A 71,560-nucleotide genomic window follows, 5' to 3' on the forward strand; every position below is an offset into this window, starting at 1 on the left:
TGTACATTTAGATTAAGACATTTAAACATTCAACATACATTTGGCTTGTAATACATTATATAAACATAACCATAATAAAGTGCATTGGCAGATGTGCAGGCTTTAGAGTTTATTTGTGGAGTTCAGTAGGATGACAGCCCTGGGAAAGAAGCTGTTCCTAAATCTGGTCGTACAGGTGCGAATGCATCTGTAGCGTCTCCCAGATGGCAGGAGGGCAAACAGACTGTGGCTGGGGTGGGTAGGGTCTTTGATGATGGACCGTGACCTCCGTAGACAGCGTTTCTGGTATATGTGCTCTATGGTCGGTAGCCGGGTGCCGGTAATGCATTGGGCAGTTTTGACTACCCGTTGCAGGGCTTTCCAGTCATAGTAGCTACAGCTGCCATACCACACTGTGATACAGTTTGTCAGGATGCTCTCTATTGTGCAGCGGTAAAAGTTAGAGAGGATCAGGGGTGACAGGTTACATCGCTTCAGCCTCCTTAGGAAATATAGGCGCTGCTGGGCCTTCTTCACCAGAGAGGAGGTATTACATAGAAACATAGAAGATAGGAGCAGGAGTAGGCCATTCGGCCCTTCGAGCCTGCTCCGCCATTCAACGAGATCATGGCTGATCATCCAAACCCTAGCACCCGGTCCCTACACCGACAGCCATCCCACCCAAGCCCTATCCCCATAACCCCGTAACCCCACGTATTTAATCCCCCCTAACACTAAGGGCCAATTTTTATCATGGCCAATCAACCTAACCCGCACATCTTTGGACTGGGGGAGGAAACCGGAGCACCCGGAGGAAACCCAAGCAAACACGGGGAGAATGTGCAAACTCCACACAGACAGTAACCCGAGGCCGGAATTGAACCCGGGTCCCTGGCGCTGTGAGGCAACAGTGCTAACCACTATGCCACCATGCAGGAGAGGTCTTCCGTGATGTGGACTCCGAGGAACTTAAAGCTGTCCACCCTTTCCACCACAGCCCCATTGATGTGGATGGGGGTGTGACTTCCGCCTTTAGACTTCCTGAAGTCCACAATGATTTCTTTGGTTTTCTTGATGTTAAGGGCCAGGTTGTTATCGGCGCACCACTTCACGAGATGCTGGACCTCCTCCCTGTAGGCTGACTCATCGTTGTTGGTGATCTGGCCTACTACCGTGGTATCATCCGCAAACTTGATGATGGTGTTGGAACCATGAAGAGCCACACAGTCGTGGGTGAAGAGGGAGTAGAGGAGGGGGCTCAGCACACATCCTTGTGGGGCCCCCGTGTTCAGGGTCGGGGGGGGGAGGTGTGGTTACCTAATTTGACAGACTGGGGTCTGTTAGTTAGGAAGTCCAGGGTCCAGTTGCAGAGGGAAGTGTTCAGGCCAAGAGTGTGGAGTTTGGTGGCCAGCTTGTTGGGGACGATAGTGTTGAATGCTGAGCTGTAATCTATGAACAGCATTCTGATGTAGGTCTCCTTACCATCTAAGTGATTCAGTGCCGAGTGTAGAGCAGTTGTGATTGCATCCTCCGTTGATCTGTTTGCACGATAGGCAAACTGGTGTTGGTCAAGAGAGGTGGGAACACTGGCTTTGATGTGAGCCAGGACCAGTCTCTCGAAACACTTCATTATGATGGGTGTGAGTGCGACAGGTCGATAGTCGTTCAGGCACGTCACAGCCGTTTGTTTTGGCACAGGAATAATGGTAGCGGTCTTGAAGCATGTAGGGACTACTGCCTGGGCCAATGACAGATTGAAGATGGCGGTGAAGACATCAGCCAGCTGATCAGCACATTCCTTGAGTACCCGTCCAGGGATGCTATCCGGCCCAGCAGCCTTATGTGTGTTCACTCCGCGTAGAACACCCCTTACGTCAGAGGTCGACAGAGTGAGCACCTGGTCTTCCGGGGGTGGCAAGGCTTTGGTAGCCGGCTCCCTGTTGTCCCTGTCGAAGCGAGCGTAGAAGTTGTTAAGCTCCTCCGGAAGGGAGGCATCGCTAACCGGGGGGCTGGTGTTTTTGCCCTTGTAGTCAGTGATGGACTGGATGCCTTGCCACATGCGCCGGGGGTCCGAGTTGTTGTGGAAGTGATCCTCTATCCGCAGTGTCTGTTTCCTTTTGGCAGTCCTGATCCCCTTTTTTAGGTTGGTCCTAGCTGCACTGTAAGCCGCCGCGTCGCCAGATTTAAATGCTGCGTCGCGTGCTTTCAACAGTGAGCGGACCTCTCCGTTCATCCAGGGTTTCTGGTTGGGGTATGTCCTGATATTTTTATGGGTCGTGACGACCTCGACGCAGCTGTTAATGTAGAATAGCACTGTGGATGCGTATTCCTCGATGTCATTATGGGCAAACATGCCCCAATCAGTGCATTCGAAGCAATCCTGAAGCTTCGATACTGCCCCCTCTGGCCATACTTTCACTGCCCCGTTCCCCCACATCCTTACCCCAAATCCTGCACACAGCCCCTCAAACCCTCCTGTACGCAGCCCGAGCCCCCCCTCCTGGGCTGATTCCATTCCCTCCCGTACATGTCCCTCTCCCCGTGCTGATCCCTTCCCTGGTTTCTGACCCTGCTCCGTTGAGCGGCTGCCAGATGGGCCCTAACCCTGCTCTCAGTCTTCACAAGTCAAGAGCAGGTTTCCCCCATTTTAAGGTTGCTATATTGTAGTAACCCACCCATGTGCATTACTCAGCCCTTTCAGGGTCACTTCGTTCTGTCTGTGAATGTTCAAAAGAGTCAGCGATAAACAGTTCAAAACTCGTCAGCTTCTCCCCTGGACGCAGAGACTGAGGGACAGGGAATGTCTGGGACAAATCACCAATCAGCTCTCCTCTTTTAGTCACCAATAAATCCAATAGGGAATTCAGGAGAAACTTCTTTACCCAGAGAGTGGTGAGAATGTGGAACTCACTACCACAAGGAGTAGTTGAAACAAATAGTATCGATGCAATTAAGGGGAAGCTCGACAAACACATAAAGGAGAAACACATTTGGCTAAGCACAGTCATGAACTAATTTCTCTTATCTGGAAGGATGAGTGCATGCCAAGGGATCTCAGTGACCATTTCAAGAAAGGTGACAAGTCCAATTGCGGTAATTACAGAGGGGTCTCCCTGCTGTCTGCCACAGGGAAAGTCATCACAAGAATCCTCCTCAATTGCCTTCTCCCAGTGGCCGAAGAGCTCCTCCCAGAGTCGCAATGCGGATTCCGCCCACTAAGGGGCACAATGGACGTGATCTTCAACACGCGCCAATTGCAAGAGAAATGCAGGGAACAGCACCAACCGCTGTACATGGCCTTCTTTGACCTCACAAAGGCCATTGACACTGTCAACTATGAGGGATTACGGAATGTCCTCCTCAAATTTGGCTGCCCTCAAAAGTTTGTCACCATCCTCTGCCTGCTTCACGACAACATGCAAGCCGTGTTCCTGACCAACGGTTCCACCACAGACCCAATTCACGTATGGACCGGGGTCAAGCAAGGCTGTGTCATCGCACCAACGCTCTTCTCGATCTTCCTGGCTGCAATGCTCCATCTCACCCTCAGTAAGCTCCCCGCTGGAGTGGAGCTAACTTACAGGACAAACAGGAAACTGTTCAACCTCCGTCGTCTCCAGTCCAGATCCAAGGTCGTCCAATCCTCTGTCATCGAATTATAGTATGCAGACAACGCTTGTGTCTGCGTTCACTCGGAGGTCGAACTCCAAACCATCATCAACACCTTCACCGAAGCCTTACACTAAACATCCGTAAGACAAAGGTCCTCTACCAACCTGCCCCCGCCACACAGTACTGCCCCCCGATTATCAAAATCCAAAACAAGGCCTTGGACAACGTGGGCCACTTTCCATACCTCGGGAGCCTACTGTCAACAAGGGCAGATGTCAATGCATTGGACTCATCAGTCACCTGCGAACTCATTTTTAATGTGGAAGCAAGTCATCCTTGGTTCCGAGGGACTGCCTAAGAAGAGAAGAAGTAAGGGAGAACGAAATATAATTTTTTTAAAATTCGTTTATGGGATGTGGGTGCCACTGGCAAGGCTAGCATTTATTGCCCAACCCTAGTTGCCCTTGAGAAGGTGGTACTGAGCCACCTTCTTGAACTGCTGCAGTCCATGTGGTGAAGGTACTCCCACAGTGCTGTTTGGGAGGCAGTTCCAGGATTTTGACCCAGCGACGATGAAGGATCAGCGATATACTTCTAAGTGACTTGGAGGGGAACTTGGAGGTGGTGCTGTTCCCATGCGCCTGCTGCTCATGATAGGGTGAGATGAAGTGAAGTGGGAGGAGGCTAATGTGGAGCATAAATACCAGTTGGGCTGAATGGCCTGTTTCTGTACCGTACATTCTATGTGCCTAAGAGACATTAAGAACTCAACAGACAGTGTGTTTAAAACAGTACTGATTTATTTGACATAGATACAGAGTATTAAACTCCAGCACAGTTACAGAGGTTATTAACATCAGCAGAAACAACCCTCAGCTGTCAGTGTGAACATGGTTCAGTCCTGGATGTGATCAACAGCAGCAATAACAGCAGACTCCAACCATTGCAGTCACTTGTGAACTCGCTGGTGTCTCAGCAGATTGGATGACTCGGTGAATCCCTTACCACACTCAGACCAGGTGAACGGCCTCGCCTCAGTGCGAACTCGCTGGTGTCTCAGCAAGTTGGATGACTGGTGCGTCAGCAGGTTGGACAGCTGCATGAACCCTTTTCCACAACCAGTGCAAGTGAACAACCTCTGTCCAGTGTGAATGTGCTGGTGGGTCAGCAGGTTGGATGACCGATTGAATCCCTTCCCACACACGGAGCAGGTGAACAGTCCCTCTCCACTGTGAATGCGCTGGTGTGTCAGGAGATTGGATGACTGATTGAATCCCTTCCCACACACGGAGCAGGTGAATGGTCTCTCCCCGGTGTGAACTCGCTGGTGGGTCAGCAGGTGGGAAGAATCAGCGAATCCTTTTCTGCACACGGAGCAGGTGAATGGCCTCCCCCCAGTGTGCATGCGTTGGTGCGTCAGCAGGGAGGAGGACTGACTGAATCTCTTCCCACACACGGAGCAGGTGAACGGCCTCTCCCCAGTGTGAACTCGCTGGTGTGTGAGCAAGGAGGACGACTGAGTGAATCCCTTCCCACACACCATGCAGGTGAATGGCCTCTCCCCAGTGTGAACATGCTGGTGGGTCAGCAGGTTGGATGACTGAGTGAATTCCTTCCCACACACGGAGCAGGTGAACGGCCTCTCCCTGGTGTGAACGCGCTGGTGATTCAGCAGGTGGGATGAGTGAGTGAATCCCTTCCCACACTTCGAGCAGGAGAATGGCTTTTCTCCAGTGTGAACGCGCTGGTGTCTTATCAGGACATCGGATCGCTTAAAGTTTTTCCCACAGTCAGAACACTGAAATTGTTTCATTGGTGTTTTAAGCAGGAAGATAAATCAGTGAACCCCTTCCCAGACACAAAGCAGGTAAAGGTCTCTCTCCAGTGTGACTGCACAAGTTTCCAGCTGGGATGGGTAATTATTTCCCTTCCTACTTATTAATATAGCATTTTTACCAGGAAATATTTGCCCAGTGCTTCACAGAGACTTGAAGAAAATTTACACGGCTTCTCTCCAGGTTGGGCGATCGGTTGAGGCCTCGTCCACACACACAACACGTTTCTCCCCGCTTAGAATGGTGCAATGCTTTTTCAGGCTGTGTAACTGGTTAAAGCTCTTTCCACTGTCAGTGCACTGGAACACTCTCACTCGGGTGTGTGTGTGTCTCGGTGCTTTTCCAGTCACACTGATGTTTGAAATCTTTTGCCACAGACAGTACAGACAAACATTTCTCCTATATTCAAAGGCCGTTGATATTCAGGTCCCGATGAATCGAGTGAGCCTGTCAGATCTTAATGTGATCTTCGGTTTGAGTTTCCCATCTGCAAATCCACCCCTGTAAAAGGATTTTACAAAAGACATCACTGCAAGTACAGGATAGAAATTCAGAACAGACAATTCTAGTTCCTACGGGACATTCTTTCATTTGCCCCTGTTAAATTGTAAATCACAGAATCTACAGTGCAGATAGAGGTCATTTTGGCCCATCGAGCCTGCACCGACACATATCCCACCCTATCCCTGTAACCCCATGTATTTAATCCCCTAACACTAAGGGTCAATTTATCATAGCCAAATCAACCTAACCCGCACATCTTTGGACTGTGGGAGGAAACCGGAGCACCCGGAGGAAAACCCACGCAGACACAGGGAGAGTGTGCAAACTCCACACAGACAGTCACCCGAGGCCAGATTTGAACCCGGGTCCCTGGCGCTGTGAGGCAACAGTGCTAACCACTATGCCACCGTGCCCCCCTCCCATCCCACACTCTCCGCCCCCTACTTAATCCACTGACATGATGCAAGACTTTGGTTTGATGAGAAGAAAGAGAAATAACTTGCATTGATATGGCACGATGTCAAGTTTCTCAGAAACACCCCGTAATCTGCACAGAAAATGAATTATTTTCAGACGTGGCCATTGTTGTTGAGCAGTCAAAAGCCCCTTCCACCTGTACAGAAGAGAGCTACAGGAAGGCTGTTAACATAATCTGCCATGCATACAGTATCTTTAATATCTGTCACTCACAGCTAAAGAGGAACTGTCCCTTTAAATACCTACATAGAGAAGAGGCTGAACCTATGTCTTTCCCTTTAAGTATAACCCACTCAAAAGCAGGAGGCTCATTGAATCACACAGCACAGAAGATTCCATCCGGCCCATTGTGCCTGTGCCGACTCTTGGAAACAGCTATCTGATTAATCCATCTTCTCTGTTCTTTCCCCATAGCCCTGCAATTTTTTTCCCCTTTCAAGTATATATTGCATTCCCTTTTGAAAGTCACCACTGAATCTACTTCACCACCCTTTCAGGCAGTGCATTCCAGATCAAAACAACTCGCTACGTAAACAATAAAATCTCATCTCCCCCTCTGTGTCAGCCAATGGCTCAGTTGGTTGCACTCTTGCCTCTGAGTCAAAAGGTTGTGGGTTCAAAGTTCCACTCCGGAGCACGAAAATCTAAGCCTGACACTCTGTGCCATACTGAAGCAGCGCTGCACTGATGGAGATGCCGTCTTTCAAATGAGACGTTAAACCGAGGCCCTGTCTGCTCTCTCTCAGGTGGCCATAAAAGATCCCATGGCGCTACTTTGAAGAAAAGCAGGGGGAGAGTTATCCCCGGTGTCCTGGCCAATATTTATCCCTCAACCACCATAACAAAAAACAGATTTTCTGATCATTATCACATTGCTGTTTGTGGGAGCTTGCTGAGCGCAAATTGGCTGCCGTGTTTCTGACATTGCAACAGTGACTCCAATTCAAAAGTACTGTAAAGCACTTTGGGGCGTCCTGTGGTCGTGAAAGGCGCTATATAAATGCAAGTCTTTCTTTCTGGCTCTTTTGCCAATTATTTTAAAGGGGCTCGCTATCCCTTTAAGAGCTTGCCCCCCTTCACTCCAGTACCTAAATCTATATTCTCTATGTATATAAATGAGTCTGTCTGTCTGTGTGTATGCTTGCGGTAAACTCAAAAGTTATAGAGCGTACCTACACATATGTTATATCAAAAGAAAGCTTATGATTAGGGGAGTGTCATAGGTGTGTTTATTGTTTGGTCAGACAAAAATTGTTCGGACAGTTTACAAAAAACGGACAAAATCCGCTCATTTTAACAAAGCTTCTTCGGCGTGACTGACGAGTGGATGGACCAATCGCCGGCCGCATCAGCGTTGAGTGACGTGATGGTTGGCCAATCCTACGGGGGAACCGCGGTATGATGCGTCACGGGGGCCGTTTCATGGTGTGTGTGGGCGGGGCCTAAGCCTGCAGCCTGCCGTGAGTGCGGGACCGGGAAAAGAGATACAGAGACAAAGACAACCGCGCGGCCCGAGAGACAGCGAGCGGGGGAGCGACGGCGGCGGGCCGGAGCGGGAGCTGAGCTGAGGTGAGTCGGGCTGGGCCCGAGGCGCTAGGCTGCGCACGGGGGCTCCGGGCCACCGCGGCCGGGCTCTGAGTCCAACCCCTTCCCCGGGGTGTCTTCCTCTCTTCTCTATCTCCTTCCCTCACTCTCTCCTTCCCTCTCTCCTTCCCCCCCTCTCTCTCTCCCCTTCCCCCTTTCTCTCTTTTTCTCTCTCCTTCCCTCTCTCTCTCCTTCACTCTCTCTCCTTCCCTCTCTCTCTCCTTCCCTCTCTCTCTCCCCCTTCCCTCTCTCTCCTTCCCCCTCTCTCTCTCCCTATCTCTTTTTCTCTCTCCTTCCCTCTCTCTCTCTCCTTCACTCTCTCTCCTTCCCTCTCTCTCTCTCCTTCACTCTCTCTCTCTCCTTCCCTCTCTCTCTCCTTCCCTCTCTCTCTCTCCTTCCCTCTCCCTCTCCTTCCCTCTCTCTCCTTCCCTCTCTCTCCTTCCCCCTCTCTCTCTCCTTCCCCCTCCCTCTCTCTCCTTCCCTCTCTCTCTCCTTCCCCCTCTCTCCTTCCCCCTCTCTCCTTCCCCCTCTCTCTCTCCTTCCCCCTCCCCCTCTCTCTCTCCTTCCCTCTCTCTCTCCCCCTTCCCTCTCTCTCCTTCCCCTCTCTCTCTCTCCCTCTCTCTTTTTCTCTCTCCTTCCCTCTCTCTCCCTCCTTCACTCTCTCCTTCCCTCTCTCTCGCTCCTTCACTCTCTGTCTCTTCTTCCCTCTCTCTCTCCTTCCCTTTCTCTCTCTCCTTCCCTCTCTCTCTTCTTCCCTCTCTCTCCTTCCCTCTCTCTCCTTCCCTCTCTCTCTCCTTCCCCCTCTCTCCTTCCCCCTCTCTCTCTCCTTCCCCCTCCCCCTCTCTCTCTCCTTCCCTCTCTCTCTCCTTCCCCCTCTCTCTCTCCTTCCCCCCTCTCTCTCTCTCCTTCCCCCTCTCTCCTTCCCCCTCTCTCCTTCCCTCTCTCTCTCTTTCACTCTCTCTCTCTCCTTCCTTCTCTCTCCCCCTCCCCTTCCCTCTCTCCTTCTCTCTCTCTCTTCTTCCCTCTCTCTCTCTCCTTCCCTCTCTCACTGTAATGATCAATAACATGTAATTCTATAGTGGATACTAGGTGGAGCCATAGAGCTATGTAGAGCTGTATATAGCTGTATGTATATAAGACTACACTACCCAGCTGTATGTATATTAAGACTACATTACCCATGAGGCACTAGGCTACCCACAAGGCAGCAGTCAAGATGGATGCCTCTACAGATACTGTACCTAGTCCACATGTGCTCAGTAAAGTGTCTAGCAAAAGCTAGCTGTGTTCATAATAAGAATGTCTATTTATTAATGAACATAAGATGGTACCAGGATGGTGAAGATCTGCTGAAAATTGTGAAAAGCGACATGGAGAATTTGAAGGCACCAGAGCATTTGAAACTCACAGGAAATATTGACTACAATTGGCAGACTCTTAAACAACAATTCGAACTCTACATTGCAGCCATCGGATTCGGTACGAAGCCAGACGCAAGGAAGATAGCATTGCTGCTTACGGTTGCAGGCCCACAGGCGATAGAGGTATTTAATACATTTGTATTTAATCCAGAGGAGAACAGAGAAAAATTAGAAGATCTGCTAAAAAAATTTGATGCACATTGCTCTCCCAAAAAGAATGAGACCTATGAAAGATACATCTTCCGTTCTTGGACACAGCAGCAAAATGAGACTTTTGATAGCTTTATAACTGATCTGAAACTGAAAGCACAGACATGTAATTTCTCTGAGCTCAAAGCATCCATGATTCGTGACCAGATTGTGTTTGGTATTCATGATAAAAAAGTCAGGGAACGTCTGTTGAGAGAAACCGAACTAAATTTGGAAAATGCGGTGAAAATATGCCAAGCCAGCGAGCTAGCTCGAAAGCACGCGAAGACTTTCAGTGAAATCAATAATGATGTGATTGTAATGAGTGATAATGCTGCTGTCAGTGCTGTGTCTTACAAGGGGAAGAAACGTTGGCAGAACAGAAATGAAAAGCAATCGGAGGATGAAATTTTTAATTGTAAACGCTGTGGTTACAAACACCAGTTAAGACAATGCCCAGCATTTGGAAAAATGTGCACAAAGTGTAATGGAAAGAATCACTTTGCCAAACAATGCTTTTCAAAAGTACAAACTAAGAAAGGGCAACGAGTTAATGTAATTGAGGACACTGATTTAAGTGAGACATTTTTTGTCGGAATGGTGTCATGTGACAATATCAAAAAGGATACAGAAAATGTGCAGCCCTCAGAAATGGACAATGCTGAACATAAAGTTAATGCAGTAAAAGAGGACAAATGGATGATCCCACTGCAGGTAAATGGAGCATTAGTTACCTTGAAACTAGACACTGGGGCAAAAGCAAACTTAATCAGTATGAGTGACATTAACAATATGAAAGAAAAGCCCAAAATACAGAAAAAGTCAGTACTACTGAAGGACTATAATGGACAGAAAATAGATAGCTTAGGTGTATGCAGACTTAAAGTGACAGTCAAAGACAAAGTGCATCATCTCATGTTTTCTGTTGTGGCTGAAAGACTTGATTCACTACTGGGTGACAAAGCTTGTGAGGACTTAGAACTGGTCAAGAGAGTCTACCGTATAAACTGTGCCATAAGCAGACCAGATGACTCGGTGGATTCTGTAGTGAATAATTTCCAGGATGTGTTCAAAGGGTTTGGAGTTCTACCATTCACTTACAAGATCCAGTTAAAGCAGGATGCTCAGCCAGTGGTACATGCTCCACGAAGAGTTCCAGCACCCCTGCATGACCGGCTCAAGAATGAACTGGACAGAATGACCACACTAGGAGTCATCAGGAAAGTCGAAGAGCCAACAGACTGGGTTAACGCCATGGTATGTGTAAAGAAAAAGAACAATGATCTAAGAATATGCATGGATCCAAAGGACTTAAATGCAAACATAAAACGTGAACACTACCAGATTCCCAAGCGAGAAGAAATCACCAGTGAAATGTCAGGTGCCAGATACTTTACAAAGCTCGATGCCTCACAAGGATTTTGGCAACTAAAACTGGATGAAGAGAGCACCAAATACTGTACCTTCAACACACCATTTGGCAGGTATTGTTTCCTCAGAATGCCTTTCGGGATAATATCTGCATCTGAAATCTTTCATAGAGCGATGGAACACATAATTGAAGGTCTGGAAGGAGTTTGGGTCTATGTTGATGACATCATCATCTGGGGCTCCACACTGAAAGAGCACAATGAGAGACTGACTAAAGTGCTACAGAGCATACGCCGGAATGGACTGAAGCTCAACAAAGCCAAGTGTCAGTTTGGCATCCAGGAAGTCACTTTCACAGAAATCACAGAATCACAGAAACCTCACAGTACAGATAGAGGCCATTTCGGCCCATCGAGCCTGCACCAACACATATCCCTCCCAATCTCCTTTCCTAGGAGATAATCTATCTGGTAAAGGAATAGAGCCAGATATGGAAAAAGTAAATGCCATACTCAAAATGCCCCGACCCACTGACAAAAAAGGAGTACTACGCATCATGGGGATGATAAACTTCATTGGAAAGTTCATTCCTAACTTGTCAGCCAAGACAGCCTGTCTGCGAGACCTGCTACATAAAACAAATGAGTTCACATGGACAGAAAGACATGAACAAGAGTGGATAAACCTCAAAACAGCGCTGACAACCACACCTGTACTCACCTTCTTTGACCCAACAAAAAGAATCAAAGTGTCAACGGATGCATCAAAAGATGGCCTAGGTGCGGTCTTGCTACAAGCAGAGGGTGAAGATTGGAAGCCTGTTGCCTATGCCTCCAGGTCTATGACTGATACTGAGTGTCGATACGCCCAGATTGAAAAGGAATGTCTAGGCTTGGTAGTTGGTCTAGAAAAGTTCCATGGCTACATATATGGACTTCCCACCTTCACAGTTGAGACAGACCACAGCCCTCTGGTTGCCATCATAAAAAAAAACCTGAATGAGATGTCTCCAAGGATTCAACGACTCATGATGAAGCTGCAAAGATATGAATTTGAACTGATCTACACACCAGGCAAATACATAGTGTTAGCAGATGCACTATCCCGAGCACCCACAATGAGTCATGTGAGCTCTGCTGAAGAAGACGTGAATGTTCATGTGAGTATGGTCACTGCTGCGCTGCCCGTGTCAGACACAAAATCAAAGCAAATAGCAGAAGAAACAGTAAAAGATACAGTATTACAAACAGTAATAGAGAACATTCATCATGGTTGGCCAAAAGGTTCCTGTCCAAAATATTTTCACATAAGGTCAGAATTGAGTGTCGCAAGTGGACTATTACTAAAACAGAACAGAATAGTCATTCCACAGGCTCTACGTCAAGACATGCTCAAAAGGATTCATGAGGGACACCTCGGAATTGAAAAATGCAAAAGGAGGGCAAGAGACACTGTTTATTGGCCTGGCATAAATAAGGACATTGAGAACATGATAGGCAAATGTGAGACATGTCAGAAACACCAAAACAAACAAGCAAAGGAACCAATGATAGTAGCTGACATACCAACAGCACCATGGCAAAAGGTTGGTATGGACCTTTTTCATTTAAATGGTAAAGACTATCTAATAGTGATTGACTACTATTCTAACTATCCTGAGATGGCGCTGCTCTCAAGCACCACAGCAAGCAGTGTCATAATGCATGTGAAATCCATCTTCGCCAGACATGGAATTCCCAGGATTGCCATTAGCGACAATGGTCCGTGCTTCAACTGTAAGGAGTGGCAACAGTTTGCAGCACAGTGTGACTTTCAGCACATCACATCCAGTCCTTTGTATGCTCAGTCAAATGGTAAGGCAGAGAAAGGTGTTCCAAGTTCTCAAGCAGCTACTGAAGAAAGCGACAGAAAGCAAGTCTGATCCTTATCTCGCCCTGCTGAGCTACCGAGCCTCACCTTTAGACTGTGGTTCTTCACCTGCTGAACTACTAATGGGTCGCAAGTTGCGCACCATGCTACCCTGCTGTGCAAAAGAACAGCAAAGTGAGGAACTGAGACAGAGACTTCAACTGTTAAAGCTGAAACAGAAATCATACTATGACAAGTCATCCAAAACTCTAAAACCATTGACAAGGGATGATGTTGTCAGGATTGAGGATCCAGATGCATGGAACAGGAAAGCTACAGTTCTTGAGGAAGTAGGACCAAGGTCATACACTGTTAGAACTGAGGAAGGGCAGATTCTCAGGAGGAACCGCAGTTCCCTCCTAAAAACACAAGAGACTATTCAAGACCAGATTGATGACAATGCCGCAACTGCATCTTGTCATTCACTGCCAGAACAATCTCATGAAGACACATCAGACTTACCCGTGTTGAGAAGATCCACACGTGAAGTAAAAAAGCCTGATAGACTTAATCTGAGTACAATGTAAAGCTTTGAAAATGTGTTGACTGTTTTGAAAATGTTTGTTTATAGAGCACTAACAAAAGTGTTACTGATATTATCTTTATTGTTTTCTTGAAAGTTGATTGATATTGATTTTGTTAAACCTCAAAGAAAGGGGGATGTAATGATCAATAACATGTCATTCTATAGTGGACACTAGGTGGAGCCATAGAGCTGTGTAGAGCTGTATATAGCTGTATGTATATAAGACTACACTACCCAGCTGTATGTATATTAAGACTACATTACCCATGAGGCACTAGGCTACCCACAAGGCAGCAGTCAAGATGGATGCCTCTACAGATACTGTACCTAGTCCACATGTGCTCAATAAAGTGTCTAGCAAAAGCTAGCTGTGTTCATAAGAATGTCTATTTATTAATGAACATAAGACTCTCCTCTCCCTCTCTCCTTCTCTCTCCTTCCCTCTCACTCTCCTGCCCCCTCTCTCCTTCCCCCTCTCTCTCCTTCCCCCTCTCTCCTTCCCCCCTCTCTCCTTCCCCCTCTCTCTCCTTCCCCCCTCTCTCTCCTTCCCTCTCTCCTTCCCCCCTCTCTCTCCGTCCCCCCCTCTCTCTCTCCTTCCCCCCCTCTCTCTCTCTCCTTCCCCCTCTCTCTCTCTCATTAATGTCAATGATAACATTACAAAATTATAATTCTGCTTGCTACCTCCAAATTCACATCGAAGGAAAACTGTAAAACCTGGAGTATATGGCTACTGGCGATCCCCATTAACAAAAAACGAAATTAAACAACCACCTCCTGGGTGCTTAGCAAGAGTTCTTCAATCCCAACAGTTGTATAAACATGGCAGAGGGTTCTTCAGTTCCCTCGGCAACGCCGGGTACTCCAGCTAGTCTATTAATAAAAACCCCAGCAAAATCAAATATTTTACTAGCAAAAGTTAGAACCACAAGTCCCGGCTCCCTCCAGAAACCTTAGCGTTTATAAATTAAACAGAAAATGTTTTTTTTATTACGAGGATCAAAAGCAACCAGAGAAAAAGGGGGTGCACAAGGCTCCGCACCCCAATGATTACCCCCCACCCCACCCCCTTTCATCCCCTTTGAAGCTCAGCTACCTGTTCCCTGTTCCGGCTGCTCAACATGTGCTTCGCACAAAGAGACCGGAGCCGCGTCACAATCGGCTCCGGTTGCGTCCTGATTGGTTGGAGGGCCATTTCCAGTTGGGCCACCGGGCACCTTTCTGCCTCCTTATTGGTGCAATACCCACGTCAATCACGGGCCGGGGGATGGATGCGCTTCGGACAGAGACACTGACCCCCGGGAGCCGCGTCACAATCGGCACGGGTACCGTCCCGCCCCCTTCCCACGTCCCGATTGGTTGGATGACCATTTCTTCGTTGGGCCTGCAGGCACCTTTCTGCCTCTCTATTGGTGCAATGCTCACGTCAATCACGGGCCGGGCGATAGATGCGCTTGGGACAAAGAGACACTGATCCCCCCCGGTAGATGCGTCACAATCGGCTCTGGTCGCGTCCCGCCTCCTTCCCGCGTCTCGATTGGCTGGAGGACCATTTTCCAGTTGGTACTCCAGGCACCGTCCTGCCTCCCTATTGGAGCAATGCACACGTCAATCACGGGCCGGGCGAATTTTTATTTGTGAATGACGGGCCTGAGCTCCAGTGGGGAAACGGAGTTGCAAATCGTGATGCATTCAAAGGGATCAGTCGCAGCATTTCAAACGAAATGAGTGGCTGGTGCATTAAATATTGTTTCAATAATTGCAAGTTCTTTGTCTCTGAATGGTTTGCGAAGTGGTTGCGGACTGCGCCTACGCCATGTCCTGCTTTACTGTAATGCTTGCCGTTACCTAGCGTCTCAGAGGGCAGTGTACGCCAACTCATTAAATATATTTAAGAGGGAATTAGATATATTTCTACGGGCAAAAGGGGTTAAGGGTTACGGAGAGAAGGCGGGGACGGGATACTGAATTAAAGGATCAGCCATGATCTCATTAAATGGCGGAGCAGGCACGAAGGGCCGAATGGCCTACTCCTGCTCCTATCTCCTATCTTCATCTATGTCTCAAGTACCTGTTTGTTTTTACTTATTGAAAGAAAGACTTGCATTTTATACAGCGCCTTTCACGACCACCGGACGTCCCAAAGTGCTTCACAGCCAATTAGTACTTTTTGAAGTGTAGTCACAGTTCGCAACCTTGGTGTCATATTTGACCCTGAGATGAGCTTCCGACCACATACCAGTGGCATAACCAAGACCACCTATTTCCACCTCTGTAACATCGCCCGTCTCCGCCCTTGCCTCAGCTCATCCGCTGCTGAAACCCTCATCCAGGCCTTTGTTACCTCTAGACTTGACTAGACTCTAGATTTGACTTGGCCACTCCTGGCTGGCCTCCCACGTTCTACCCTATGTATACTTGAGGTCATCCAAAACTCGCACCAAGTCCCGTTTGCCTATCTCCCCTGTGCTCGCTGACCTACATTGGCTCCCGGTTAAGCAACGCATCGATTTCAAAATTCTCATCCTTGTTTTCAAATCCTTCCATGGCCTCGCCCCCTCCCTATCTCTGTAACCTCCACCAGCCCTACAACCCCCCCCCCCCGCCACCGAGATACCTGCGCTCCTCTAATTCTGCCCTCTTGAGCATCGCTGATTATAATCACTCAACCATTGGTGGCCGTGCCTTCTGTTGCCTGGACCCTAAGCTCTGGAATTCCCTGCCTAAACCTCTCTGCCTCTCTAGCTCTTTCCTTGTTTAAGACGCTCCTTAAAACCTACTTCTTTGACCAAGCTTTTGGTCATCTGCCTTAATATGTGGTTGGTGTCAAATTTTTTGTCTTATAATACTCCTGTGAAGCGCCTTGGGATGTTTTACTATGCTAAAGGCGTTATATTGTTGTTATTGTTGTTGTAATGTAGGAAACACGGCAGCCAATTTGCGCACAGCAAGCTGCCACAAACAGCAATGTGAAAATGACCAGATCATCTGTTTTTAGTGAAGTTGATTGAGGGATAAATATTGGCTCCAGAACACCGGGGAGAACACCCCTTCTCTTCTTCAAAATTGTGGCCACCTGAGAGAGCAGACGGGGCCTCAGTTTAACGTCTCATCTGGAAGATGGCACCTCAGACAGAGCAGCACTCCCTCAGCACTGGCGCTGGGGAATTTTGTGCTCAGGGTGGGGTGGGAGTCGGACTAGCTGAAGTGCTCCTGCAAAGAGCCGCCACGTGCTGTGACCATTCTATGATTCTATGAATGGCCTCCTCCTGTTCCTATGTAACAGACTGAAGGGGCTGAATGGCCTCCTCCTGTTCCTGTGTAACAGACTGAAGGGGCTGAATTGCCTCCTCCTGTTGCTATGTAAGACTGAAGGGGCTGAATGGCCTTCTCCTGTGCTGTAACCATTCAATCATTCTATGAATGGCTTCCTCCTGTTCCTGTGTTAACAGACTGCCATGTGGGAAATCCAGGACGCTTCCCGTGTCCTAGATAACCACGTGAGCAGGAGGTGTCGTCAGCTGGAGGAGCTCGAGCTCCGGGTTTTGGAGCTTGAGCAGCAGCTGGCGTCACTGCGGTGCACCCGTGAGACTGAGAACTACATGAATAGCATGTTTCAGGAGGTGGTCACCCCACAGCTAAGGAGTGCACAGGCAGAGAGGGAATGGGTGACTGCCAGATGGAAGTGGAGGACCAGGCAGGTAGTGCAGGAGTCCCCTGAGTGCATCTCATTCTCTGACCAGTATTCGGTTCTGAATACTGGTGAGGGCAATGGTTCCCCTGGGGAGTACAGCCAGAGCCAAGTTCGTGGCATCACGGGTGTTAGATCCGTGATTCTGAGAGTATGATGTTTTCAAATAACTACACGGATGCTGTAACTTAACAATCAACAGGTGTTTACTGGAGTAGGGTAGTCTCAAGACTGGGGGTACAGAGGCATGCTCAAGGCTTATATACAGGTGTGGTCACTGCCGGTACTACAGTATACAGGAGCTGTAAAAGTAGTTCTCTCTTAAAGGTACATACACTACAATTCCTCCCCTTTTAGATTAGCAGTACCCATAATATTCAAATAACAATTAACACTTTAACATGCACATTAAACAAAAATAGTCCATTTATAGATTCAGTCTTTGGGGCGGCTTCCTGATCCTTTCTGGATAGCGCCTTTCCTGAGGTTCTTGTTCTTGGTGCGGAGGCGATTCTGGCCCCTTTTCGTCGGTTAGTTCATCAGTTTCCACTGCTACTGGTTCTGAGGTAGATGCTACCGGTATGTCGGGTTCATCCCCAGGCACTCGAGACATGGGGTTGACGCGTTCCTGTGACGCTAAGATCTGATCGACGTGGCGTCTCACAATGTTCTCCCCGACATCCACTGTGTACATTAATGGCCCCTGCCTTGTGCATATCGTTCCGGGTTGCCATTTCTCTGTTCGGTAGTCACGGGCCAAGACTGGTTGTCCTACATTGAAGCTCCTTGTCGGCTTCTCATTGATGTGCTGGAATTGTTTATCCTCAACATTTCTTCGCACATTTGGTCTGAGCAAATCCAGACGAGATCTCAACCTTCGGTTAAAGAACATCATGGCTGGGGTCTGGTTGGTAACTGCATGTGTCGCATTTCTGTAGGCTAATAGGAAATTGTCCACCTTATGCTGTAGTGGAATTTCATCGTCGCACATGGCCTTTATCGCCTTTTTAAAGGTTTGTACGAACCTCTCAGCCAATCCATTTGTGGCTGGATGATACGGGGCGGATGTGTAATGCCTTACCCCATTCCTTCTCATAAATTTCCGAAACTCTTCGGACACAAACTGTGGTCCATTATCAGAGCAAATCTGCTCTGGCAAGCCGTTCCTGGCAAATATGGTCCGTAGGACGGCAATCGTTTTCTCTGTAGTGGTTGAGGACATTTTCTATCACCTCAGGCCATTTCGAGTGAGCATCCACTGCTATTAAGAACATTGAGTCCATGAATGGACCAGCAAAATCAATATGCACCCGTTGCCATGGAGAGGAGGGCCACTCCCATGGGTGTAGAGGGGCATGTGGTGGTGCATTTTGGACCTTCTGGCATCCTGAGCAGCTCTTGGTTAGGTCCTCGATTTGTTAATCGATCCCCGGCCACCACACATAAGCCCTAGCAAGGCTTTTCATTTTCACCCCTCCCAGATGACCTTCATGAAGCTCATTTAGCACTCTCTCCCTTAACTTGGGTGGAATCACCACTCGGGATCCACACATCACTATCCCCTGGCATACTGACAGCTGTTCTCTTCTGGATGAGAATGCTGGCAACAGTGAGTCGCCATGTGTTGGCCATCTCCTCACCGTCAAATCATATACCCGAGACAGTGTCGGATCATTGCGGGTCTCCTTCTCTATATCCGTGTTAGTTACTGGCAATCGTTCAATTATTGACGAATAAAATATCTCGATAGGGTCCACTGCTGGTGCTTCCTCCACAGTAGGCAGTGGCAAGCATGATAGCCCATCAGCGTTTCCATGCTGTTTCGTGCCTTTATATTCTATTTCATATTGGTTCGCCCCTAGAAAAAGGGACCATCTTTGTAACCGTTGTGCAGTCATCACCGGAATGCCCTTCTTTGGATTAAAGATGGAGACAAGTGGTTGGTGGTCAGTCAGCAAGGTGAACTTCTGCCCATGCAGATAGTGGTTGAATTTTTTTACTCCCCATACTAGGCTGAGGGCCTCCCTGTCAATCTGGGCGTAGTTGCGCTCGGCTGAGGTTAGTGACCGAGACGCAAAGGCTACTGGCCTCTCCAACCCATCTGGGAATTTGTGCGACAGCACCGCTCCAATACCGTAGGGTGATGCATCACATGCCAAACGAATTGGTAGTGCTGGGTTGAAATGGGCCAACACCTCTTTTGATGTGATCAATTCTTTGCACTTCTGGAAAGCTCGTTTACGTTCATCATTCCACTTCCATGGTACCCCTGTTTGCAGTAGGGTGTTCAGTCGGTGTAATACCGTAGACAAATTTGGCAAGAACTTATGGTAGTAGTTTACCAGCCCGAGGAACGACCTCAGTTGTGACACATTTTCCGGTGCTGGAGCCTTGACTACTGCCTCAATCTTTTCAGGGGACTTATGTAACCCCTCTTCATCGATAACGTGGCCACAATACGAGATCTGCTTCTGGAAAAACTCACACTTGTGGCGATTAGCTCGTAGCCCATATTCCTTTAATCTAGTGAGCACCTTCTCCAGGTTGGCGAGGTGATCACTGTCATTTTCGCCCATGACCAGGATGTCGTCCAAATAACACTGGGTCCCTGGAATCCCTTGCAGGACTTGACCCATCGCCCTTTGCCAAATAGCCGGAGCCGATGCTACCCCGAACACCAGCCGGTTGTATTGGTAGAGACCTTTATGAGTGTTGATCGTGAGGTATTGTTTCGAGGCTTCTTCTACCTCCATTTGCAAGTACGCCTGGGCTAGATCAATTTTGGTGAAGCGTTTACCTCCAGATAGCGAGGCGAAAATATCCTCAAGTCGTGGAAGCAGATATTGTACCGTGTGAAGGACTGGGTTCACTGTCACCTTAAAATCCCCACAGATGTGGACCTTCTTTGGTTCCCCAGGCGTATTACTCAACGACCTCTTCATTACAGGAATGATGGGTGTAGCCCACTCGCTCCAGTCTATTTTGGACAGTACTCCTGAATGTTCCAACCCTTCCAGCTCTGCTTCGACGGCTGGTCTGATCGCATAAGGCACTGGTCTGGCCTTAAGAAACTTTGGGCTTGCATTTTCCTCTATTTTAATCATTGCTGTTATGCCTTTTAGTGTTCCGAGTCCCTCCTGGAACACTTCTTTTGCGTCAGTTAGCATTTTTGACAGTCGTCCAGGTGTGACGTTGTCATCCTTTTTGGCCTCAACCTTCAGTGCCTGTATGGAATGCCAATCTAATTGTATCTTCCGGATCCATTCACGTCCTAGTAGTGGTGGTCCTCCATCTGGCAATACATATAGGTCCATTTTAGGTATTTCCTGGCCTTTGTATATCACTTTCACCCTTATTTTTCCTTTGGGGTAGACTTTTTGCCCCGTGTACGTCTTCAAGACAATCTCTGTAGCTTTCAAGGGTATGTGTGAAAATAGCCGCTTGTAGTCCCTTTGGTTTATGGCTGTTAGGGCTGATCCTGTGTCCATTTCCATTTTCACTTGGACTCCGTCTATCTTGAGTGTGACCCAGATAGTCTGGTGATCCTCCATTTTGGTTACCTTATGTAGTTTCAGACAACCCAGCTCCTTGCTTCCGGAGTCTGTATCACTTTTCTGTTCGTCTGAACTACTGTCCATCACCTTATGTACCTTTTTGTACTTCTCCTGTGGAGATTTCTTGCTGTTGGTTTTCTTCCCTGACCTGCAGACTCTTGCTATGTGTCCTGCTTTTCCACACTGTCTGCACACTTGGTCCTTGAACCAACAATCCTTCTGGTCGTGTGTTGTTCTGCCGCAGCGATAACACTTCCCTGTTCCATATGACATTTCATTGGTGCCATATTCTTGTGGTCTCCGTTGTATCTCTGCAGCGCCCCTTGCGGCTGCTTCGTGTGATACTGCCATGCTGAAAGCCTTGTCCAGCATAAGATCCTTTTCTGATAGGAGCCGTTTCTGGGTTCCTTCTCTTTGAAGCCCACACAAAAACTTGTCCCTTAACGTATCTGCTAGTCCCACTCCAAACTGGCAGTGTTTCGATAGCTTGCGCAGTTCCATTAAGTACTCAGCATTACTTTCGTCTTTATGCTGGTTCCTTTTGTGGAACTTAAATCTTTCTGCTATCAGCAGCGGTGTGGGGTTTAAGTGGTCCTGTAGGATATCTACTATGCTTTTGATATTCTTATTCACGGGCTTCTCTGGGGTTATTAGGTTTCGCAGTAAGCCATAAGTTTTTGCACCCATGGAATTTAACAAAACCAGTGCTTTCCTAGCATCTGGCACTTCATTCGCCCTGCAGTACACCTCAATACGTTCCACATATGTCGCCCAATCTTTGACTTCATTGTCGAATGTAGAGATACTGCCACTCTTCGGCATCCCTGGGTGTGATTTAACTGTCAACAATGGCATCTCCCGTGCTCTCCCTTCTTCTCCACTGGCACAAAATGGCGTCTCCCGCGCTTCCCTTTCTTCCTGCGCTCGCCCTTCTTCTCCGCTGCGGCTTCTAAAAATGGCGTCTCCCACGCTCGTCCTTCTTCTCCACGGCTCAATGGCGTCTCCTGCACTCTCCCTTCTTCTCCCCGCAGACACTGTTCAGCCCTTGAGCCCTGGCTGTGCTCTGCGGGTTTTTTTTTTCTGTGCGCCTTCCCCATTTCCGCCGCTCGGTCCTGAACCCGGCTACTGCTTTACCCTCTTTATCTCCATTTTGTTTTTCCTCGATGCTGCTCAATTTTCAACCCCTGGCTGTGCCCTGTGCGCTTCACCCTCTCTCTTACCCCGTCGACGCTGCTCGGCTTTTTCTCTGCCGTCGGTCGGCTCCAGCCGCCGCTGTCCGGGAAGGGTCTGCGCTGTACCTGTTGTCAGTCTGTTGCTGGATCGTCGTGGCTGGGGAACCAAGCCCGGCTCTCAACAGCCTCCCCTTCAATGTTCACTCTCTGCCGGACGACTGGGCGGTTGCTCGTGGTCGACGCCCGTGCTTCTGGCCTCGACTTTCTTCCACCGCCCTCCCGGAGCGAATCCTTGAAGGGAAATGCAGAGTTGCAGGTAGATTCAAATCGACACTCGTCGCCACTGTTAGATCCGTGATTCTGAGAGTATGATGTTTTCAAACAACTACACGGATGCTGTAAGTTAACAATCAACAGATGTTTACTGGAGTAGGGTAGTCTCAAGACTGGTGATACAGAGGCATGCTCAAGGCTTATATACAGGTGTGGTCACTGCCGGTACTACAGTATACAAGAGCTGTAAAAGTAGTTCTCTCTTAAAGGTACATACACTACAACGGGTGGCTCAGCTGTACAAGGGGGGGAGGAAGTAGAGTGGGAGAGCAATAGTTAGGGGCTTTGATAGTTAGGGGAACAGACTGGCGTTTCTGCAGCCGCAGATGTGACTCCAGGATGGTATGTTGCCTCCCTGGTGCTAGGGTTAAGGGTGTCGCTGAGTGGCTGTAGGACACCCTGACGGGGGAGGGTGAACAGCCAGAGGTCGTGGTCCATATTGCTACCAACAACATAGGTAGAAAGAGGGATGAAGTCCTGCAGGCAGATTTTAGGGAGCTAGGAAAAGCAGGACCTCAAAGGTAGTGATCTCTGGATTACTCCCAGTGCCATGCGTGAGTGAGTATAGAAATAGGAGGATAGAGCAGATGAACGTGTGGCTGGAGAGATGATGCAGGAGGGAGGGCTTCAGATTCCTGAGGCATTGGGACCGGTTCTGGGGGGAGGTGGGACCTGTACAGGCCGGACAGGTTGCACCTCAACAGGGCCGGAACATATATCCTCGTGGGGAGGTTTGCTAGTGCTGTTGGGGAGGGTTTAAACTAATTTGGCAGGGGGATGGGCACCTGGATGAAACATTAGAAAGGGGAAATAAAGTGCTCAAAGGATTGGGAGAGGTAGAGAGCGCTAAAGTAAGAAATAGTAAGGTATTAGGTGGGGTCAAACTAAGAGAGAATACAGGATGGTCTAAGATGGGTTTACAGTGTATGTATGTGAACGCACGAAGTGTAGTAAACAAGGTCAGTGAGCTGCAGGCACAAATAGCCACATGGGAATATGATGTTGTGGCAATAACTGAGACCTGGCTCAAAAAAGGGCAGGATTGGGTATGAAATATTCCTGGTTATAAGGTGTTCAGGAAAGATAGGGAAGGGAAGATAGGAGGTGGTGTGGCAGTATTGGTTAAGGAGAATGTTACAGTGCTGGAGAGGGAGGATGTCCTGGAGGGGTCAAGGATAGAATCTATATGGCTCGAGTTAAGAAATAATAGAGGTGCCATTACACTACTAGGTGTATTCTATAGACCACCAAATAGTGGGAAAGATATGGAGGAGCAAATTTGCAGAGAAATTACAGAGAGGTGCAAGAACTATAGAATAGTAATAATGGGGGACTTCAACTATCCTAATATAGACTGGGATAGTAATAGTGCTAAGGGCAGAGAAGGGGAAGAATTTCTGAAGTGTGTTATGGGGAACTTTCTTGATCAGTATGTTTCCGGCCCAACGTGGGAGGAGGCATTGCTGGATCTGGTTCTGGGGAATGAGGTAACATAGAAGATAGGAGCAGGAGTAGGCCATTCGGCCCTGCGAGCCTGCTCCACCATTCAATGAGATCATGGCTGATCATCCAAATTCAGTACCCTGTCCCTGCCTTCTCCCCATATCCCTTGATCCCTTTAGCCTTAAGAAATATATCCAACTCTTTTTTGAATATATTTAATGAACTGGCCTCCACCGCCCTCTGTGGCAGAGAATTCCACAGGTTCACCACTCTCTGGGTGAAGAAATTCCTCCTCATTTCAGTCCTAAATGGCTTACCCCTTATCCTTAGACTATGACCCCTGGTTCTGGACTCCCCGGCCATCAGAAACATCCTTCCTGCATCTAGTCTGTCCAGGCCTGACAGAATTTTATAAGTTTCGATGAGATCCCCTCTCAATCTTCTAAACTCCAGTGAGTATAAGCCCAATCGACACAATCTCTCCTCATACATCATTCCTGCCATCCCAGGTATCAGCCTGGTGAATCTTCGCTGCACTCCTTCCATGGCAAGAACGTCCTTCCTCAGGTAAGGCGACCAAAACTGCACACAATACTCAAGGTGCGGTCTCACCAAGGCCCTGTGCAACTGTAGTAAGACATCCTTGTTCCTGTACTCGAATCCTCTCACTACGAAGGCCAACATACCATTTGCCTTCTTAACTGCCTGCTGCACCTGCATGCTTACCTTCAGCGACTGGTGCACAAGAACACCCAGGTCGCTTTGCAATTCCCCTTCTCCCAATCTATTGCCATTCAAATAATAATCTGCCTTCCTGTTTTTGCCACCAAAGTGGATAACCTCACATTTATCCACATTATAGTGCATTTGCCATGTTTCTGCCCAATCACCCAATCTGTCCAAATCGTACTGGAGTTTCACGACATCCTCCTCACAGCTTACCCTCCCACCCAGGTCGAGTGGAGCAAGTGTCAGTAGCTGAACATTTAGGGAACGGTGATCATAGTATCATAAGGTTTAGATTAGCTATGGAAAAGGACAGGGAGCAATCTAGAGTAAAAATGTTTAACTGGGGGAAAGCCAATTTCAGTGGGATGAGAACGGATTTGGCCCGGGTAAACTGGAATCAAAGATTAGCAGCAAAAGTGTAATGGAACAATGGGCTGCCTTTAAAGAGGAAATAGTTCAGGTACATTCCCACTAGGGGAAAAGGCAGGGCAACTAAAGTCAGGGCTCCCTGGATGACGAAAGAGATAGAGAATATGATGAAGCAGAAAAAGAGCGTGTATGACAGATGTCAGGTTGCAAATACATCTGAGAATCAGGCTAAATATAGAAAGGTCAGAGGAGAAGTGAAAAAGAAACTAAGAGGGGCAAAGAGAGGGTATGAGAATAGAATGGCAGCCAACATAAAAGGAAATCCAAAAGTCCTCTATCGGCATATAAATAGTAAACGGGAGGATGGAGCGGCTGAGGGACATCGTGCTCCCACTGCCACTGGATGCCATTGAATTGTCTTTCTGAACACAGCGCTGTAAGAATAGCTGACGTGTCCCTATGGGGAGTAAGCATTCCATTGTACTTGTACTAGTACTAGTTACATATGGCAAATAAAATTGAATTGAATTGAGGAGGGGTGGGGCCGATTAGGGACCATAAAGGAGACCTATGCATGGAGGCAGAGGGTATGGCTGAGGAACTAAACGAGTACTTTGCATCTGTCTTTACCAAGGAAGAAGATGCTGCCATAGACTTAGTAAAGGAGGAGGTAGTGGAGACACTTGATAGGATAAAAATTGATAAAGAAGAGATATTAGAAAGGCTAGCTGTACTTAAAGTAGATAAATCACCAGGAGTGGATGGGATGCATCCTAGGATGCTGAGGGAATTGAGGGCAGAAATCGCGGAGGTACTGGCCATAATATTCCAATCCTTCATAGGTACTGGGGTGGTGCCAGAGGACTGGAGAATTGCAAATGTTGCACCATTTTTCAAAAAAGGGCGTAAAGATAAACCTAGCAACTACAGGCCAGTCAGTTTAACCTTGGCAATGGAGAAGCTATTAGAAACGATAATCCAGGACAAAATTAACAGTTACTTGGATAGGTGTGGAATAATTAAGGAAAGTCAGCACGGATTTTTTAAAGGCAAATCGTGTTTAACCAACTTGATTGAGTTTTTTGATGAGGTAACAGAGAGGGTTGATGAGGGCAATGCGATTGATGTGGTGAACATGGACTTCCAAAAGGCGTTTGATAAAGTGCCACATAATAGGCTAGCCAGCAAAATTGAAGCCCATGGAATAAAAGGGACAGTGGCAGCATGGATACAAAATTGGCTAAGTGACAGGAAACCGAGAGTAGTGGTGAATGGTTGTTTTTCGGACTGGAGGAAGGTATAAAGTGATGTTCTCCAGGGGTCGGTTCTTGGACCACTGCTTTTCTTGATATATATTAATGACTTGGACTTGGGTGTACAGGGCGCAATTTCAAAATTTGCAGATGACACAAAACTTGGAAGTATAGTGAACAGTGAGGAGGATAGTGACAGACTTCAGGAAGACATAGACAGGCTGGTGAAATGGGCGGACACGTGGCAGATGAAATTTAACGCAGAAAAGTGTGAAGTGATACATTTTGGTAGAAAGAATGAGGAGAGGACATTTAAACTAAATAGTAAAATCCTAAAGGGAGTGCATGAACAGAGAGACCTGGGGGTGTATTTGCACAAATTGTTGAAGGTGGCAGGGCAAGTTGAGAAAGCAGTTAAAAAGGCTTACGGGAACCTGGGCTTCATAAATAGGGGTATAGAGTACAAACGTTTGGAAATTATGATGAACCTGTAAAACACTGGTTCGGTCCCAACTGGAGTATTGTTTCCAATTCTGGACACTGCACTTTAGGTAGGATGTGAAGGCCTTAGAGAAGGTGCAGAAAAGATTTACGAGAATGATTCCAGGAATGAGGAACTTCAGTTATGTTGATAGACTGGAGAAGCTGGGGTTGTTCACCTTGGAGTCGGGAAGATTTAGATAAGATTTGATAGAGGTGTTCAAAATCATGAGGTGTCTGTACAGAGTAGATAGAGAGAAAGTGTTCCCATTGGTGGAAGGGTCGAGAACCAGAGGACACAGATTGAAGGTGATTGGCAAAAGAACCAAAGGCGACTTAAGAAATAACTTTTTTACGCAGCGAGTGGTTCAGATCTGGAATGCACTGCCTGAAAGAGTGCTGGAGGCGAACTCAATCTTATCTTTCAAAAGGGAATTGGATAAGAATCTGAAGGAAAAAAAATTGCAGGGCTATGGGGAAAGGGCAGGGGAGTGGGACTAGTTGAGAGTCGGCACGGGTTCGACAGGTCGAATGGCCTTCCATGCTGTAACCATTCTATGATTCTATGAAGGGGCTGAATGGCCTCCTCCTGTTCCTATGTAACAGGCTGAAGGCCTTCCTTCTGTTCCTATGTAACAGACTGAAGGGGCTGAATGCCTTCCTCCTGGTCCTATTTAACAGACTGAAGGGGCTGAATGTTTTCCTCCTGATCCTATGTAACAGGCTGAGTGGCCGCCTCCTGTTCTTATGTAACAGATTGAAGAGGCTGAATAGTCTTCTCCTGTTTCAATGTAGCAGACTGAAGGGGCTGAATGTCTTCCTCCTGGTCCTATTTAACAAACTGAAGGGGCTGAATGTTTTCCTCCTGATCCTATGTAACAGGCTGAGTAGCCTCCTCCTGTTCTTATGTAACAGGCTGAAGGGATGAATGCCTTCCTCCTGTTCCTATGTAACAGACATAGAAACATAGAAGCTAGGAGTAGGAGTAGGCCATTCGGCCCCTCAAGCCTGCTCCACCATTTAATGAGATCATGGCTGATCATCCAAATTCAGTACCCTGTCCTTGCTTTCTCCCCATATCCCTTGATCCCTTTAGCCTTAAGAAATATATCTAACTCCTTCTTGAATATATTTAATGAATTGGCCTCAACTGCCTTTTGTGGTAGAGAATTCCACAGGTTCACCACTCTCTGGGTGAAGAAATTTCTCCTTATATCTGTCCTAAATGGCTTACCCCTTATCTTTCGACTGTGACCCCTGGTTCTTGACTCCCCCGCCATCGGGAACATCCTTCCTGCATCTTGTCTGTTTAGTCCTGTTAGAATTTTATAAGTTTCAATGAGATCCCTTCTCATTCTTCTAAACTCCAGCGAATATAAGCCCAATCGACCCAATCTCTCTTCATACGTCATTCCTGCCATCCCAGGTATCAGTCTGGTGAATCTTCACTGCACTCCCTTCACGGCAAGAACATCCTTCCTCAGATAAGGAGACAGAAGGGGCTGAATACCTTCCTCCTGTTCTTATGTAACAGGCTGAAGGGGTGAATGCCTTCCTCCTGTTCCCATGTAACAGACTGAAGGGGCTGAATGCCTACCTCCTGTGCTGCAACCGTTCTGTGATTCTGGGCTGGGCTCCCATGGCGGCAGCCCCAGCCCAAAATCCCCCGCGGCTGGGAATACGCCCTATCTCTCCTATCAGCGGCGCCCAGTGCGCATGCGAAGGACTGGCTGTTGCCGGGGCGACGCCCGGGGCTTCGAGAAACCGAGGGCTGGGGTTTGAATAAAGTGGGGGAGCGGGCGGTGGCGGGGGGGGGTGGTGGGAAGCGGGGTTTGTAAGCACCAAGTTTAGACCGGGATTGAACTTTATTTCTTGTACTTTCCCCCCCCCCAACTCCCTGACTTGCGTGAGCTGCCGGCCAATGGGAAGCGCTGGAGGACCGGAAGGAGCCGGCGGTCCTCCAGCCAATCAGGGCGCGGGGTTTGGCCCAGGGCTGGGCGCGGGGAACCGCCTCATTGTCCAGGGCGGCTGCTGGGAGAGGGAGGGAGGTTCCTGGTGATCGTTGTCCAGCAAAACCCTGTGCAGTCTCAGAAACTCTTAATGCAGATTTAGCACAGCCAAGAAAAGCCCCTCCTTCTCTGTCCTGAGGCTCAGACATCAGCGAGTAAAGCACTTTCTCCCCTCCTCCACCCACCCACTTCTTTTCTTGCCTCTGGCTTTAAATTCTTAATTGCAGGGACAGGAAGTGAATGCAGAGAGGGTGGAGGCTTCTGAAAGGAAGGACCGGGGCCTCTCCTCTCTCTCTCTCGATTTTGCAGTTAAAGTGTTGCTGCCTCAGCTTGACAGATTTATTTGTGAGGCTGAAAAAGGGATAGTGTCCTTCCTATCAACATAACAAAACAAAAAAACCCAGATGATCCGGTCAGTTATCACATTGCTGTTTGTGGGAGCTTGCTGTGCGTGAATTGGGCTGTCGCCTTTCCTACATTACAACAGTGACTACGCTCCAAAAGTACTTCATTGGCTGTAAAGCGCTTTGAGACATCCGGTGGCCGTGCAAGGCGTTATATAAATGCAAGTCTTTTTTCTTTTCTATTCACAATTAAAGGGGTGGTTTCTATACTATACTGCAGTAATATAGTGCATTGATATTTCTGGTATCGTTATATATAGTATGTTATTTGTGGTATAGTAATAGAGTACATATATTTTATATTATTTCTAGTATAGTAATAGATACATTATATATTTCTAGTATTATAGTATTGTAGATACATTATATATTTCTAGTGTTATAGTATTGTAGATACATTATATATTATTTCGAGTGTTATAGTATTGTAGATACATTATTTCTAGTCTAATAGTATTGTAGCTACATTATATATTCTAGTATTGTAGATACATTATATATTCTAGTATTGCAGTACATTATATATTCTAGTCTAGTAATATAACACAGTATACTATACATAGTTTCAGTCTAGTAATACAGAATCATAGAATGGTTACAGCACAGAAGGAGGCCATTCTGCTCGTTGAGCCTGTGCTGACGCTCTGCAAGAGCACGTCAGCGAGTACGTGTATATTATTTTTAGTCTAGTACTATAGGATTTATATATTGGACCTAGCAGCCTGTATGAAGCATTGCAGTTGTCTGCGTCCAAGTTCGGACCCGTAGAGCAGCAAGAATGGGCACCTTCAGGAGAGAATCGGGAGTTCAAACGTAAGGTGCAGCAGAGTGAGAGTGGAGGGAGAGTGTGTGGGATGGGGATTTACAGCTTGAGAGGGGTTAAGAGGAACGAGAGAGGAAAGAATGTTCCATAGAAACTAGAACTGTCTGTTCTGAATTTCTATCCTGTACTTAGTGATGACTTTTGTAAACTCCTTTTACAGGGTATTAGAAGGGGAGGATTTGCAGTCGGGAAACTCAAACCAAGCATCACGTCAAGATCTGACAGAGTCACTCGATTCATCAGGACCTGAATATCATCGTCTTTTGAATATGGAAGGGGAATTGTTTGCCTGTTCTGGCTGTGGGAAAAGATTCCAAACATCAGAGTGACTGGAAAAGCACCAAGACACACAAACCTGAATGAGAGTGTTCCAGTGCACTGCCTGTGGAAAGAGCTTTAACCAGTCACACAGCTTGAAAACACATTGCACTATTCACAGCGGGGAGAAACCGTACACGTGTTCTGTGTGTGGACGAGGCTTCAGCTGATCATCCAACCTGGAGAGACACAAGGACACCCGCACCATGGAGAAACCGTGTAAATGTGGGGACTGTGGGAAGCGATTCAGTTACCCGTCCCTGCTGGAAATTCATCGGCGCAGTCACACCGGGGAGAGGCCGTTCACCTGCTCCGAGTGTGGGAAGGGATTCACTCAGTCATCCACCCTGTTGACACACCAGCGAGTTCACACCGGGGAGAGGCCGTTCAGCTGCTCTGTGTGTGGGAAAGGATTCGCACGGCTGTCCAATATGCTGACACACCAGTGGATTCACACAGGGGAGAGGCCGTTCACTTGCCCCTTGTGTGGGAAGGGATTCACTCAGTCATCCACCCTGCTGACACACCAGCGTGTTCACACTGGGGAGAGGCCGTTCACCTGCTCTGAGTGTGGGAAGGGATTCACAAGTTCAGCCAACTTGCTGACTCACCAGCGTCTTCACAGTGGTGAGAGACCATTCAGCTGTTCTGTGTGTGGCAAGAGATTTACTCAATTATCCCACCATCTGACACACCAGCGAGTTCACACCGGTGAGAGGCCCTTTACTTGCTCCGTGTGTGGGAAGGGATTTATAAGTTCCTCCAACCTTCTGACACACCAGCGAGTTCACACCGGGGAGAGGCCGTTCACCTGCTCCGAGTGTGGGAAGGGATTCACTCAGTTAACCCACCTTCTGACACACCAGCGAGTTCACACTGGGGAGCGGCCGTTTACCTGCTCCACGTGTGGGAAGGGATTCACTGTTTCAACCAGTCTACTGACACACCAGCAAGTTCACACTGACAAGAAACCTTTTAAATCTTCAGACTGTGGAAATAGCTTTAAAAGCACAAAGGAACTGCTGACACACCAATGCACTCACACCAGGGAGAGACTGTTCACCTGCTCCGTGTGCGGAAAGGGATTCACTCACTCAGCTCACCTTCTTAGACACCAGCGAGTTCACACCGGTGAGAGGCCGTTCACTTGCTCCGTCTGTGGGAAGGGATTCACTCAGTTATCCAACCTCACTGCGCACCAACTTGTTCACTCTGATAAGAGACCTTTTAAATGTTCTGACTGCGAGAAGAGCATTAAAAGAAGTCATGATCTGATAAGACACCAACGCGCTCACGCTGGGGAGAGGTCGTTCACCTGCTCTGAGTGTGGGAAGGGATTCACTTTGTCATCCATCGTGCTGACACACCAGCGAGGTCACAAGTGACTGCAGGGGTTGGATAATAGAAAGAAGAGTAGGCAATTCAGCCCTTCGAGCCTGTTCCATGATTCAATCAGATCATGGCTGATCTTTACATCAACTCCGTTAACCCGCTTTTGATCAGTAGTCCTTGATAACATTACGCAACAAAAATCTATTGAGCTCAGTTTTGAGAATTTCACTTGACCCCTAGCATCCACAGCCTTTTCCACTACCTTTTCCTGGTTTATATCAGACAGGTGGAGATTGGTTTCAGTGACTGTGGGGTTGGTTTATATCAGACAGGTGCAGATTGGAGGAGGGCAATTAAAAAAATCTTAATATGATTAGGTAGAGTCAACATGGTTTTATGAAAGGGAAATCGTGTTTGACAAATTTATTAGTTTTTTGAGGATGTAACTAGCAGGGTAGATGAAGGGGAATCAGTGGATGTACTATATTTGGATTTCCAAAAGGCATGCGATAAGGTGCCACATAAAAGGTTGTTACGCAAGATAAGAGCACATGGTTGGGGGGAATGTATTAGCATGGATAGAGGATTGGTTAACAGAATACAGAGAATGGGGATAAATGGGTCATTTTCAGATTGGCAGGCTGTAACAAGTGGGGTGCCACAAGGATCAGTGTTGGGGCCTCAGCTACTTACAATTTATATTAATGACTTAGATGAAGGGACCGAGTGTAACATATCCACGTTTGCTGACGATACAAAGCTAGGTGGGACAGTAAGCTGTAAGGAGGACACAAAGAGCCTGCAAAAGGATATAGACAGGATAAGTGAGTGGGCAGTAAGGTGGCAGATTGTGCCCAATCTGCCGAAATGTGAGGTTATTCACTTTGGTAGAAAGAATAGAAAAGCAGAATGTTTTTTAAATGGTGAGAAACTATTAGATGTTGGTGTTGAGAGAGATTTAGGTCTCCTAATACAAGAAACACAGAAAGCTAGCGTGCAGGTACAGCAAGCAATTAGGAAGGCAAATGGCATGTTGGCCTTTATTGCAAGGGGGTTGGAGTATAAGAGTAAGGAAGTCTTGCTACAATTGCACAGGGCCTTGGTGAGACCACACCTGGAGTACTGGGCACAGTTTTGGTCTCCTTATCTAAGGAAGGATATACTTGCCTTGGAGGCGGAGCAATGAAGGTTCACTAGATTGATTCCTGTGATGAGAGAGCTGTCCTATGATGAGAGATTGTGTAGAATGGGCCGATACTCTCTGGAGTTTAGAAGAATGAGAGGTGATCTCATTGAAACATAAGATTCTGAAGGGGATTGACAGGGTAGATGCTGAGAGGTTGTTTCCCCCGGCTGGAGTGTCTAGAACTAGGGGGCATAGTCTCAGGATAAGGGGTGGGCCATTTAAGACTGAGATGAGGAGGAATTTCTTCACTCAGAGGGTTGTGAATCTTTGGAATTCTCTGCCCCAGAGGGCTGTGGATGCTGAGTCTTTGAGTATATTCAAGGCTGAGATCGATAGATTTTTGGACTCTGGGGGAATCAAGGAATATGGAGATCGGTCGGGAAAGTGGAGTTCAGGTCAATGATCAGCCATGATCTTATTGAATGGCGGAGCAGGCTTGAGGGGCCGTATGGCCAACTCCTGCTCCTAATTCTTAAGTTTCTTACTGGTGTCAGTGACTGTGGGGTTGGTTTATATCAGACAGGAGGAGATTGGTGTCAGTGACTGTGGGGTTGGTTTATATCAGACAGGAGGAGATTGGAGTTGCAATGAGGTGACTTCCCACGCCAGGCTCTGTGGTGTGGAAATTCTGCTGGATAATTGGGAATGTGGCTAATGGAAGTCCTCTATGTGAATAACTAGAATCACTGTCTCCTTATCCTGTGCAGAGAGGTTTCACTGAGCCTTTTTACAGATTCCATTGAAGGGCTGTACCTGAAGACGTCAACATTTTTCCGTTCTTTACAGATGTTGCCGGATTTGCTGAGTATTTCCAGCATTGTCTGTTTTCATTTAAGATTTCCTGTGTCTACAGTATTTGATTTTTGTTACACCCAGAAGTGTTTGATGGGACAGTGTAGAGGGAGCTTTACTCTGTATCTAACCCATGTTGTACCTGCCCTGGGAGTGTTTGATGGGACATTGTAGAGAGAGCTTTACTCTGTATCTAACCCGTGCTGTACCTGCCCTGGGAGTGTTTGATGGGACAGTGTAGAGGGAGCTTTACTCTGTATTCCGCCCGTGCTGTACCTGACCTGGGAGTGTTTGATGGGACATTGTAGAGGGAGCTTTACTCTGTATCTAACCCATGTTGTACCTGCCCTGGGAGTGTTTGATGGGACAGTGTAGAGGGAGGTTTACTCTGTATTCCGCCCGTGCTGTACCTGACCTGGGAGTGTTTGATGGGACAGTGTAGAGGGAGCTTTACTCTGTATCTAACCCATGTTGTACCTGCCCTGGGAGTGTTTGATGGGACATTGTAGAGGGAGCTTTACTCTGTATCTAACCCGTGTTGTACCTGCCCTGGGAGTGTTTGGGACATTGTAGAGGGAGCTTTACTCTGCATCTAACCCGTGCTGTACCTGCCCTGGGAGTGTTTGATGGGACATTGTAGAGGGAGCTTTACTCTGTATCTAACCCATGTTGTACCTGCCCTGGGAGTGTTTGATGGGACATTGTAGAGAGAGCTTTACTCTGTATCTAACCCATGTTGTACCTGCCCTGGGAGTGTTTGATGGGACATTGCAGAGAGAGCTTTACTCTGTATCTAACCCGTGCTGTACCTGCCCTGGGAGTGTTTGATGGGACATTGTAGAGAGAGCTTTACTCTGTATTCCGCCCGTGCTGTACCTGCCCTGGGAGTGTTTGATGGGACATTAGGTGCTCACTGGTAAAATGCCCCATTCTCCGTTTCTGACATCCATCACCTCGATGATCGCAACTTTTAACCCAAGTTGATGAGGTAAACCCATCAGCTTCTCCACAGAATCAAAGGGACAGGGAATGTCCAAGATCTTTGTTCAGTATGCTCCTTATGTCAGCCCTGGGTCTGAGTCACTGACATTCCAGCTCCATTTTATAAAGACAGTGAAGAGCAGGTGGGAGGTTGTGGAGAGATCGTAGCCCTGTGTGCTTCCTCTCCCACCTCCGCTCCCTGCCCACAGCTCAGTGTTTCATTTAGTTTGCGACGTCCCACAGACTGAGTTACTTGGAACTCAGTAAAGACCTGCTTTACATCGGAGCCCGAGCAGCCCCTCTGCTCTTTCACAGCAGCTATAAGGCACTAGTTCGGCCTCAATTGGAGTACCGTGTCCAATTCTGGGCACCACACTTTAGGAAGGATGTGAAGGCCTTAAGAGAAGGTGCTGAAGGGTTGTTGACTCCTTAGAGCAGAGAAGGTTGAGAGGAGATTTGATGGAGGTGTTCAAAACCATGAGGTGTCTGGACACAGTAGATAGAGAGAAACTGTTCCTATTGGCAGAAGGGTCGAGAACCAGAGGACACAGATTTAAGGTGATTGGCAAAAAAACCAAAGGCGACGCAAGGAAAAGCTTTTTTGTGGGCAAACATTTGGCAGATGGAGTATAACGTGGGGAAGTGCGAGGTTATCCACTTTGGCAGGAAAAATAAAAAAGCAAACTATTATTTAAATGGAGAGAGATTACAAAACACTACAGTTCAGAGGGACCTGGGGGTCCTTGTGCATGAAACACAAAAAGTTAGCATGCAAGTACAGCAAGTAATCAAAAAGGCAAATGGAATGTTGGCCTTTATTTCAAGGGGGTTGGAGTATAAAAGCAGGGAAGTCCTGCTACAACTGTACAGGGTATTGGTGAGACCACACCTTGAGTACTGCGTTCAGTTTTGGTCTCCTTATTTAAGGAAGGATATACTTGCATTGGAGGCAGTTCAGAGACGATTCACTAGGTTAATTCCAGAGATGAGGGGGTCGACTTATGAGGAAAGGTTGAGCAGGCTGGGCCTATACTCATTGGAATTTAGAAGAATGAGAGGTGATCTTATCGAAACATATAAGATACTGAGGTGGCTTGACAAGGTAGATGCAGAGAGGATGTTTCCCCTCATGGGGAAATCTAGAACTCGGGGGCATAGTTTCAGAATAAAGGGTCGCCCTTTTAGAACTGAGATGAGGAGGAATTTCTTCTCTGAGGGTCGTAAATCTGTGGAATTCTCTGCCCCAGAGAGCCATGGAGGCTGGGTCATTAAATACATTTAAGGTGGAAATAGACAGATTTTTGCAAGATAAGGGAGTGAAGGGTTATGGGGAGCGGGCAGGGAAGTGGCTTTGAGCCCAAGGTCAGCCATGATCTTATTGAATGGCGGAGCAGGCTCGAGGGGCCAAGTGGCCTATTCCTGCTCCTATTTCATATGTTCTTAAGTTTGACGCAGTGGGTGGTTAGGATCTGGAATGCATTGCCTGAGACGGTGGTGGAGGCAGACTCAATCTTATCTTTCAAAAGGGAGTTGGATAATTTTCTGCAGGAAAAGAATTGCAGGGCTACAGGGAAAGGGCGGGGGAGTGGGACTAGCTGAAGTGCTCTTGCAGCGAGTTGGCACGGGCTCGACGGGCCGAATGGCCTCCTTCTGTGCTATAACCATTCTGATTGCTGATTCGGACAGGAGGATAACTGAACACTGGACATTTTTTTTACCCTACCCATCCACCCTCCCATGTCTGACGCACAGCCTCAGTACTGTCCTAATTCAAGGCCTTTTAAAAAAAATCTCCCCCCCGTTAATGAGATGATTATCTTCTCCCCTGTCTGACGCACTGTTCCCTTATCCATGTGTTAGAAATGCATATTTTTTAATACTTGTAGTGTCTTTATGTCTAAGGAATTAGTTCTTGGACACAGAGTAAAAGACTTGCAGTTTATTAACAGTTAAGTCATTAATAACAAGAAGACATTAATAAACTTTGAGAATGGGTATGTAATTGGCGAATGAATTTCAACACCGATAAATGTGAGGTCTTACATTTTGGTAAGAAAAATAGGGAGGTCACATATTACTTGGAAAATAAGAATCTAAATGGGGTAGAGGAGCAAAGGGATCTGGGAATCAATGAAAGTAGCGACACAGGTTAATAAGGCCATAAATAAAAACAAGCACTGGGGTTTATTTCTAGAGGGATAGAATTGAAAAGTAGTGAAGTTATGCTAAACTTGTATTGAACCTTGGTTAGACCACACTTGGAGCACTGCGTACAATTCTGGTCACCATTTTATAAAAAGGATATAGAGGCACTGGAGAGGGTGCAGAGAAGATTTACAAGGGCGATACCAGAAATCCAAGGGTATACCTGTCAGGAAAGGATGAGCAGGCTGGATCTGTTTTCTCTTGGAAAAGAGAAGACTGAGGGGTGACCTAATAGAGGTCTTTAAAATTCTGTAAGGTTTTGATAGAGTGGATACAGAGAGAATATTTCCACTTGTGGGGAAGAGCAGAACTCTTGGGAATGCACATCTTGTGCCATGTGGGAACTCCAGGACGCTTCCCGTGTCCTGGACAACCACGTGTGCAGGAGGTGTCGTCAGCTGGAGGAGCTCGAGCTCCGGGTTTCGGAGCTTGAGCAGCAGCTAGTGTCTCTGCGGTGCATCCGCGAGGCTGAGAGCTACGTGGATAGCACGTTTCAGGAGGCAGTTAGAGTGTGCAGGCAGAGAGGGAATGGGTGACCTACAGACAGACAAGGAGGACCAGGCAGGTAGTGCAGGAGTCCCCCTGAGTGCATCTCGCTCTTCAACCAGTATTCTGTGCTGAGTACTGGTGAGGGCGATGGTTCCTCTGGGGAGTACAGCCAGAGCCAAGTCCATGGCACCACGGGTGGCTCAGCTGTACGGTTGGGGGGGGGGAAGGAGGAAGATTGGGAAGACAATAGTGATAGGGGATTCAATAGTTAGGGGAGCAGACGGGCGTTTCTGCAGCTGCAGACCTGACTCCAGGATAGCATGTTGCCTCCCTGGTGCCAGGGTCAAGGATGTCACTGAGCGGCTGCAGAACATTCTGAGGGGGGAGTGTGAGCAGCTAGAGGTCGTGGTCCATATCAGTATCAACGACATAGGTAGAAAGAGGGATGAGGTCCTGCAGGCAGATTTTAGGGAGCTAGGAAAGAGATTAAAAAACAGGACCTCTGGATTACTCCTGGTGCCACACGCAGGTGAATATAGAAATAGGAGGATAGAGCAGATGAATGCGTGGTTGGAGAGATGGTGCAGGAGGGAGGGCTTCAGATTCCTGGGGAATTGGGGCCGGTTCTGGGGGAGGTAGGACCTGTACAGGCCGGACGGGTTGCACCTCAACCGAGCTGGGACCAATGTCTTTGCAGGGGGGTTTGCTAGTGCTGTTGGGGTGGGTTTAAACTAACTTGGCAGGGAGATGGGCACTAGGATGTAGCATTGGAAAGGAGAAACCAGGATTGGGAGAGACAGATAGCACTAGAGTAAGAAACAATAAGTTATTAGGTGGGGTCAGACTAAGAGAGAATACAAGGTGGTCTAAGATAGGTTTACAGTGCATGTGTGTGAATGCACAAAGTGTGGTAAATAAGGTTGGTGAGCTGCAGCTGCAAATAGACAGATGGGAATATGATGTTGTGGAGATAATGGAGACCTGGCTCTCAAAAAGGCAGGATTGAGTACTAAATATTCCTGGATATTTGGTGGTCAAGAAAGATAGGGAAGGAAAGAAAGGAGATGGGGTGGCAGTATTGATTAAAGAGAATATTAGTGCTGGATAGAGAGCATGTCCTGGAGGGGTCAAGGGCAGAATCTGTTTGGTTAGAGTTGAGAAACAATAGAGGTGCCATTACACTAGGTGTATTCTATAGGGCGGCAACTAGAGGGAAAGATATCGAGGAGCAAATTAGCAGAGAAATTACAGCGAGGTGCAAGAACTATAGAGCAGTGATAATGGGGGACTTCAACTATCCCAATATGGACTGGGATCGTAATAGTGTTAAGGGCAGAGAAGGGGAAGAATTTCTGAAGTGTGTTCAGGAGAACTTTCTTGATCAGTACGTTCCTGGCCCAACAAGGGAGGAGGCATTGCTGGATCTGGTTCTGGGGAATGAGGTGGGTCAAGTGGAGCAAGTGTCAGTAGGTGAACATTTAGGGAACAGTGATCATAGTATCATAAGGTTTAGATTATGGAAAAGGACAGGGAGCAATCTAGAGTAAAAATACTTAATTGGAGGAAGGCCAATTTCAGTGGGTTGAGAATGGACCTGGCCCGGGTAAATTGGAATTGAAGATTGGCAGGCAAAACTGTAATCGAAAATGGTTCGGGTACAGTCAAGGTATATTCCTATGAGGGGGAAAGGTAGGGCAACCAAAGCCAGAGCTCCCTGGATGATGAAAGAGAGAGGGAGTAAGATGAAGCAGAAAAAGGGAGCATATGACAGATTGAGAATACAAGTGAGAACCAGGCTGAATATAGAAAGTTCAGAGGGGAAGTGAAAAAGGAAATGAGGGGCAAAGAGAAAGTATGCGAATATAATGGCAGCTAACATAAAAGAGAATCCAAAAGTCTTCTATAGGCAATAGTAAACCGGTAGTAAGAGGAGAGGTGGGGCCAAAAAGGAGACCAACGCGTGGAGGCAGAGGGCATGGCTGACGTACTAAATGAGCACTTTTCATCTGTCTTTACCAAGGAAGAGGATGTTGCCAAAGTCACAGTGAAAGAGGAGGTAGTTGAGATATTGGATGGGATATAAAAATTGATAGAGGAGGTACTAGAAAAGCTGGCTGTACTTAAAGTAGATAATTCACCAGGACCGGATGGGATGCATCCCAGGATGCTGATGGAAGTAAAGGTGGAAATTGCAGAGGTACTGGCCATAATCTTCCAATCCTCCTTAGATACGGCGGTGGTGCCAGAGGACTGGAGAATTGCAAATGTGACACCCTTGTTCAATAAAGGGTGCAAGGCTAAACCCTGCAACTATAGGCCAGTCAGTTTAACATCGATGGTGGGGAATCTTTTAGAAATGATAATCTGGGACAAAATTAACAGTCACTTGGACAAGTGTGGATTAATTAAGGAAAGCCAGCACGGATTTGTTAAAGGCAAATTGTGTTTTAACTAACTTCAAGTGTTTTGATGAGGTAACACAGGTTGATGAGGGCAATGTGGTTGATGTGTACATAATAGGCTTACCTGCAAAGTTGAAGCCCATGGAATAAAAGGGACAATGGCTGCATGGATACGAAATTGGCTAAGTGACAGGAAAGAGAGAGTAGTGGTGAACGGTTGTTTTTCGGACTGGAGAAAGGTACACGGTGGTGTTCCCCAAGGGTCGGTACCAGGACCAGTGCTTTTCTTGATATAAATGACTTGGGTGTACAGGGCACAATTTCAAAATTTGCAGATGAGACAAAACTTGTAAGTATAGTGAACAGTGCGGAGGAGAGTAATGAACTTTAAGAGAACAGAGACAGGCTGGTGGAATGGGCGGACACGTGGCAGATGAAATTTAATGCAGAAAAGTGATACATGTTGGTAGGAAGAACGAGGAGAGGCAATATAAACTAAAGGGTAGAATCCTAAAGGGGGTGCATGAAGAGAGAGACCTGGGGGTTAATGTGCACAAATCATTGACGGTGGCAGGGCAGGTTGAGAAAGCGGTTAAAAAAGCTTATGGGATCCTGGACTTTATAAATAGAGGCATAGAGTACAAAAGCAAGGAAGTTATGATGAACATAGAAACACTGGTTCGGCCTCAACTGGAGTATTGTGTCCAATTCTGGGCACCGCACTTTAGGAAGGATGTGAAGGCCTTAGAGAGGGTGCGGAAAAGATTTATGGAATGGTTCCAGGGATGAGGGACTTCAGTTACGTGGATAGACAGGAGAGGCTGGGGGTTTTCTCCTTAGAGCAGAGGAGATTTGATAGAGGTGCTCAAAATCATGAGCTGTCTGGACAGAGTAGATAGAGAGAAACTGTTCCCATTGGTGGAAGGGTCGAGAACCAGAGGTCACAGATTTAAGGTGATTGGCAGGAGAACCAAAGGTGACACGGGGAAAAACTTTTTTACGCAGCGAGTGGTTAGGATCTGGAATGCACTGCCTGAAAGGGTGGTGGAGGCAGATTCAACTGTAGCTTTCAAAAGGGAATTGGATAAGTACCTGAAGGGAAATTTTTTACAGGGCTACGGGGAAAGGGCGGGGGAGTGGGACTAGCTGAAGTGCTCTTGCAGCGAGCCGGCATGGGCCGAATGGCCTCGTTCTGTGCTGTAACCATTCTATGATTCTAACTGGAATGCCATCAATATAAGATAGTCACCAAGAAATCCAATAGGGAATTCAGAAGAAACTTCTTTACCCAGAGAGTGGTGAGAATGTGGAACTCGCTACCACAGGGAGTGGTTGAGGTGAATCGTATAGATACATTTAAGGGGAGGCTAGACAAGCATATGACGGAGAACGGAATAGAGGGTTATGCTGATAGATGAGGAAAGACAGGAGGAAGCTCGAGTGGAGCAGAAACGCCGGCATGGACTGGTTGGGCCGAATGGCCAGTTTCTGTGCTGTATATCCTGTGTAATTCTATGTAAATGTTAGACTCGTGGCTAATGCCGAGATTCCAAAGGGTGCTTTGCCGCACAAGATACACTCCTTACAGTCAGTGAGCTCAACCCTCCAGGTGTCTCCTGTCGTCAACTCCCAACCTCGCCGTACAACCTATTTCACACGATCTTGTTGAACTTTGCACCAGTTTTCACCTCCCGTTATCAAGAAGTTCGAAACATTTATTTCTCATCTGATGTTTGTGGTCCCGAGACCATCAGGCTGGCGATCAGGTTTCGCAAGGCATAGAATGCATTATTCTGGTTGATTAACAGATAACTTAAACTCTACATGTAAACAACGAGTAGCCTGGCTGCTCCTGACCTCTACAGAAAGTGTACTGCTCGCCATCTGCAGAGTTCCAGGTTTAGAGTTTCAACTATGGAGGATAATTAAAAAAAAAAGGAACTTAATACAAATAGTTTCTTTTATTATTTCTCGATTCTGATCTCTACAACTACCAACAACAGAGGATGTTACCAGGGATGAGAGACTTCAACAACAGCTTGTATTTATATAGCGCCTTTAACATAGTAAAACGTCCGAAGGCGCTGCACAGGAGTATTTGAAGACAAGAAATTTGACACCGAGCCAAATAAGGAGAAATTAGGGCAGGTGACCAAAGAGGTAGGTCTTAAGGAGTGTCTTAAAGGAGGAAAGAGAGGCAGAGAGGTTTAGAGAGGGAATTCCAGAGCTTAGGGCCCAGCCAGGCAACAGAAGGCACAGACACCAATGGTTGAGTGATTATAATCAGGGATGCTCGAGAGCAGAATTAGAGGAGCGCAGATAACTTGGGGGGGGGGGGGGGGGGGGGGGGGGGGAGGGAGAAGGGTCGTGGAGCTGAAGGAGGTTACAGAGATAGGAAGGGGTGAGGCCACAGAGGGATTTGAAAACAAGAATGAGAATTTTGAAATGGAGGCACTGCTTAACCGGGTGCCAGTGTAGGTCAGCGAGCATGGGCTGATGGATGAACGGGACTTGGTGCGAGTTAGGACACGGGCAGCCGAGTTTTGGATGACCTCAAGTTTACGTAGGGTGGAATGTGGGAGGCCGGCCAGGAGTGTGTTGGAATAGTCGAGGTTAGAGGTAACAAAGACATGGATGAGGGTTTCAGCAGCGGATGAGCTGAGGCAGGGGCGGAGACGGGCGATGTTACGGAGGTGGAAGTAGGCGGTCTTTGTTATGGTGTGGATATGTGGTCGGAAGCTCATTTCAGGGTCAAATATGACAGCAAGGTTGCAAACAGTGTGGTTCAGCCTCAGACAGATGTTCGGGAGAGGGATGGAGTCAGTGGCTAGGGAACGGAGTTTGTGGTGGGGACCGAAAATAATGGCTTCGGTCTTCCCCGATATTGGAGAAAATTTCTGCTCATCCAGGACTGGATGTCGGACAAGCAGTCTGACAATTTAGAGACCGTGGAGAGGTCGAGAGAGGTGGTGGTGAGGTAGAGCTGGGTGTCATCAGCGTACATGTGGAAACTGACTGTTTTTGGATGATGTCACCAAGGGGCAGCATGTAGATGAGAAATAGGGGCCAAGGATAGATACTTGGGGGACACCAGAGGTAACGATGCAGGAGTGGGAAGAGAAGACGTTGCAGGTGATTCTCTGGCTACGATTAGATAGATAAGAATGGAACCAGGCGAGTGCAGTCCCCCCCAGCTGGACAACGGTGGAGAGGCGTTGAAGGATGGAGTGGTCAACCGTGTCAAAGGCTGCAGACCGATTGAGAAGGACGAGGAAGGATAGTTTATCCTCATCACAGTCACAAAGAATGTCATTTATGACTTTGATGAGAGCCATTTCGGTACTCTGGCAGGGGCAGAAATCTGATTGGAGATATTCAAACATGGAATTGTGGGAAAAATGGGCACGGATTTGGGAGGCAACAACACATTCAAGGACTTTGGAAAGGAAACGGTGGTTGGAGATGGGGCGGTAGTTTGCAAGGATGGAGGGGTCATGGGTTGGTTTTTTGAGGAGAGGTGCGATGATGGCAGATTTGAGGGAGAGGGAGACTGTACCTAAGGAGGGAGAACCATTAACAATGTCAGCTAACATGGGAGCCAGAAAAGGAAGTTGGGTGGTCAGCAGTTTGGTGGGAATAGGGTCGAGGGAGCAGGAAGTGGGTCTCATGGACAAGATGAGCGCAGAGAGGTCATGAGAGGAGATCGGAGAGAAATTGGAGAAAGTTGTTGTTAGATCCATGTGTTAATGGAGACATGGAATGCAGGAGTTGACTTAACAAGTGTTTACTGAACAAAGTCTGGAGGTGAACTAACAACACAAGACGCTACACAGGCTTATATACCCGAGTGGTCACTACTGGTACTACAGTATACAGGGGCTTCAAAAACATAGTTCCTCTTAAAGGTACATACACTACAATTCCTCCCCTTTTAGATAAATAGTACATAACATTTTAAGTAATCATTAAATAACATTTTTACAAGAACAATAATATACACATTTGCTGAAGTTAATCAATTACAAATTCAGTCTCTGGAGGCTTCCTGACTCGGTCCGGATAACGCCTCGGTGGTGTAGTAGGTTCTTTTGGCAAGGTCGATTCAGCTTCAATGCCAGTGTCGGGTTCATCTGGTTCCAGTATCACCGGATCGGAGGTAGATACTATGGGTATCTCTGCTTCATCACTAGGCGTATAGAGTTGTGGTGTAGGTTGTCCTTTTTCGGATGACTCTATGATCTGGTCAGCATGGCGCCTTATGCTTTCTCCAATGTCCACGGTATACATCAGCGGTCCTAGTCGTGTGCAAATAGTTCCAGGCTGCCATTTCTCGGTACGGTAGTCCCGGGCCAAAACTGGTTGACCTATCTGGAAGATTCTAGTTGGCCTTTCATTCATGCTTTGAAATTGCTGGTTCTCTACGTCCCTTCTGACGTTTGGCTTGACCAAATCCAGCCGGCATCTGAGTCTTCTATTGAAAAACATCATGGCGGGGTTTGGTTTGTAACCACATGTGTTGCATTCCTGTACGCAAACAAGAAGTTACCTACCTTATGTTGTAGATTTATGTCTTCATTACCCATGGCCTTTATGGCCTTCTTGAAGGTCTGGACAAACCTTTCAGCCAATCCATTGGTGGCGGGATGGTATGGGGCGGACGTGTAGTGCTTAACCCCATTGTTTTTTAAGAACTTCCTGAATTCTTCGGACACAAATTGCGGTCCATTATCAGAACAGATCTGTTCAGGCAGCCCATTCCTGGCAAATATGGTCCTTAATACTGTGATGGTTTTTTCCGTGGTGGTGGAGGACATCTTTATTACCTCCGGCCACTTGGAGTGTGCATCCACCGCGATTAAGAACATTGAGTCCATAAATGGACCAGCAAAGTCGATATGTACCCTTTGCCATGGAGATGAGGGCTACTCCCATGGATGTAGAGGGGCTTGTGGTGGGGCGTTTTGGACCTTCTGGCATCCTAGACAGCTCTTGGTCATTTCTTCGATGTCTCCATCGATACCTGGCCACCACACAAACGCTCTGGCTAAGTTCTTCATTTTCACTCCACCCAGATGCCCCTCGTGAAGCTCCTTTAGCACTCTATCCTTGAGTTTGGGTGGAATCACCACTCTGGATCCACACATCAAGGTTCCTCGGCACACTGACAGCTGTTCTCCTCTTTGCGAGAATGCTGGCAACAGTGGTTCGCCATGTGCTGGCCATCCCTTCACCGTTAAATCGTAGACTCGTGAGAGAGTCGGGTCATTTCGCGTTTCCTTTTCAATGGTAGAATTTGTCACCGGTAGACATTCCACTATGGTTGAGTGGAATATCTCCACTGGGTCCACTGTAGGCGCCTCTTCCACCGTTGGCAATGGTAGGCGCGATAACCCGTCAGCATTCCCATGCTGTTTTGTTCCTTTGTACTCTGTCATATTGGTGTGCTCCTAGGAAAAGGGACCACCTCTGTAGCCTTTGCGCTGTCATAATGGGAACGCCCTTTTTAGGGTTGAATATGGAGACGAGGGGTTGATGGTCAGTCAACAAGGTAAATTTTTGTCCGTGTAGGTAATGGTTGAATTTCTTCACCCCCCACACCAGGCTGAGTGCCTCCCTGTCGATCTGGGCATAGTTATGCTCAGCTGAGTTTAATGAGCGTGACGCAAAAGCTATCGGCCGCTCCGAGTCATCAGGGAATCTATGCGATAATACCGCTCCCACGCCGTAAGGGGATGCATCGCACGCCAGTCTGATTGGCAGTGATGGGTTGTAATGAGCCAACACTTCCCTGGACGTGATCAAGCCTTTGCATTTATGGAAGGCACGTTTACAGTCTTCGCTCCATTTCCAAACTACTCCAGTTTGTAGCAGTGCGTTAAGCGGGTGCAGAACCGTGGACAAGTTTGGTAAAAATTTATGATAGTAATTTACTAATCCCAGGAACGACCTTAATTGTGAGACATTTTCAGGCGCTGGGGCCTTTACGACCGCTTCAATTTTTTCAGATGACTTATGCAACCCTTCGTTAATGACATGGCCACAATATGATATTTGTTTCTGGAAAAATTCGCACTTGGGGCGATTTGCTCGTAGGCCCCGTTCTCTCAACCTCGTGAGCACCTGCTCCAAGTTGGCAAGGTGCTCGTTGTCATTTTCTCCTGTTACAAAGATGTCGTCTAGGTAGCATTGAGTCCCCGGAATCCCTTGCAGGACTTGCTTCATAGCTCTTTGCCAGATAGCCGGAGCTGATGCCACTCCGAAAACCAGTCGATTGTACTGGTACCGGCCTTTGTGTGTGTTTATCGTGAGATACTTTTTAGAGGCCTCCTCAACCTCCATCTGTAGATATGCCTGTGCTAAGTCAATTTTGGTGAAACGTTTCCCTCCGGATAGTGAGGTGAAAATATCTTCTATCCTCCGAAGAGGATACTGTACCGTGTGAAGGACTGGGTTTATAGTCTCTTTGAAGTCCCCACAGATGCGAACTTTTCCCTGTTCTTCATATTTATCATTATTCAACGTTTTCTTCATGACCGGGATGATGGGTGTTGCCCACTCGCTCCAATCTACCTTGGATAACATGCCTGCTTTTTCCAAATTCTCCAGCTCTGCCTCGACGGCTGGACGAATTGCGTATGGCACCGGCCTTGCCTTAAAAAACTTGGGAATTGCCGCATCTTCCACTTTTATTGAGGCGGTGGCGCCTTTCAGGGTTCCTAGTTCCTGTTGAAACACTTCTTTGGCGTTAGCCAAGATTTCTTTTAATCATCCAGGTATGACGTCATCATCGGTTTTTTTCTTACTGGTCACCGTCAGTGCCTGAATGGAGTGCCAGTCTAAACTTATCTTTCTGATCCATTCACGTCCCAACAACGGTGGACCACCATCTTGCAGAATGTATAAATACAACTTCTGTATTTCCTTGCCGTTGTATACAACGGGCACCCTTATTTTCCCTCTGGGGTATACTTTCTGCCCCGTATATGTCTTCAAGACAATGGATGTGTCTTTCAAAGGTATATGCGGAAATAGCCGCTCGTAATCCCGTCGACTCATGATGGTCCGAGCTGATCCTGTATCTAGCTCCATTTTGACTGGGGACCCTGCTATCGTGAGGGTAACCCAAATGGTCTGGCAATCTTCTTTGGCAATTACATTAATGTAATTTGAGACAGCTTAGTCTCTTGTTTCCAGAGTCGCTATCGCTCTTCTGGTCTTCGGAGCTACTGTCCGTCATCATTTGTACCTTTCTGTACTTTTCCTTATTGACCTTTTTACTGTCAGCGGATTTCTTTCCAGATCTGCATACACGTGCAATGTGTCCCATCTTTCCGCATTGCCTGCATGCTTTGTCCTTGAACCAGCAGTCCTTCTGGTCATGGAGGGATCTGCCGCAGCGATAACATCTCTCGAAACCCCGTGTCATTTCATGGGTGCCGAAGTCCTGTGGCTTTTGCTGTATCTCTGCAGCTCCTCTTGCTGCTGCTTCGTATGATACAACCACACTGAAAGCCTTGTCCAGTGTTAAATCTTTCTCAGAAAGTAGTCTTTTCTGTGTTCCTTCGCTTAGGAGACCGCAGACGAATTTGTCTCATAGACAATCTGCCAGTCCTGCCCCGAATTGGCAGTGCTTTGACAGCTTTCGTAATTCGGTGAGGTAATCAGCGTTACTTTCATTCTTGTGCTGATTCCTCCTGAAGAATTTGAATTGTTCCGCTATCGGCAGCGGTGTTGGGTTTAAGTGCTCCTGTAAGGTATCAACAATCTCATTAAAATTCTTGTCCATCGGTTTGGCTGGAGTGATCAAGTTTCGTAACAGCCCGTATGTCCTTGCGCCCATCAGATTTAGAAGTACCGATGCCTTTTTATCATCCGCTACCTCATTCGCCTTGCAATATACCTCCACTCTTTCCACATATGTGGTCCAATCTTCTATATCACTATCGAAAGCAGTAATATTGCCAGTCTTTGGCATCTTGAAAATCTAAAATGGCGCTTCCGCGCTTTTCTTTCTTCTCCGCCGAGTTAAGATGGCGCCTCCCGCCGCTGCTGCCAACGCTGTTCTCCGCGGTTCCCGTTGCGACCTGCAGCTTTTCGCGGTATTTCTATTTTTTTAAAAATATATCGCTTCAATATTCACTCCGTAATTGAAGAACCGTTCCCGTCGTGGAGCGGACCCTCTGGGACTTTCCCCTCCCTCTGCTCGGTCCGAACGCCGGCTGCGCCCTGAGTGCTCCACCCTCTCTCTTTGCTTCTGCTTCCCGACTCGCTGCCCAGCCCCGTTGCAGAGCCACCCAATTGAGCTGTAGCCCGCCGCAGCCCAGGAAGGATCAGTGCACTACCTGCCACCAGCCCGTTTAGCTGGGGAAATCACAGACTGGAGACCAAGCCTGGCCCTCGTTTTCGAGTTTCTTCGAGTTATTATTATTTTTTTTCTTCTTGCTTCTGGCTTCGACCTTCATCTGAGGAATCGATCCCCTTGAGGTGCTGCCGAATTGCAGGTAAGTTCGTTTCTAACTCGTCGCCACTGTTCGATCCATGTGTTAATGGAGACACGGAATGCAGGAGTTGATTTAACAAGTGTTTTCTGAACAAAGTCTGGAGGTGAACTAACTACACAAGACGCTACACAGGCTTATATACCTGAGTGGCCACTACTGGTACTACAGTATACAGGGGCTTCAAAAACATAGTTCCTCTTAAAGGTACATACACTACAGTTGTGAGTTCAGGGCTAGGGCGGGGGGGGAACCTTAGAGGAAGTTTGGCCCGGTGGGCTAGGGGAAGGAAGGGAAGTGGCAGAGGCAGCTGATTGTCTCTAAGGTTGAGACCAAGAAATCCATGAGCTCCTCACACTTATTGTCGGAGGTGCGGGTGGAGGAGACAGGGGAGAGAGGTTAAAGAAGATGGTTAGCAGTGGAGAATAGAAGCCGGGGTTTATCTTTGCAATCCAGAATGATTCTGGAATAGTGAGCAATTTTGGCAGGCGAGAGCAGGACCCGATAATGCTTTATGTGGCCCAGCCAGATCTGGCGGTGATTGGCTAAACCAGTTGTCCGCCATATCCGTTCAAGCCTGCGTCCCTTGGACTTAAGGGAGTGAAGATGAGGGCTGTACTAGGGGGAGCAGCCAGGGTGAGAGAGAGTAATTGTTTTAATAGGGACTAGGGCATCAAAGGTGGTGGTGGTGGTGCAGAGCTGAAAAACCAGTAGAACCAGTTCAGCAAAGACACAACTGCAGTTTAAAAGTTTAAAAAAAAAAATATTTTAGCAGCAGATATAGAGAGACACAGCAGTTAAGTCTTAGTGTAATCCAGTGCAGAAACATAGTGGTTTAACCTAGCGTAGTTCAAAGCTGAAACATAGTCTAGATGTCCAGAGACGTCTAGGAGATGGGAAACCAAGTTGACAAAAGAATTCCACAGCATATGACTTGAGGCGACTGAAAAGCAGAACAGTCACAGCTGCTGACTGAGTGTAGTCAGTCTTCTTCTTAGGCAGTCCCTCGGGAACCGAGGATGATGCGCTTCCACGTTAAAAATGAGTTCTCAGGTGCCTGATGAGTCCAATGAGGGACCTACAGACTCTGTCACAGGTGGGGCAGGCGGTGGTTGAAGGGGCGGGTGGCTGGGGTACTTGGGTTGATGTGCGCTGCCTGCGCTTGGCTTCTGCTTGCTCCCGGCAAAGAGACTCGAGGTGTGCGGCGCCTTCCCGGATGCTTCTCCACTTTGTGCGGTTTTGGGCCAGGGATTCCCAGGAGTCAGTGGGGATGTTACACCTTTTACAAGGAGGCTTTGAGGGTGTCCTTGAAGCGTTTCCTCTGCCCACCTGGGGCTGTGCCGGAGCTCCGAGTAGAGCGCTTGTTTTGGGAGTCTCGTATCGGGCATGTGGACAATATGACCCATCCATTGGAGCTGATCGAGCGTGGTCAAAGCTTTGATGCTGGGGATGTTGGCCTGAGCATGTTTGCCCATAATGACATCGAGGAATACGCATCCACAGTGCTATTCTACATTAACAGCTGCGTCGAGGTCGTCACGACCCATAAAAATATCAGGACATACCCCAACCAGAAACCCTGGATGAACGGAGAGGTCCGCTCACTGTTGAAAGCACGCGACGCAGCATTTAAATCTGGCGACGCGGCGGCTTACAGTGCAGCTAGGACCAACCTAAAAAAGGGGATCAGGACTGCCAAAAGGATACAGACACTGCGGATAGAGGATCATTTCCGCAACAACTCGGACCCCCGGCGCATGTGGCAGGGCATCCAGTCCATCACTGACTACAAGGGCAAAAACACCAGCCCCCCGGTTGGCGATGCCTCCCTTCCGGAGGAGCTTAACAACTTCTATGCTCGCTTCGACGGGGACAACAGGGAGCCGGCTACCAAAGCCTTGCCACCCCCGGAAGACCAGGTGCTCACTCTGTCGACCTCCGACGTAAGGGGTGTTCTACACGGAGTGAACACACGTAAGGCTGCTGGACCGGACAGCATCCCTGGACGGGTACTCAAGGAATGTGCTGATCAGCTGGCTGATGTCTTCACCGCCATCTTCAATCTGTCACTGGCCCAGGCAGTAGTCCCTACATGCTTCAAGACCGCTAATGTAACACCCTTGTTTAAAAATGGCAGTAGACAGAAGGCTGGAAACTATAGACCGGTTAGCCTAACATCTGTGGTAGGTAAAATTTTGGAGTCCATTATTAAGGAGACAGTAACAGGACATTTGGATAATCATAATTTAATAGGACAAAGTCAGCATGGTTTTATGAAGGGGAAGTCATGTTTGACAAATTTGCTGGAGGTCTTTGAGGAAGTAACATATAGGGTGGATAAAGGGGAACCAGTGGACATAGTGTATTTAGACTTCCAAAAGGCATTTGACAAGGTGCCACACAAAAGATTATTGCTTAAGATAAAAAATCACGGGATTGGGGGTAATATTCTGGCATGGATAGAGGATTGGCTATCTAACAGAAGGCAGAGAGTTGGGATAAATGGTTCATTCTCAGACTGGCAATCAGTAACTAGTGGTGTTCCGCAGGGGTCGGTGCTGGGTCCCCAACTCTTTACAATCTATATTCACGATTTGGAGGAGGGGACCGAGTGTAACATATCAAAGTTTGCAGATGATACTAAGATGGGAGGGAAAGTAGTGAGTGAGGAGGACATAAAAAACCTTCAAGGGGACATAGACAGGCTAAGTAAGTGGGCAGAGATTTGGCAGATGGAATACAATACTGGAAAGTGTGAGGTTATGCACTTTGGCAGGAAAAATCGTAGAGCAAGTTATTATCTTAATGGCAAGAAACTGGAAAGTACTGAAGTACAAAGGGATCTGGGGGTCCTGGTGCACGAAACTCAAAAGGTTAGTATGCAGGTGCAGCAAGTGATTAAGAAGGCCAATGGAATGTTGGCTTTCATTGCTAGGGGGACAGAATATAAAAATAGGGAGGTATTGCTTCAGTTGTACAAGGTATTGGTGAGACCGCACCTGGAATACTGCGTACAGTTTTGGTGTCCATACTTAAGAAAGGACATACTTGCTCTCGAGTCAGTACAAAGAAGGTTCACTCGGTTAATCCCGGGAATGAGGGGATGGACATATGAGGAGAGGTTGAGTAGATTGGGACTCTACTCATTGGAGTTCAGAAGAATGAGAGGCGACCTTATTGAAGCATATAAGATTGTGAAGGGGTCGGATCGGGTGGATGCGGGGAAGATGTTCCCGGTGATGGGTGAAACTAGAACTAGGGGGCATAGTCTTAGAATAAGGGGCTGCTCTTTCAAAACTGAGATGAGGAGGAACTACTTCACTCAGAGGGTGGTAGGTCCATGGAATATGCTGCCCCAAAAAGCTGTAGAAGCTACATCATTACATAAATTTAAAACAGAGATAGACAGTTTCCTAGAAGTAAAGGGAATTAAGGGTTACGGGGAGCGGGCAGGAATTTGGACATGAGTCTAGGTTCGGATCGGTCATGGCCCTGTGGGTAGCGGAGCGGGCCCAGGGGCCGTGTAGCCGTAGCCTGATCCTGCTCCTATTTCGTGTGTCTAATTCTGTTCGATTCAGGAGATGGTTCTGTGATAGTGGTTTGGCGGTTAGGATCAGATCAGCCATGATCTTATGGAATGGCGGAGCAGGCTCGAGGGGCCGATTGGCCTACTCCTGCTCCTATTTCTTATGTTCTTATTATGTAAAACAAACGGCTGTGACGTGCCTGAACGACTATCGACCTGTCGCACTCACACCCATCATAATGAAGTGTTTCGAGAGACTGGTCCTGGCTCACATCAAAGCCAGTGTTCCCGCCTCTCTTGACCAACACCAGTTTGCCTATCGTGCAAACAGATCAACGGAGGATGCAATCACAACTGCTCTACATTCTGCATTGAAACACTTAGACGGTAAAGAGACGTACATCAGAATGCTGTTCATGGACTACAGCTCAGCATTCAACACTATCGTCCCCAACAAGCTGGCCACCAAACTCCACACTCTTGGCCTGAACACTTCTCTTTGCAACTGGACCCTGGACTTCCTAACTAACAGACCCGTGTCTGTCAAATTAGGTAACCACACCTCCCCCCCCCCACCTGACCCTGAACACGGGGGCCCCAACACCATCAAGTTTGTGGATGATACCACGGTGGTAGGCCAGATCACCAACAACGATGAGTCAGCCTACAGGGAGGAGGTCCAGCATCTCGTGAAGTGGTGCGCCGATAACAACCTGGCCCTTAACATCAAGAAAACCAAGGAAATCATTGTGGACTTCAGGAAGTCTAAAGGCGGAAGTCACACTCCCATCCACATCAATGGGGCTGTGGTGGAAAGGGTGGACAGCTTTAAGTTCCTCTGAGTCCACATCACAGAAGACCTCTCCTGGTCCCTCAATACCTCCTCTCTGGTGAAGAAGGCCCAGCAGCGCCTATATTTCCTAAGGAGGCTGAAGGGATGTAACCTGTCACCCCTGATCCTCTCTAACTTTTACCGCTGCACAATAGAGAGCATCCTGACGAACTGTATCACAGTATGGTATGGCAGCTGTAGCTACTATGACCGGAAAGCCCTGCAGTGGGTAGTCAAAACTGCCCAACGCATTACCGGCACCCGGCTACTGACCATAGAGCACATATACCAGAAACACTGTTTACGGAGGTCACTGACCATCATCAAAGACCCTACCCACCCCAGCCACAGTCTGTTCACCCCCCCTGCCATCTGGGAGATGCTACAGATGCATTCGCACCCGTACGACCTGATTTAGGAACAGCTTCTTTCCCAGGGCTGTCATCCTACTGAACTCCACAAATAAACTCTAAAGCCTGCACATCTGCCAATGCACTTTATTATGGTTATGTTAATATATTACAAGCCAAATGAATGTTGAATGTTTAAATGTCTTAATCTAAATGTACACTCTCGGGAGCCGCAAGTCTACATTTCGTTGTACTGCACTTGTGCACTAACAATGACAATAAAGTTGATTATTATTATTATTATTATTATTATACATTTTTTCACTCAGAGTTGCCGGGATCTGGGATGCTCTATCTGGTACTTGAGGATGAGGAACTTACAGATTTACAGACAAAGAGCAGGGTGTGAGATTAAGCATAACTGCTCTTTCAAAGAGCCAGCACAGGCATGACGGGGCGAATGGCCTCCTTCTGTGCTGTAAGTTTCTACGAATCTATAGGTAAAGGGCAGAAAACAGAAAGTAGTGGTTAATGGATGTTCTCCAGACTGGAGGGATGTCCCCCAGGGTCAGTGTTGGGACCACTGCTCTTTTCAACATAGAGAAGGAGAGTGTTCCATCACACTCCTGGCTTGTGTCTTGTAGATGGTGGAAAAGCTTTGGGGAGTCAGGAGGTGAGACACTCGCCGCAGAATACCCAGCCTCTGACCTGCTCTTGTTGCCACAGTATTTATGTGGCTGGTCCAGTTAAGTTTTTGGTCAATGGTGACCCTCCCAGGATGTTGATGATGGGAGATTTGGCGATGGTAATGCTGTTGAATGTCAAGGGGCAGTGGTTACACTCGCTCTTGTTGGAGATTGTCATTGTCTGGCACTTGTGTGGCGCAAATGTTACTTACCACTTATCAGCCCAAGCCCGAATGTCATCCAGGTCTTGCTGCATGCGGGCACAGACTGCTTCATTATCTGAGGAATTGTGAATGGCGCTGAACACTGTGCAATCATCAGCCAACAGCCCCACTTCTGACCTTATGATGGAGGGAAGGTCATTGATGAAGCAGCTGAAGATGGTTGGGCCTAGGTCACTGCCCTGAGGAACTCCTGCAGCAATGTCCTGGGGCCGTGATGATTGACCTTCAACAACCACAACCATCTTCCGTTGTTCTAGGTATGACACCAGCCAGTGGAGCGTTTTGCTCCTGATTCCCATTGACTTCAATTTTACTAGGGCCCCTTGATGCCACACTTGGTCAAATGCTGCCTTGATGTCAAGGGCAGTCACTCTCACCTCACCTCTGGAATTCAGCTCCTTTGTCCATGTTTGGACCAAGGCTGTAATGAGGTCGGGAGCTGAATGGCCTTGGCAGAACTGAAACGGAGCATTGGTGAGCAGGTTATTGGTGAGTAAGTGCTGCTTGATAGCACTGTTGATGACACCTTCCATCACTTTGATGATTGAGAGTATACTGATGGGGCGATGATTGGCCGGGTTGGATTTGTCCTGCTTTTTGTGGATGGCACATACCTGGGCAGTTTTCCACATTGTCGGATAGATGCCAGTGTTGTGGCTGTACTGGAACAGCTTGGCTAGAAGCACGGCTAGTTCTGGAGCACAAGTCTTCAGCACGATAGCCGGGATGTTGTCGGGGCCCATAGCCTTTGCTGTATCCAGTGTGCTCAGCCATTTCTTGATATCACGTGGAGTGAATCAAATTGGCTGAAGACTGGCTTCTGTGATGGTGAGGACCTCCGGAGGAGGCCGACACTTTATTATGTTTATAAAAATGTTTTAGGGTTCAATTTAATGTTGCCTGCTAATCTTTCCTTGTAACCTCTCTTTGCCTCCCGTATTAACATTTCAATTCTCAGCTGCACTTTCCATAACCTTCCTGAATCATGCTCCTGACATCCCCCACCATCAACATCCTGGGGGGTCACCATTGACCAGAAACTTAACTGGACCAGCCACATAAATACTGTGACAACAAGAGCAGGTCAGAGGCTAGGTATTCTGCGGCGAGTGTCTCACCTTCTGACTCCCCTTTCCACCATCTGCAAGGCACAAGTCAGGAGTGTGATGGAATACTCTCCACTTACAGTATTACTCATCGAATTACAGTATGCAGGTGACGCTTGCATCTGCGCGCACTCGGAGGTCGAACTCCAAACCATCGTCAGCACCTTCACCGAAGCGTACGAGAGCATAGGCCTTACACTAAATATCCGTAAGACAAAGGTCCTCTACCAACCTGCTCCCGCCACACAGTACTGCCCCCCGATTATCAAAATCCATGACGAGGCCTTGGACCACTTTCCATACCTTGGGAGCCTACTGCCAACAAGGGCAGACATCGATGATGAAGTCCAACACTGCCTTCAGTGTGCCAGTGCAGCCTTCGGTCACCTGAGGAAGAGAGTGTTTGAAGACCAGGACCTCAAACCCGGCACTAAGCTCATGGTCTACAGAGCAGTAGTGATACCCGCCCTCCTGTATGCTTCAGGGATATGGACCATATACAGCAAGCACCTCAAAGCACTGGAGAGGTACCACCAACGCTGCCTCCGCAAGATCCTGCAAATCCATTGGCAGGATAGGCACACCAACGTCAGTGTTCTGGCTCAGGCCAACATCCCCAGCATTGAAGCTTTGACCACGCTCAATCAGCTCCGATGGACGGGCCACATCGTCTGCATGCCTGATACGAGACTCCCAAAACAAGCGCTCTACTCGGAGCTCCGACAAGGCAAGAGAGCCCCAGGTGGGCAGAGGAAACGCTTCAAGGACACCCTCAAAGCCTCCTTGGAAAAAATGCAACATCCCCGCCGACACCTGGGAATCCCTGGCCCAAGACCACACAAATTGGAGGAGAAGCATCCGGGAAGGTGCTGAACACCTTGAGTCTCTTCGCCTGGAGCAAGCGGAAGCCAAGCGCAAAGAGCGCACGCCAATCCAAGCACCCCACCCACCTGCCCCTTCAACCACCGTTTGCCCCACCTGTGACCGAGACTGTAGGTCCCGCATCAATCACCTCCTTTCTAGTGTGGAAGCAAGTCATCCTCAGTTCTGAGGGACTGCCTAAGAAGCAGAAGGAATACTCTCCACTTGCCTGGATGAGTGCAGCTCCAACAATACTCAAGAAGCTCGACACCATCTAAGACAAAGCAGCCCGCTTGATTGGCACCCCAGCCACCACCTAAAACATTCACTCCCTCCACTCCCAGCGTACAATCTGCAAGATGCACTGCAGCAACTCGCCAAGGCTTCTTTGGCGGCACCTCCCAAACCCGCGACCTCTTCCACCTAGAAGGACAAGGGCAGCAGGCGCTTGTGAACACCTCACACCATCCTGACTCTCTCAGTATTGCCCCTCCGACAATGCGGCACGCCCTCAGTACTGCCCCTCTGACAGTACAGCGCTCCCTCAGAACTGCCCCATCAAAAGTGCAGCGTCCCACAGTACTGCCCCTCCGACATTGCGGCACTCCCTCAGTACTGCCCCTCCGACAGTGCAGCGTCCCTCAGTACTGCCCCTCCGACAGTGCTGCGTTCTCGCAGTACAGCCACTCTGACATTGTAGCGGCCCTCAGTACTGCCTCTGCGACAGTACAGCTCTCCATCAGTATTGCCCCTCTGACAGTGCAGTGCTCCCTCAGTACCGCCCCTCCGACAGTACAGCGCTCCCTCAGTATTGCCCCTCCAACAATGCAGCACTCCCTCAGTACTGCCCCTCCGACAGTGCAGCACTCCCTCAGTACCGCCCTTCCGACAGTGCTGCGTTCCCTCAGTACTGCCCCTCCAACAGTGCAGTGCTCTCACAGTACCACCCCTCCGACAGTGCAGCGCTCCCTCAGTACCGCCCCTTCAATAGTGCAGCATCCCTCAGTACTGCCCCTCCGACCGTGCAGCGACACTCAGTGCCGTCCATCCGACAGTGCAGCGCTCCCTCAGTACTGCCCCTCTGACAGTGCAGCACTCCCTCAGTACTGCCCCTCTGACAGTGCTGTGCTCCCTCAGTAATGCCCCTCCGACAGTGCAGCACTTCCTCAGTACTGCCCCTCCGACAGTGCAGCACTTCCTCAGTACCGCCCCTCCGACAGTGCAGCACTCCCTCCGTACCGCCCCTCCGAATGTGCAGCGCTCCCTCAGTATCGCCCCTCCGACAGTGTGATGCTCCCTCAGCACTGCCCCTCCGACACTGCAGCGCTCCCTCAGTACCGCCCCTCTGACAGTGCTGTGCTCTCAGTACTGCCCCTCCGACAGTGCTGCATTTCCTCAGTACCGCCCCTCCAACAGTGCAGTGCTCTCTCAGTACCACCCCGCCGACAGTGCAGCGCTTCCCTCAGTACCGCCCCTTCAACAGTGCAGCATCCCTCAGTACTGCCCCTCCGACAATACAGTGACCCTCAGTGCCGTCCATCCGACAGTGCAGCGCACCCTCAGTACTGCCCCTCCGACAGTGCAGCGCACCCTCAGTACTGCCCCACCAAAAGTGTAGCACTATCTCAGTACTGCCCCTCCGACAGTGCGGCACTCACTCAGTGCTGCCCTTCGACAGTGCAGCGCTCACTCAGTACTGCCCCTCCAACAGTGCGGCACTCCCTCCGTACTGGCAGCTCCGACTGTGCAGCACTCCCTCAGTACTGCCCCTCTGACATCGCAGCGCTCACTCAATCCTACCCCTCCGACAGTGCAGAGCCCCCTCAGTACCGCCTCTCCGACTCTGCGGCACTCCCTCAGTCCCACCCCTCCAACAGTGCAGCACTCTCTCAGTACCAACCCTCCGACAGTGCGGCACTCCCTCAGTACTGCCACTCCGAGAGAGCAGCGTCCCTCAGTACTGCCCCTCTGCAGTGCAGCACTCTCTCAGTACTGCCCCTCCGACAATGCGGCACGCCCTCAGTACTGCCACTCTGACAGTACGGCGCTCCCTCAGTACTGCCCCATCAAAAGTGTAGCGTCCCTCAGTACTGCCCCTCCGACATTGTGGCAATCCCTCAGGACTGCCCCTCCGACATTGCGGCAATCCTTCAGTACTGCCCCTCCGAAGGTGCAGTGGCCCTCAGTACTGCCCCTCGACAGTGCAGCTCTCCCTCAGTACTCCACCTGCGAGACTGCAGCGCTCCCTCAGTACTGCCCCTCCGACAGTGCAGCTCTCCATCAGTACTGCCGCTCTGACATTGCGGCACTCCCTCAGTACTGCCCCTCCAACAGTGCAACGCTCCCTCAGTACCGCCTCTCTGACAGGTCAGCACCCCCTCAGTACCGCCCCTCCGACAGTACAGCGCTCCCTCAGATCTGCCCCTCCGACAGTGGAGCGCTCCCTCAATACTGCCCCTCCGACAGTGCAGCTTTCCCTCAGTACCGCCTCTCTGACAGTGCAGTGCCCCCTCAGTACCACCCCTCCGACAGTACAGCGCTCCCTCAGATCTGTCCCTCCGACAGTGCAGCGCTCCCTCAATACTGGTACTCTGACAGTGCAGCTTACACTCAGTACTGCCCCACCGACAGTGCAACGCCCCCTCAGTACCACCTCTCCGACAGTGCAGCACTCCGTCAGAACTGCCCCTCTGACAGTGCAGAGCCCACTCAGTACCGCCCCTCCGACTGTGCTGCGGTCCCTCAGTACCGCCCCTCCAACAGTGTTGCGCTCCCTCAGTGCCACCCCTCCGACAGTGTTGCGCACCCTCAGTACTCCCTCTTCAACAGTGCGGCACTCCCTCAGTACCACCCCTACAAGGTTGCAGCACTCCCTCAGTACAGACCCTCCAACAGTACAGCGCTCCCACAGTACTGCCCCTCCGACAGTGAAGCACTCCCTCAGTACCGCTCCTCCAACCGTGCAGTGCTGCCTCAGTACTCTCCCACCAACAGTTTAGCGCTCCCTCAGTACTACCCCTTCAACAGTGCAGCGCTCCCTCAGTACCGCCCCTCCGACAGTGCGGCGCTCCCTCAGTACCGCCCCTCCGTTAGTGTAGCGCTCCCACAGTACTGCCCCTCTGACAGTGCAGCACTCTCTCAGTACTGCCCCTCTGACAGTGCAGCGCTCCCTCAGAACTGGCACCTCTGACAGTGCAGCGCTCCCTCAGTACTGCCCCTCTGACAGTGCAGCGCTCCATCCATACTGCCCCTCCAACAGTGCGGCAGTCCCTCAGTGCTGCCATTCCACAGTGCAGCGCTCCCTCAGTACTGCCCCTCCGACATTGCAGCGCTCCCTCAGTACTGCCCCTCTGACATTGTAGCGCTCTCTCATTATTGCCCCTCCTACAGTGCAGCACACCCTCAGTACTCCACCTCCGACAGTGCGGCACTCTCTCAGTACTGCCCCTCCAACAGTGCAGCGCTCCCTCAGTACTGCCGCTCCGACATTGTGGCACTCCCTCAGTACTGCCCCTCTGACGGTGTTGCGCACCCTCCGTACTCCCCCTTCAACAGTGCAGCGCTCCCTCAGTGCTGCCCCTCCAGCAGTGCAACACTCCCTCAGTACCACCCCTCCGACAGTGCAGCGCTCCCTCAGTACCGCCCCTCCGACAGTGCAGCACTCCCTCAATACTGCCCCTCGGACAGTGCACCATCCTTCAATAATACCCCTCCGACATTGCGGCACTCCCTCAGTACCGCCCCCCCGACAGTGCAGCGCCCCCTCAGTAATCCACCTCCGACATTGCAGCCCTCCCTCAGTAATGCCCCTCCGACTGTGCAGCGCTCCCTCAGTACTCTCCCTCCAACAGTACAGCGCTCCCTCAGTACTGCCCCTCCAACAGTGCAGCACTATCTCAGTACCGCCCCTCCGACCGTGCAGCGCTCCCTCAGTACTCTCCCTCCAACAGTGCAGCGCTCCCTCAGTACCGCCCCTGCAACAGTGCAGCATCCCTCAGTACTGCCCCTTCAACAGTGTAGCGCTCTCTCAGTACCGCCCCTCCGACAGTGCAGCGCTCCCTCAGTACTGCCACTTCAACAGTGCAGCGTCCCTCAGTACTGCCCCTCCGACAGTGCAGCGCTCCCTCAGTACTCCACATCGACATTGCGGCACTCCCTCAGTACTGCCCCTCCAACAGTGCAGTGCTCCCTCAGTACTGCCTCTCCAACAGTGCAGCACTCTCTCAGTACCGCCCCTCCGACAGTGCGGCGCTCCCTCATTACCGTCCGTCCGACAGTGCAGCGCAACCTCAGTACTGCCGCTGCAACACTGCAGCGCTCCCTCAGTACCGTTCCACCGTTAGTGTACTGCTCCCACAGTACTGCCCCTCTGACAGTGCAGCACTCCCTCAGTACTGCTCCACCGAAATTACAGCACTCCCTCATTACTGCCCCTCCAACAGTGCAGCACTCTCTCAGTACTGCCCCTCCACCAGTGCGGCATTCTATCTGTGCTGCCATTTGGCAGTGCAGCACTCCCTCAGTACTGCCCCTTCAACAGTGCAAAGCCCCCTCCAATACTGCCCCTACAACAGTGCAGCGTCTTTCAGTGCAGTCCCTCCGACAGTGCAGCGCTCCAACAGTACTGCACCTCCGACATTGCGGCATTCCCTCAGCACTGCCCCTCCGACAGTGCAGAGCACACTCAGTACTGCCCCTCCAACATTGCAGCTCACCCTCAGTACTGCCCCTCTGACAGTGCAGCGACCCTCAGTGCCGTCCCTCTGACAGTGCAGCACTCTTTCAGTACTGCCCCTCTGACAGTGCAGTGCTCCCTCAGTACTAACCTTCCTACAGTGCAGCACTCGCTGAGTACTCCACCGCCGACACTGCAGCGCTCCCTCAGTACTGCCCCTCCGACAGTGCAGCCTTTGTCAGTGCTGCTACTCCGACACTGCAGCGCTCCCTCAGTTCCACCCCTCCGACAGTGCATCGCTCCCTCAGTAACGCCCCTCCGACAGTGCAGCACTCCCTCAGTACTGCCGCTCAGACAGTGCAGCATCCTTCAGTAATGCTCCTCCGACAGTGCAGCACTCCCTCAGTACTGCCCCTCCGACAGTGTAGCACTCCCTCAGTACTGCCCCTCCGACAGTGCAGCACTCCCTCAGTACTCCACCTCCGACAGTGCAGCGCTCCCTCAGTACCGCCCCTCCGACAGTGCGGCGTTCCCTCAGTACTGCCCCTCCGACGGTACTGCGCTCCCTCAGTACTGGCACCTCCAACAATGTGGCACTCCCTTATTACTGCCCCTCCGACAGTGCGGCGTTCCCTCAGTACTGCCCCTCCGACAGTGCAGCACTCCCTCAGAATTGCCATCGGACAGTGCAGCATCCCTCAGTACTGCCCCTCTGACATTGGAACGCTCACTCAGTACTACGCCTCCAACAGTGCAGCGATCCCACAGTAACGCCCCTCCAACAGTGCAGCGCTCCATCAATACTGCCCCTCAAACAGTGCAGCATCCCTCAGTACTGCCCCTCCGACAGTGCAGTGCTCCCTCAGTACTGCCCCTCGGACAGTGCAGCTCTCCATCAGTACTGCCCCTCCGACAGTGCAGTGCTCCCTCAGTACTGCCCCTCCGACAGTGTAGCGCACCCTCAGTACTGCTCCTCCGACAGTGCAGCGCACCCCTCAGTACTGCCCCTCCGACAGTGCAGCGCTACCTCAGTACTGCCCCTCTGAATGTGTGGCACTCCCTCAGTACCGCCCCTCCAACAGTGTCGCACTCTCTCAGTACCGCCCCTCCGACTGTGCGGCACTCCCTCAGTACTGCCCATCCAACATTGCAGCCCTCTCTCAGTACCGCCCCTCCGACAGTGCGGCACTCCCTCAGTACTGCCCCTCCGCCAGTGCAGTGCTCCCTCAGTACAGCCCCTCCAACAGTGCAGCACTCCCTCAGTACGGCTACAACAGTGTAGCATACCTCAGTACTGCCCCTCCGATAGTACAAAGCCCCCTCAGTACTGCCCCTCCGACAGTGCAGTGCTCCCTCAGTACAGCCCCTCCAACAGTGCAGCGTCCCTCAGTGCCGTTCCTCTGACAGTGCAGCACTCCCTCAGTACTGCGCCTCCAACAGTGCAGCGACCCTCAGTGCTGCGCCTCCAACAGTGCAGCGTACCTCAGTAGTGCCCCTCCAACAGTGCAGCACTCTCTCAGTACTGCCCCTCTGACAGTGCGGCACGCCCTCAGTACTGCCCCTCCAACAGTGCAGCTCTCCCTCAGTACTTCCCCTCCGACACTGCTCCCTCAGTACTGGCACCTCTGACAGTGCAACGCTTCCTCAGTACTGCCCCTCTGACAGTGCAGTGCTCCCTCCGTACTGCACCTCAGACAGTGCAGCACTCCCTCAGTACCGCCCCTCCAACAGTGCAGCCCTCTCTCAGTACCACCCCTCCGACTGTCCGGCACTCCCTCAGTACTTCCCCTCCAACAGTGCAGACCTCTCTCAGTACCGCCCCTCCGACAGTGCGGCACCCCCTCAGTACTGCCCCTCCGACAGTGCAGCACTCCCTCAGTACTGCCCCTCCAACCGTGCAGCACTCCCTCAGTACCGCCCCCCCAACAGTGCAGCACTCTCTCAATACTGCCCCTCCGAAAGTGCAGCGCCACTTCAGTGCTGCCCCTCCGAAAGTGCAGCGCAGCTTCAGTGCTGCCACTCCGACAGTGCAGCAGTGCGCACCCTCAGTACTGCACCTCCGACAGTGCAGCGCTTCCTCAGTGCTGCCCCTCCGACACTGCAGCGCTCCATCAGTACTGCCCCTCTGACAGTGCAGCACTCCCTCAGTAAGGCTACTCCAACAGTGCAGCATACCTCAGTACTGCCCCTCCAACAGTGCAGCGCACCCCCAGTACCGCCACTCCGACAGTGCAGCGCACCCTCAGTACTGCCCCTCCGACAGGGCAGTGCTCCATCAGTACTGCCCCTCCGACAGTGCAGCCCTCTCTCAGTACCGCCCCTCCGACAGTGCAGAGCTCCCTCAGTACTGCCCCTCCAACCGTGCAGCACTCCCTCAGTACCGCCCCCCCAACAGTGCAGCGCTCTCTCAATACTGCCCCTCCGAAAGTGCAGCGCCACTTCAGTGCTGCCCCTCCGAAAGTGCAGCGCAGCTTCAGTGCTGCCCCTCCGACAGTGCAGCAGTGCGCACCCTCAGTACTGCACCTCCGACAGTGCAGCGCTTCCTCAGTGCTGCCCCTCCGACACTGCAGCGCTCCATCAGTAGTGCCCCTCCGACAGTGTGGCACTCCCTCAGTACCGCCCCTCCAACAGTGCAGCACTCTCTCAGTACTGCCCCTCCGACTGTGCGGCACTCCCTCAGTACTGCCCCTCCAACAGTGCAGCCTTCTCTCAGTATCGCCCCTCCGACAGTGCGGCACTTCCTCAGTACTGCCCCTCCAACAGTGCAGCACTCCCTCAGTACTGCCCCTCCGACAGTGCAACGTACCTCAGTACTGCCCCTCAGCAGTGCAGTGCTCCCTCAGTACTGCCCCTCTGACAATGCAGTGTTCGCTCAATACCGACCCTCCGACAGTGCAGTACTCTCTCAGTAACACCCCTCCAACAGTGCAGCGCTCCCTCATTACTGCCCCTTCACAGTACAGCATCGCTCAGTACTGCCCCTCCGACAGTGCAGTGCTTCCTCAGTACTGCCCCTTCAACAGTGCAGCATCCCTCAGTACTGCCCCTCCAACAGTACAGTGCTCTCTCAGTACCGCCCATCCGAAAGTGCAGCACTCCCTCAGTACTGCCCCTCAGCAGTGCAGCGCACCCTCAGTACTGCCCCTCCGACAGTGCATCGCTCCATCAGTACTGCCCCTCTGACAGTGCAGCACTCCCTCAGTAATGCCCCTCCGACAGTGCGGCACGCCCTTAGTACTGCCCCTCCGACAGTACGGCGCTCCATCAGAACTGCCCCTTCAAAAGTGCAGCTCTCCCTCAGTACTGCCACTCCGACAGTGCAGTGTCCCTCAGTACTGCCCCTCCAACAGTGCAGCGGCCCTCAGTACTTCCGCTCCGTCAGTGCTGCGTTCCCTCAGTACTGCCCCTCCGACAGTGCAGCGCTCCCTCAGTAATGCCCCTCCGACAGTGCAGCACTCCCTCAGTACTGCCCATCCGACAGTGCAGCGCACCCTCAGTACTGCCCCTCCGATGGTGCAGCGCTCCCTCAGTACTGCCCATCCGACAGTGCAACACTTCCTCAGTGCTGCCCCTCCGACAGTGCAGTGTCCCTCAGTACTGCCCCTCCAACAGTGCAGCGGCCCTCAGTACTTCCGCTCCGTCAGTGCTGCGTTCCCTCAGTACTGCCCCTCCGACAGTGCAGCACTCCCTCAATGCTGCCCCTCCGACAGTGCAGCTCTCCATCAGCATTGCCCCTCCAACAGCGCAGCCCTCTCTCAGTAATGCCCCTCATACAGTGCAGCACTCCATCCGTACTGCCCCTCCAACAGTGCAGCGTCCCTGAGTACTGCATCTCCGACAGTGCAGAGCCCACTCAATACTGCCCCTCCGACGGTGCAGAGCCCCCTCAGTACTGCCCCTCCGACAGTGCAGCGGCCCTCAGTACTGCCCCTCCGACAGTGCAGCTCTCCCTCAGTACTCCACCTCCGAGAGTGCAGCACTCCCTCAGTACTGCCCCTTCAAAAGTGTACCGTCCCTCAGTACTGCCCCTCCGACAGTGCAGAGCCCACTCAGTACTGCCCCTCCGACAGTGCAGAGCCCACTCAATACTGCCCCTCCGACAGTGCAGAGCCCACTTGATGTGCTGTCGGAGGGGCAGTATTGAGTGGGCTCTGCACTGTCGGAGGGGCCGTATTGAGTGGGCTCTGCACTATCAATCACTCAAAAGACTGAGGTTAAGCGAGTAACTAACAGGCTTTTATTGACAAGAGAATGAAAGTGTGCCTCGAGTGGTCGACCAGTCCAGAATACAGAGGGACTGTGGAGCAGTCACCTTTATACCTGGACTCATGGGAGGAGTCAGCCGAGGCATGTACAGACATGTACACAGTGGAATACAAACAGTGGTTTACCACATTCACCCCTCGTTTAAAAATGAGTCCGGCAGGGTGAAAGTGTATTAAAAGTTTGTGTATTGGAGTCTCTCCGGAGGTCTTGTCTGCCGCTGTGATCGACGTGGCAACGGCAGGGGTAGTGAAGCTTCCGGCGTCGAGTCCCGTGTAGGCTGGGGCACTGGTGTGTAGTCCTCGTGGGTGTCGAGCGGGTCGCGGGGCCCAGGCGTGCCATCTGCTGGGGTTGGATATTGGATCGTGGGGGGTGGTGGTAGTGGGTAGTGGGTTACTGGGGCCCCCGAGGGTGCGAGGTCTCGTATGGAGACTGTCCTCCCGCCCGTCCGGGTACGCAATGTAAGCATACTGGGGGTTGCCGTGGAGGAGGTCGACCCTCTCGACCAGGGGGTCCGTTTTATGGGTCCTCACATGTCTTCTCAGTAGGACCGGCCCTGGGGACATCAGCCATGCGGTAGCGATGTCCCCGATGTGGACTTCCTTGGGAAGACAAACATTTTCTCATGAGGGGTGGCGTTAGTGGCAGTGCAGAGCAGTGACCGAATAGAGTGGAGTGCATCGGGGAGCACATCCTGCCAGCGGGAGGTCGGAAGGCCCCTAGACTTTAAGGCTAGCAGGGCGGCCTTCCAAACTGTCGCATTCTCTCTTTCCACCTGTCCGTTCCCCCGGGGGTTGTAACTGGTGGTCCTGCTTGTGGCAACACCCCTAGCGAGCAGGTACTGGCGGAGTTCGTCGCTCATAAACGATGAGCCCCGGTCGCTATGGATATAGCTGGGGAAACCGAACAGGGTAAAGAGGTCGTTCAGACATTTAATGACCGTGGCACTGGTCATGTCCGGGCAGGGGATGGCGAACGGGAAATGGGAGTACTCCTCAATAATGTTGAGGAAGTACACATTGCGGTCGGAGGAGGGGAGAGGCCCTTTAAAATCAACTCAGGCGCTCGAAGGGGCGAGTGGCTTTTATCAGGTGAGCCCTGTCTGGTCTATAAAAGTGCGGTTTGCACTCAGCGCAGACTTGGCAGTTCCTGGTCATGGTCCTGACCTCCTCAATGGAGTAAGGCAGGTTGCGGGCCTTGATGAAGTGGAAGAACCTGGTGACCCCCGGGTGGCAGAGGTCATTGTGGAGGGCCCGCAGTCTATCGATCTGCGCGCTGGCGCAGGCGCCACGCGATAGAGCATCCGGGGGTTCATTGAGCTTCCCGGGCCGGTACAAGATCTCGTAATTGTAGGTGGAAAGTTCGATTCTCCACCTCAAGATCTTGTCGTTTTTGATTTTGCCCCTCTGCTTGTTGTTAAACATAAAAGCAACTGAACGCTGGTCAGTGAGCAGGGTAAATCGTTTTCCGGCCAGGTAGTGCCTCCAATGACGCACAGCCTCCACAATAGCCTGGGCCTCCTTCTCAACAGCAGAGTGTCTGGTCTCCAGGCCCTGGAGGGTTCGTGAAAAGAAGGCCACGGGTCTCCCCGCCTGATTAAGGGTAGCGGCCAGGGCAAAGTCGGACGCGTCGCTTTCCACCTGGAAGGGGATGGATTCGTCCACTGCGTGCATGGTGGCTTTGGCAATGTCTTCCTTGATACGGTGGAAGGCTAAGCGGGCCTCTGCCGTCAAGGGAAAAGAGGTGGACTTGATCAGCGGATGGGCCTTGTCCGCATAGTAGGGGACCCACTGGGCGTAATAGGAGAAAAACCCTAGGCACCTCTTCAGGGCGTTGAGGCAGTGGGGCAGTGGGAGTTCCATAAGGGGACGCATCTGGTCGGGGTCGGGACCGATGACTCTGTGTTCCACAACACAGCCAAGGATGGCGAGGTGGGTTGTGCGGAATATGCACTTCTCCTTGTTATACGTCAGGTTCAGGAGTTGGGCGGTGCAGAGGAATTTTTCGAGGTTTGCGTCATGGTCCTGCAAGTCATGGCCGCAGATGGTCACATTGTCCAGATATGGGAAAGTGGCCTGCAACGCATTTTGATCGACCATCCGGTCCATCTCCCTTTGGAAGACGGAGACCCCGTTGGTGACGCCAAAGGGAACCCTAAGGAAGTGATAGAGGCGGCCGTTTGCCTCAAAGGCAGTATACTGGCGGTCCTCAGGGCGGATAGGGAGCTGGTGGTACACTGATTTCAGGTCAATGGTCGAGAAGACGCGGTACTGCGCGATCTGGTTGACCATATCAGCTATGCGGGGGAGTGGGTAAGCGTCCAGCAGGGTGTAGCGATTTATTGTCTGGCTCTAGTCGATGACCAGGCGCTGCTTCTCGCCGGTCTTAACGACCACAACCTGGGCTCGCCAGGGACTGGTGCTGCCCTCAATAATCCCCTCCTTCAGGAGCCGCTCCACTTCGGTTTTAATGAAAACCCTGTCCCCGGCACTGTATCGCCTGCTCTTTGTGGCGATGGGCTTACAGTCGGGGGTGAGGTTAGCAAACAGTGGGGGGGGGGGTGACTCTGAGTGTGGAGAGGTTGCACCTGGTGCGCGGTGGGCAATTTAGAAGCTGCTGGCTGCAGACTGTGAGTGGGGGTAGGGGTCCACCGTACGCCATCGTAACACTTTTAAGGTGGCACTGAAAATCTAACCCCAGTAGAACGGCAGCGCAGAGGTGGGGCAGGACCAGAAGTTTAGAATTATCATACACAGTCCCGTCTACTAAGAGTGTCACCACGCAGTAGCCGCCAATGTCCGCCGACTGGGACTCGGAGGCCATAGAAATCCGCTGGTGCGCAGGCAGGACTGGGAGAGAGCAACACCGCACCGTGTCGGGGTGGATGAAGCTCTCCGTGCTCCCAGAGTCAAAAAGGCAGATTGTTTCATGACCATTTACCTTAATGTCCATTGTGGACCGGGCCAGTTGGTGCGGTCTCGCTTGGTCCAGCATAACGGAGGCCAGCGTAGGGGTCGGTGTGTCGTTGCGGGTATCAGATGAGGCGGTGTTGGGGGCCTGCTGCATCCCGGCTGGCGTCCAAGATGGAGGCGTCCATGATCCCCATGTGGCTGGAGGCGTCCAAAATGGCTGCTGTTCCGGTGGTTCGCACGTGGCTGGGGAGGCCCAAGATGGCGGCCCGCATGGCCCACACGCGGCGCTGCAGGGGTTCAGGGTGGCTTTGGCCCTGCAGACGCTGGCGTAGTGTCCCTTCTTCCCGCAGCCCAAGCAGATCGCATTTTTCACCGGGCAGCGTGCTCTGGGGTGTTTGGCCTGGCCACAGAAGTAGCATTTCTGGCCTTGGGACACTGCTGCGGTAGTTGGGCCGTTGCTGGGATGTGGCTGGGGAGGCACGGTGCTATGAGACGGTCCTACCGTGTCCCAGGCTGTCGTTCCCCGCGGCGTCCACGGTGCAGAGGAGTAGGCATCCATGCCCCGGTAGGCTGCGTCCAATGATAGTGCGAGTTCAGAGGCCTTGTTGAGGTCGAGGTCACTCTGCTCCAACAGTCGCTGTCGGGTGTAATTGGACCTGTGGCCCGCTACAAAAGCGTCCCGGATAAGTTCCTCTGTGTACACGGCGGCCTTTACATCCTTACAACCACAGGCCCGGCCGAGCACAGACAGTGCCTGAAGGTATTCCTCGGTCGATTCCCCAGGTGGTTGTTTACGGCTCCCCAGGAGGTGCCTGGCGTACACCTCGTTCACTGGGCGCGTGTACTGGTCCTTGAGGAGCTTGATAGCAGCCGTGTATGAGGTCGCGTCCTGGATGACCGAGTACGCTCGGTGGTTCACTTTGGAGGTCAGGACATCCAGTTTGTCCTCATCCGATTTGACCGTTGCAGCGGAGGCGATCAGGAATTTTTCAAAGCACCTAAGCCAGTGAGCAAACTTGGTGGATGCGTCCGCTTCCCGATGGTCTAAGTCTAGGCATGCTGGTGTGAGGATCTTCTCCATCATAAAAAAATCTTGTTAATAAAATTGATGCGCTGTCAATCACTCAAAAGACTGAGGTTAAGCGAGTAACTAACAGGCTTTTATTGACAAGAGAATGAAGGTGTGCCTCGAGTGGTCGACCAGTCCAGAATACAGAGGGACTGTGGAGCAGTCACCTTTATACCTGGACTCATGGGAGGAGTCAGCCGAGGCATGTACAGACATGTACACAGTGGAATACAAACAGTGGTTTACCACACCACTCAATACTGCCCCTCCGACAGTGCAGCGCTCCCTCAGTACTGCCCCTCGGACAGTGCAGCACTCTCTCAGTACTGCCCCTCCGACAGTGCGTCACGCCATCAGTACTGCCCCTCCGACAGTACGGCGCTCCCTCAGTACTGCACCTCCAACAGTGCAGCGGTCCTCATTACTGCACCTCCAACAGTGCAGCAGCCCTCAGTACTTCCCCTCCGACAGTGCTGCGTTCCCTCAGTACTGCCCCTCCGACGGTGCAGCGCTCCCTCAGTACTGGCACCTCTGACAGTGCAGCGCTCCCTCAGTACTGCACCTCTGACAGTGCAGCGCTTTCTCAGTACTGCCCCTCCGACAGTGCAGTGCTCCATCAGTACGGCTACAACAGTGTAGCATACCTCAGTACTGCCCCTCCGATAGTACAAAGCCCCCTCAGTACTGCCCCTCCGACAGTGCAGTGCTCCCTCAGTACAGCCCCTCCAACAGTGCAGCGTCCCTCAGTGCCGTTCCTCTGACAGTGCAGCACTCCCTCAGTACTGCGCCTCCAACAGTGCAGCGACCCTCAGTGCTGCGCCTCCAACAGTGCAGCGTACCTCAGTAGTGCCCCTCCAACAGTGCAGCACTCTCTCAGTACTGCCCCTCTGACAGTGCGGCACGCCCTCAGTACTGCCCCTCCAACAGTGCAGCTCTCCCTCAGTACTTCCCCTCCGACACTGCTCCCTCAGTACTGGCACCTCTGACAGTGCAACGCTTCCTCAGTACTGCCCCTCTGACAGTGCAGTGCTCCCTCCGTACTGCACCTCCGACAGTGCAGCACTCCCTCAGTGCCGCCCCTCCAACAGTGCAGCCCTCTCTCAGTACCACCCCTCCGACTGTCCGGCACTCCCTCAGTACTTCCCCTCCAACAGTGCAGACCTCTCTCAGTACCGCCCCTCCGACAGTGCGGCACCCCCTCAGTACTGCCCCTCCGACAGTGCAGCACTCCCTCAGTACTGCCCCTCCAACCGTGCAGCACTCCCTCAGTACCGCCCCCCCAACAGTGCAGCACTCTCTCAATACTGCCCCTCCGAAAGTGCAGCGCCACTTCAGTGCTGCCCCTCCGAAAGTGCAGCGCAGCTTCAGTGCTGCCCCTCCGACAGTGCAGCAGTGCACACCCTCAGTACTGCACCTCCGACAGTGCAGCGCTTCCTCAGTGCTGCCCCTCCGACACTGCAGCGCTCCATCAGTAGTGCCCCTCCGACAGTGTGGCACTCCCTCAGTACCGCCCCTCCAACAGTGCAGCACTCTCTCAGTACTGCCCCTCCGACTGTGCGGCACTCCCTCAGTACTGCCCCTCCAACAGTGCAGCCTTCTCTCAGTATCGCCCCTCCGACAGTGCGGCACTTCCTCAGTACTGCCCCTCCAACAGTGCAGCATACCACAGTACTGCCCCTCCGATAGTACAAAGCCCCCTCAGTACTGCCCATCCGACAGTGCAGCACTCCCTCAGTACTGCCCCTCTGACAGTGCAGATCCCCCTCAGTACTGCCCCTTCAACAGTGCAGCAACCCTCAGTACTATCCCTCCAACAGTGCAACGTACCTCAGTACTGCCCCTCAGCAGTGCAGTGCTCCCTCAGTACTGCCCCTCTGACAATGCAGTGTTCGCTCAATACCGACCCTCCGACAGTGCAGTACTCTCTCAGTAACACCCCTCCAACAGTGCAGCGCTCCCTCATTACTGCCCCTTCACAGTACAGCATCGCTCAGTACTGCCCCTCCGACAGTGCAGTGCTTCCTCAGTACTGCCCCTTCAACAGTGCAGCATCCCTCAGTACTGCCCCTCCAACAGTACAGTGCTCTCTCAGTACCGCCCATCCGAAAGTGCAGCACTCCCTCAGTACTGCCCCTCAGCAGTGCAGCGCACCCTCAGTACTGCCCCTCCGACAGTGCATCGCTCCATCAGTACTGCCCCTCTGACAGTGCAGCACTCCCTCAGTAATGCCCCTCCGACAGTGCGGCACGCCCTCAGTACTGCCCCTCCGACAGTACGGCGCTCCATCAGAACTGCCCCTTCAAAAGTGCAGCTCTCCCTCAGTACTGCCACTCCGACAGTGCAGTGTCCCTCAGTACTGCCCCTCCAACAGTGCAGCGGCCCTCAGTACTTCCGCTCCGTCAGTGCTGCGTTCCCTCAGTACTGCCCCTCCGACAGTGCAGCGCTCCCTCAGTAATGCCCCTCCGACAGTGCAGCACTCCCTCAGTACTGCCCATCCGACAGTGCAGCGCACCCTCAGTACTGCCCCTCCGATGGTGCAGCGCTCCCTCAGTACTGCCCATCCGACAGTGCAACACTTCCTCAGTGCTGCCCCTCCGACAGTGCAGTGTCCCTCAGTACTGCCCCTCCAACAGTGCAGCGGCCCTCAGTACTTCCGCTCCGTCAGTGCTGCGTTCCCTCAGTACTGCCCCTCCGACAGTGCAGCACTCCCTCAATGCTGCCCCTCCGACAGTGCAGCTCTCCATCAGCATTGCCCCTCCAACAGCGCAGCCCTCTCTCAGTAATGCCCCTCATACAGTGCAGCACTCCATCCGTACTGCCCCTCCAACAGTGCAGCGTCCCTGAGTACTGCATCTCCGACAGTGCAGAGCCCACTCAATACTGCCCCTCCGACGGTGCAGAGCCCCCTCAGTACTGCCCCTCCGACAGTGCAGCGGCCCTCAGTACTGCCCCTCCGACAGTGCAGCTCTCCCTCAGTACTCCACCTCCGAGAGTGCAGCACTCCCTCAGTACTGCCCCTTCAAAAGTGTACCGTCCCTCAGTACTGCCCCTCCGACAGTGCAGAGCCCACTCAGTACTGCCCCTCCGACAGTGCAGAGCCCACTCAGTACTGCCCCTCCGACAGTGCAGAGCCCACTCAATACTGCCCCTCCGACAGTGCAGAGCCCACTTGATGTGCTGTCGGAGGGGC

General features: G+C 50.5%; 2 protein-coding genes across 2 annotated transcripts; one reads left to right on the forward strand and one right to left on the reverse strand.

Moving 5' to 3' along the window:
* Window positions 1-4,373: 4,373 nt before the first annotated feature.
* LOC147119572 (uncharacterized) lies at window positions 4,374-14,706 on the reverse strand. The gene is made up of 2 exons (XM_085985148.1): window positions 14,500-14,706; window positions 4,374-5,927 (listed from the first exon to the last, which is right to left on the reverse strand). Exon 2 carries the CDS (start codon window positions 5,402-5,404, stop codon window positions 4,541-4,543), a length of 864 nt encoding a protein of 287 aa, XP_085841274.1. The 5' UTR covers window positions 5,405-5,927; window positions 14,500-14,706; the 3' UTR covers window positions 4,374-4,540.
* Window positions 14,707-30,150: 15,444 nt separating this feature from the next.
* Window positions 30,151-31,368, forward strand: LOC147119573 (uncharacterized). The gene has a single exon (XM_085985131.1). It carries the CDS (start codon window positions 30,188-30,190, stop codon window positions 31,364-31,366), a length of 1,179 nt encoding a protein of 392 aa, XP_085841257.1. The 5' UTR covers window positions 30,151-30,187; the 3' UTR covers window positions 31,367-31,368.
* The last annotated feature ends 40,192 nt before the right edge of the window (window positions 31,369-71,560 follow it).

Source organism: Somniosus microcephalus, chromosome 4 (genome assembly GCF_052327205.1).
Source record: "Somniosus microcephalus isolate GS21.2 chromosome 4, FLI_Smic_1.0, whole genome shotgun sequence".
In the NCBI taxonomy this organism is placed as follows: Eukaryota; Metazoa; Chordata; class Chondrichthyes; order Squaliformes; family Somniosidae; genus Somniosus; species Somniosus microcephalus.

Excerpts from the sequence above, each read along its gene's own strand:
- LOC147119573 (XM_085985131.1), top strand. The coding sequence starts at position 30,188 with ATGGAGAAACCGTGTAAATGTGGGGACTGTGGGAAGCGATTCAGTTAC.
- LOC147119572 (XM_085985148.1), bottom strand. The coding sequence starts at position 5,404 with ATGAAACAATTTCAGTGTTCTGACTGTGGGAAAAACTTTAAGCGATCC.